General features: G+C 45.6%; 2 protein-coding genes across 2 annotated transcripts in view; one reads left to right on the forward strand and one right to left on the reverse strand.

Annotated features, from left to right (window-relative positions):
• Positions 1–7,382: 7,382 nt before the first annotated feature.
• On the reverse strand, positions 7,383–37,172 carry LOC123361495 (coxsackievirus and adenovirus receptor homolog). Its single transcript, XM_045001449.1, has 9 exons — positions 37,010–37,172; positions 21,368–21,537; positions 15,779–15,983; positions 14,881–15,036; positions 14,308–14,430; positions 13,775–13,913; positions 13,536–13,548; positions 13,194–13,327; positions 7,383–7,565 (listed from the first exon to the last, which is right to left on the reverse strand). Exons 1-9 carry the CDS (start codon positions 37,062–37,064, stop codon positions 7,415–7,417), a joined length of 1,146 nt encoding a protein of 381 aa, XP_044857384.1. The 5' UTR covers positions 37,065–37,172; the 3' UTR covers positions 7,383–7,414.
• Positions 37,173–70,906: 33,734 nt separating this feature from the next.
• Positions 70,907–72,089, forward strand: part of LOC123361496 (c-Myc-binding protein-like) — a 10,275-nt gene continuing 9,092 nt past the window's right edge. Inside the window, exon 1 of the mRNA XM_045001450.1 lies at positions 70,907–71,168. Coding sequence (XP_044857385.1) covers positions 70,907–71,168 — 262 coding nt within the window. The remainder of the gene's footprint in view (positions 71,169–72,089) is intronic.

Here is a 72,089-nt window from a genome sequence, read left to right on the forward strand (position 1 = left end):
GCTTGAAGATCTTCCCAATCCCTTCTCCCTCACAGTCTCTTCACCTCAACCTCACTCCACCTGCCTTCTCTGCTCCCCCTTCCTGCCCTCTCCCCCTTTCTCTACTCCCTGCTATGGTCCCTCTCACTTCCTTTGTTTTTCTCTTTAACTGATCCCCTCCTAATAAAACCCCACGCAAAGAACTAAAAAAACAAACATCACCCACTCTCTCCTCCAAAAATCATGGCACTAACATGAGGGTTACTACAAAGTGTCCTACTGTTCACTCTGCTGGAGTGTTGAATCTCTTTACCCCACCCTGCATCTGTCTTGCTTACTTAGGTCAGGTTTACATGAAAAGGTTAGGTTAGGTTGACCCAGGTACGTCTCTCATGGGTACAAAAAAATCTACACCCCTGAGCAACATAGTTAAGCCAACCTAACCACCGGTGTAGACAGTGCTGGGTTGAGGAAAGAATTCTTCTGTTGACCTAGCTAGCACCTCTAGGTGGATTAACTACAGCAACAGAGTTCTTCTTCCAGTCCCTGTAGTGAGCATCTACAATGAAACACTACAGCGGTGCAGCTGCAGTATTTCTAGTGAAGACATTGCCTTATGTCTCAGTTTGTACAATGCTAGCTCAATGGGGCCCCATTCTTGTTTGGCCCCAAGGTGGTACCATAAATAGTAGTAATAATGTTTAATTTCTAGTTACTACAACAGGTGGCTCCAGTGAGAGTATCACATAGGATGGCCAGACAGCAAATGTGAAAAATCGGGACGGGGGCGGGAAATAGGAGCCTATATAAGAAAAAGACCAAAAAATCAGGACTGGCCCTATAAAATCAGGACATCTGGTCACCCTAGTATCAGAGAGGAAAACAAATGTGCCCTTGTGATGATGTAGTTATTTAGATGAAATGGAACAGTACCACATTGTTAGAACTAGATCATTAAATTAAGCTCAAGAACTAGGGGTAGCCTGTATTATTTCTTTGTTTTTGTATTTATACAGAGCCCAGCACAATGGGGTCCTGATCCATGACTAGGGCTCCTGGATGCTAAGGTAATATTGTAAGATTATAAATAATCAATAATAATAAAATGTTGCTGGTCCCTAAGTTATGTCAATTATTTAAAAAAAAAAAAGGTGCAGTGGTTAGGTAGAGCTGCTCTTTTACTGCTATGAGAAGCAACTTAGAGTTTTAGAAATGGACATTTCAGGCCAAAGCTGATATTTTAGCCCAGTTCCCCTAAAGAGATTATAGGCCAGTTTAACATCCAATACCAAACAATTATCTGTGCCAGTTGACTGCTTAGGTAGTGTTAAAATTAGTGTCACAAAGGAATCTCTTGTCTGAATTACTAGACAGACTAGAGTCACATTACAGAGACACTTAACAGCAGGAGAGGGTGGCGTTGACAAGGAAAGAAATACAATGGCTCAATCTCAGACTGGTCAATTATTTGCATTAGCATAACAGAATCTTTGTCTTAAATGGGCTTTCAGACAGGTAAAACTGCATAGTGATTGAAGCATCAAAGTATCACTGTGAGCCACTCGTTACGCTACACAGGACTAAATGAGCACATCTTGTGAAAACAAGAATATAATGCAAGCTGAGCAAAGCATATTGATATTTGTGGCCTGAACATCTAGTATTTGATAATGTTTTTTCCTTCTTAAAAAAAAAACTACATTTGACTTCTGCTTGGATCTCACAGTGCTGTTTTTAAAGTGAATGTCAATGTTGAGACATAAAGTGGGTGAGGTAGTATCTTTTATTGGAACAACTTCTGTTGGTGGAAGTGACAAGCTTTTGAACTACACAGAGCTCTTCTTCAGTCGGTACCAGATGACTGGCGGATAGCTAATGTCAAGCTGATCAGAAGCAGGAAGCCTCCCAAAGAATCAGTGGGGCCACCGGACTCAAGGAAAACAAGGCCATTGCAAAGAAGCTAAGTGAATTCTTTGCATCAGTCTTCACTACAGAGAATGTGAAGAAGATTCCCAGCCAGAGCCATTCTTTTTTGATAACAGGTCCCATCAATGGCTGTTAGCCAAGATGGTCAGGGCTACAATCCCATGTTCTGGGTATCCCTAACCCTCTGACTACCAGAAACTACCAGACAAGGGATGGATCACTTCATAAATTTGCTCTGTTCTGTTCATTCCCTCTAAAGCACTGGTCGCTGTTAGAAGACATGATACTAGGCTAGATGGACCATTGGTCTGATCCAGTATGGCCGTTCTTATGTAAAGAAATTACCTCACCTACCTTTTCTCTCTCTCATATATCCTGGGACTAACATGGCTACAACAACATGGCAAACAACAATGGAAGAAATGTCCCCTCTGCCTGACAAGAAGGGATTTGAACAGGGATCTGCCCCTCAGGTCAGTGCCCTAATCCCTTGGCTAGAGAGTCATTCTAATACTTTGTGGCCCAATATTTAATTAAATTGGAACAACCTCAATAAGAGAGATTGAGGGGGAATGACATTGAAATATCCCAAGGCCTACTGGTTAGGGCACTCACCCGAGTGGTGGCACATCCCTGTTCAAATCCACCCCCCGCCCCAGCCTGATGAGGAGAAGGGACTTGAATGAGTGGTTTCCTACATCCTGGATGAGTATCCTAATCACCAGGCTAAAGGGTGTAAGGGAAGTCCTCCTCCTTTCCACCCACTCTCCACCCCCATGTTTTGTGGTTAGGTGGCCTCTGAGCATGCCAGCCAGATCAGACCCTGTATGCAACTTAGGAAGCTGAACACCTATATTTCCCCTGGTTCATGAATAGGACTAGGGTTTAGGCAGGAGATGGGCACCCGGGTGCCTAAAGTGAGGCAGCAGTGCACGTGCCCAGTGGTAGAAATATAGGCACCTAAGATGAGGTTTAGGAAAACTGGAAAACTTAGGAGCAGAGTGACTTTAGGTGCCCACAGGGTTAGGTGTCAGCCAAGCAGGGCTTTGGTGGATCACAATGGTGCTGAAAAACAGGACCGGAAATTACTTAGTCTGTGGGTACGTCTACACTACCTGCCGGATCGACGGGTAGTGATCGATCAATCCCCAATGGCTCTGCCGTCGACTCTGGAACTCCAGCACGGTGAAAAGCAGAAGCGGAGTCGACGGGGGAGCGGCAGCAGTCAATTCGCTGCCATCCTCACGGCCAGGTAAATTGACCTAAGACACACTGACTTCAGCTACGCTATTTGCGTAGCTGAAGTTGTGTATCTTAGGTCGACCTCCCCCCCACTGTAGACCTAGCCTCAGTCTCAGCTCCTCAGCTGTACAATGGAATAATGACAACTTCTATACCACACAAGGGTGTTATGAGGATGAACATGTTAAGGATTGCGAGGTGCTCAGATACTATAGTAATAGGAGCCATATAAATACCTTAAATAGAATTATGCCTGATTTGCACTAGTATAAAAGCAATCAGTCAGGCCACACATGATTTGAGTGTCTTTATTTAGCACTCATCTCCTGGTGTCACTCATCAGTACATTTTTCCTGGGCATTTTGCTAATCTAAGTTTCTGCTCAACAAATCCTTCTTAAATTTGCAAACCTCATCATCTTGGGAGACTTCAACATCTACACAGATGGTGCTTCTGACATGAGAAGAAAGTTTAGGGATCTCATACTCTCTGGATCAACACAGAGCTGCCTAGATCTTCAGGAAGGATATCAATACAAGAAACACCTAAATCATCTGTTCTGGTCAGACCATTTCCTCTTCCAACTAGAAATAAGAACTCTTTCCATTGTAAGCATCACCACAGTCCCATCTCAAAGACTCTTAGGACCCTAAAAAATTCCTAAACTTACTTTAGATATGTCTTCACTACTCTCTTACACACACACACACACACACTCTCACTCTCTCTCTCTCTGCAGATGAGTGTTCAGCTGGTGTTGATTTGAGGTCTCAGTATACTTACTTTTATGGCTTCTCACGTGGGAAGCAAGTCCTGTTGTGGATTTGTAAATGCGATTGCATTTCTAGCAAGCATAGTCATTGTTGGGGGGAAGGTTTGAGGTCTTGGCCTTACGACATGATATATTCCCCCGCTGCGATCTCACACACCATGCCTCAAAAGTAGACATGGACTTATGGCACAGACCTCTCTATCTGAGGCTGTCCAGAGCAGTGGTGACCAATGGGAGCTGTGGGAAGTGGTGGCCAGCACATCCCTGCAGCCCGCGCTGCTTCCTGCAGCACCTATTGGCTGGAAACGGCGAACCGCAGCCACTGGAAGCTACGGGCAGCCGTACAAATGTAAACAAACTGACTGCCCGCCAGCAGCTTACCCTGACAGGCCGCATGCAGCCCACGGGCCACAGGTTGCTCACCACTGGTCCAGAGCAATGAGTTCTCAGATTTTAATGTCTATCTTGAATTATTTGATGTTAGCCTTCAAAATGTCCTTATATCTGAGGCTGGGTTGACCCTTACAGTGGGTTCCTGTGCACAGTTGACTGCAGAGTATCGCTTTCAGTATATAGAAAACCTCAGTAGGCACCATGCGTTGGACCCAGCAAAACTGAGCCCTGAGTATGCTCTCGATTCCACGGATTTGGCACCTTTCATGGACTTCAGCGTTGGGCATCCTGTCCTACTACTTGATGTTGCAGATGGATCTTGGGCAGTGAAAGTGGAAGCTCTCCAACTGTTTGAAGTGCTGTCGGTATAGAATCCATATCTCGTAGCCGTAGAGGAGTGAGGTGAGAGAAAAACAGCATGGTAGATTTTTATCTTGGTTCTGAGGCAAAACTCCATGCTCCCTCCAGAGCCTGAAGGTGAGCCTGCCAAATGTCATGCTGGCCTTTGTGAGATGCTGAATAATCTCATCTTCCAACATGGTGTTATTGGAAAGTGTGCAATCCGGATAGCAGAATTCCTGATCGACTTGAGGGGTGAGTTGTCAGTTGTGACAATGGACTCACGGTGCTTGTGATGCTCATGGTCTGGTCCTGGCTGGTACATGACTTCTGTCTTGTTCAGGCTGACTGTGAACCAAAGCATTTTGAGTCCTAGGCAAAGTGATACATGACAAGTATGTGTACAATGACAGCAGTCATCAACAAACAGGAGCTCTCTTAAAAAGCTATTTGATTACCTTGGTGCAGGCGTTGAGTCACTGTAGATAATAGACCACCATCCAATCTAAACTCGATGTGTACCCCTTTGCCAAAGTCCTGGAATGTGAACAAGAGCATGGCTGAAAAAAAAACGGTGGCAAAGAGGGCTGGAGCCACTACACATGCTTGTTTGGAGCTGCTGGTGATAGGGAAGGTTTCTGATGAGTCACCACACTCCATCACCCTGGCCATCATGCCATTGTGAAGTGAGTAGATGACAACAATACTCTTCTTCATAAATTTGTGTTCCCAGAGGAGTTTTCACAGGCACTCACAATTCACTGTGTCAAAAGCCTTGGTCAGAGCAACAAATACCACATATAGGTCCTTATTCTGTTCACAAGCCATCTCTTGTATTTGTTAGGCTGCAAAAATCATGTCCATGGTGCCACAACCAGCACAAAAGCCACTCAGTGACTCTGGATACACCAGGTCCACTAAATGAGAGATGAGCCTGTTGAGGACAACCAGGCAAGGATTTTCCCAGTTACGGACAGCAGTGAGATTCCGCAATGGTTGTCACAGCTTGATATGCTTCTCTTCCTTTTGTACAGATGGACTATGAAAGCATCCTTATACTCCTGGGGCATGGTACCCTGTTCCCATATAGTCTTGAAAAGGCTGGTGAGTTTCCTGCCAGGTGTGCACCTCCACATTTGTACACTTCAGATTGAATGTTCTTGGGTCCGGAGGCTTGCCCCGGTACAGCTGCTTGCTGGCCTTAGTAATCTCGCCTAAAGAAGGGTACGAGGACAGCTCCATCCAGGACAGAACACAGTGGGAGTGAATCAATGGCTTCATCAAACATAGTGGATTGACAGTTCAGGAGACTATCAGTGCTCTGCCCAGTGAGAGAGAATCTTGCCTTTCTCTGTGAGCAGCCAGTTACCATCTGCTGAGAGTACAGAGACTATACCACTGGAGTGAGTGAGTGAGTACTTAAAAAAGCTGATTATGGAATATTGCTTAGTTTTTCATGAGCATTGACTAAAGCAAATATATGCATCTCTCTCTCTCTCTCTCTCGTGTCAGATTTTATGTTTTGGTCTTTTTTGACATATAATCCTAGCACAAACAAAATCAGGATAGTACAAATCTAACAACTAGCACTTTCACTTTCACTGGTTACCACCATCAGGGAAGGAATAACAGCCTGTATCATCAGATTACGTGGGTACCTTCAGAGAGACAGCATGGTAGAAATCACTGCATTAAGCCTTAAATAATACAAACACATAACCTCACACTGATTCACTAACCCAACAATCAAATGAGATCTTCAGCTGTCACTGATGAGCACACAGTGTACCTCAGGAGTCTCTCTCTGTGCAAACAAAATGGTTTTAAGACAACTGTGCTCCGTCAACAGTAGGCCACTGCATGTCAGCCTAGACCTTCCGGTTGCTTTAATTTATGTTGATTATGTATGGTAACAAGGAGCCACGCCAGTGTTTGGGGGATTACTTGCGCACTGGAACCCTCCATCCCACCATGCCTTCTTTCTCCAGGCCACAGTCTTGATGCCAGCCACACAGTGTGTGGATTTGCTATCTGCCATCAGATTTATGGCCACTTTGCACTCTCAGAACTGTACAAAGCCATCTTAACTCAAGGGAGAATCTAAGCTAATGTATGTAAATTTCTTTGTTTAAACAATTCCGTCACTATTTGCATATTCTTTGCCCCTCTTTTCTATGATAAAATGATGAAAAGCAAAGGTAGGGTCATAAACTGACATCACTTATTGCCGCATATATTTTACCAGATTTTGATAAGTGTACTTGTACTATACACATTATAATGTAATGTTTTATTAAATATATGTTACAAGATTTACAGTCTTGGAATACAATATAGCAAGGTGTTTTAAAAGAAATGTTTATAGAAATCATTTTTATAACAGTATCAAAAAGACATTATCATCACATCATTTAAATATACAGTATGAAAGGCACACTTCCTATCAAAAAAATAAGGCAATTAACTAGCTGTAAACAAAATTCAGTCTAAATCAAAACTTAAAATCACATTAATTTATGTGTGATTGGACTGAAATAATTTCAGCACCAAATTGCATAACAAGCTACATTTTTTTTGCCACCTGAGTTGATTTCGGTCAACTTCATATTGAGTTTTTACTTCTACCCAGAGGTATTGCTATCTTCATACTATGAAAAGGGTTTATGTTTTATTTTTTAATTCTTTAAAACCTAGAACTAGTGGAGAAAAATCCTTTAACTGTCACCTGAAAAACTGAGCAGAGTCTAGTATGTAATCTTGACTCTAAAGTGAAAATAGGTATAGACGAAACAAACAGTACTTCATTTCATAATATACTTCAGTTTCTCCACAGTTGAAATTCATGGGACAAGTGCAGCCTGTTTCTTCATGTTTATACCACTGTGATATCATGAATCTTGTATGCGAGGTCATACTATAAAAAAGAGAATACCATTAATCTATATGAGGTGCTAGGATATTTGATCATCACGTAAGTTAATTTGTAATTAAGATAAACACCATTAGGTTCATCCTAATTATACTAAAATGCAGATCATTAGGACTGAAATCAATGGAGTTACTCCTACATTAAATCAGTGTAATGTAGTGGAGAGTAAGTCCCAATATGAATATGTTAGAATAGAAATGAGCTGTTGCAGGCACTGCCCCTGCAGCTCCCATTGATTGGGGTTCCTGGCCAATGGGAGCTGTAGGAGTGGCGTTTGGGGCGGTGGCAGTGTGCAAAGCAGAGGCCCCTGGCTGCCCCTACGCATAGGAGATGGAGGAGAGCCATGCCGCTGCTTCTAGGAGCAGGCCCCCGACCCTGCGCCCCAGCTGGAGCGCCACAACGGAGCAAGCCCCAGACCTCGCTCCCCAGCAGGAGGTCAAGGGCTGGATAAAAACAGCTGGTGGGCTTGCCCACCCCTGATCTAGAAGCATAGGCGCCGACTTATATGGGGCTCTAGCCCCATGAATAAATCCCAAGCAGGGGCTCTGCCCCACCAATGTTTTTTCTCCCCTGCTTGGAGCGCCCCCCCGCCGCTGCCGCCGCCGCCGCCAGGGCTGCCCAGAGCCCTTTAAATCCCAGCCGCCGCCGGGAATCAGAGGGCTCTGGGCTGCCTGCTGCAGCGGGAAGCCCAGAGCCCTCTGATTCCCGGCGGCGGCTGGGATTTAAAAGGCTCTGGGCTCCCCGCGGTTGCAGGCAGCCCAGAGCCCTTTAAATCCCAGCAGCGGCTGAGATTTAAAAAGCTCTGGGCTCCCCGCGGTTGCAGGCAGCCCAGAACCCTCTGATTCCCGGCGGCGGCTGGGATTTAAAAGGCTCTGGGCTGCCCGCCGCAGCAGACAGCCCAGAGCCCTCTGATTCCCGGCCGCGGCTGGGATTTATAGGGGGCTGGGCTGCCGGCAACCGCGGGGGGCGCAGAGCCGTGGGAATCCGAGCCGCGGCCGGGCAGCAGAGGGCGCTGGGCTCCCCGCCCCCGCGGGCCGCCCAGACCCTTTTAACTCCCCCCCGCGGCGGGTAATCAGCGGGCTCGGGGCTTCCCGCTGCAGCAGGCAGCCCAGAGCCCTCTGATTCCCGGCCGCGGCGGGGGTTTTAAGGGCTGTGGGCTGCCTGCAACCGCGGGGAGCCCAGAGCCTTTTAAATCCGAGCCGCGGCCAGGAATCAGAGGGCTCTGGGCTCCCCGCCGCGGCGGGCAGCCCAGAGCCTTTTAAATCCCAGCCGCGGCCGGGAATCAGAGGGCTCTGGGCTGCCTGCTGCGGCGGGCAGCCCAGAGCCTTTTAAATCCCAGCCGCGGCCGGGAATCAGAGGGCTCTGGGCTGCCTGCTGCGGCGGGGAGCCCAGAGCCCTCTGATTCCTGGCCGCGGCTGGGATTTTAAAAGCTCTGTGCTCCCCGCGGGTGCAGGCAGCCCAGAGCCCTTTAAATCCCAGCCTCTGTCCGCTGATTGCCCCCTCCCCAGACCCCTGCCCCAACTGCCCCCCAGAACCTCCACCCCCTATCTAAGCCCCACTGGTCCTTGTTCCCCAATTACCCCCTCCCGAGACCCCTGCCCCTAACTGCCCCTTGGGACCTCAGCCCCTATCTAAGCCTCCCTTCTCCTTGTCCCCAACTGCCCCCTCCTGAGACCCCACCCAACTTCCCCCCCCCCAGGACCGCACCCCCTACCTGTCCCCTGATAAACCTCTTAGACTCCCATGCCTATCCAATTGCTGCCTGTCCCCTGACTGCCCCTTCGAACCTCTGCCCCATCCAACTCCCCCTGCTCCTTGTCCCTTGACTGCCCCCCGGAACTCCCTACCTCTTCTCCAACCCCCAAACTGCTTACTGTGCCACTCAGACCAGCGTATCTGGCTCCATGCAGCTCCAGACAGTTGCTGCCATGCTCCCCCATGGAGCCCACAGCCCTCTCCCACCCCCAGCACCTGCCTTCCAGATTTGAACACCTCAAAATTCAGGAGTGCTCAAGCTCGGTTTGGGCAGCTTTTACTTCATTTCTCCCAAATCAGTTTCCCCTGCAAGGTGCCAACTGAAGGTGTTGGAGAACAGAGAGATCAGGTGGCCTCCTAATGCCTGGAAAAGAGACAAAGGCCGGAGGAGGGAGTGTCAGTGCCTGTGCGGACTTCTGGGAAGTGCACGGTGTGGAAGGGGATGCTGTGATGCTTTGGAACATCTCCATACAAAGCCAGTCAGGACTCTGGGGGAGCCTCCTCTCTCGGAGCATACTGTCTCCAGGGCAAGAAGCTTACACCTTCCTGGGTCTGACCTCGGAGCATTCAGCATGCCCTTCCACGTCATGCACTTTCCAAAGTGAGTCTGCCCAGGCTGGTCCTGGGGCAACCAGAGGTCGCTGCACCCCAACTCTGCAGTCAGATGTGACTCTCAGCCAGACAGTAAAACAGAAGGTTTATTAGATGACGGGAACACAGTTTAAACAGAGCTTGTTGGTACAGAAAACAGAACCCCTCTGTCAGGTCCATCTTGGGGGGTGGGGAGCCCAGAACCAAGTTCTGGGTCTCTCCCAATTTCCCCAGCCAGCTCCAAACTGACACTCCCTCCTCTGGCCTCTGTGTCTCTTCTGGACAAGGAGGCCACCTGATCTCTTTGTCCCCAACACCTTCAGTTGGCATCTTGCAGGGGAAACTGAGGCACCCACACAGTATTCAGAGAAAATATTAAGAACATTCCCACTTCATCACAACAGATGCAACAAAATATAATACCGTATATTGAAGTAGGCAAGTGCTGCTTCTGACTTTCCACTTTTAATTGACCCTTGTAATCTTGTGGCGCTGACGCGTTGTAGCTTCATTTTATATCGGCTTACAGGGCGGGAGCGGGGGGGCACCACCATTTTGGGCCCCACCAAAAATTATACAAACCTGCCGCCTATGTCTAGAAGCTGCTCCCATTGAAGTCAGAATTTTGCCATTGCTTCCAATGCCTATAGGATCAGACTCCTTAGTTCATCTATCAGTTAGTGTAAAGTTATCTGCAGTATATTTTCTAGTATTTATCTGGTCTAGTTTAAAATCACAAGCAGAGGGTCTTCCACCATCATTATTATAAAGATATTTTTGTGAAATTCATCTTAACATATCCTTTCCTTAATTTCATTCCATCACTCCTAGTTACCAATTGTTTCACCCTACAATTATTTTTCCTCTTTTGTGTTTACAACCTTAAAGTACTTAGTTATCAAGTCCCTTCCACTGCAACTGGCTATTTAGTCATATTTATTTTGCATTTTTAATGTTTCTTTATAAATCAGCCCTTCCAGTCCCTTGATCCTTCCCTCCCACCCGCCTTCTGAGTACCATGTCTTTCTGGTATAGAGGTACCCAAAACTAAATAGAATATTCCAGTACTCATCTCACAAACGATGTATAAAGAGGAACTATAACCTCCCTTCTTTGTGACATGATGCCCCAAATTGCTGTTCAAGGGGCATCAAAACAACATTTGCTTTTTTTGGCTGCCACAATTTGCTGAAAGATCATATACATCTTATATGCTGTCTACTATCACCCCTTGCCGTATGTCAGCATAACTCATTTCCAGTAATATACAGAAAATCTCTTTTCTTAGTATATCATGGAAGCCTGCAACTGTCCGGGAAGCATTTCATTTTGTTATTATCTAACCCTATTTCCAAAATTATGTGCCTTTGTATTATTTCTCATTTTCACTACTGTTCATAACATGCCTCAATTCCATAGTATTTATGAATGTGATTAGCACACTATTTCCTCTTTCAGATCATTAATGAAGATGTTGAGTCTTCTATAACACTGCATGCTGTCACTTCCTATAGACACTTTCTTATAACTTGACACACTGCTGATTAGCATTAATCTTTGTGTAAAATACTCCAGCTACTCAATCCATGTGAAAGTGATAATTGATAACTGCATTTACCTTAGACCAGTGGGCCCCAACACGGTGCCCATGGGTGCAATGGCGCCCGCCGGGGCATCTAGGTGTGCCCGCGTACTGGCCGGTGGACAAGCATCTGCTGAAATGCCACTGAAAAGTGGTGTTACCAAGAGGTGCCACTGCTGAAATGCCGCTGATTTTCGGTGGTGACGCCTCTTGATGACGCTACTTCGGCGGCATTTCGGAGGATGCTTGTCCGCTGGCCACGGTCCTTAGTGGTTTGTCGTCCAGTGCCCGCCACCCGGAAAACGTTGAAGACCACTGCTTTAGACCATCTGCCTACTAGTTTTGTAAATCCAGTTGCAAAACTGCATGAAGAAGAAAAACTATCTGAAATTCTATTTTTGTTATGAGAAAGTAAATGGAATTAAGTGTTTGGTACCAATATTTAGAGGTTAGTTTGGTTTTAATGGGGACATCGAGGACCAAGTTCTTTTACCCCCTTTACAAATTCTTTGTACAAAAACTGTTTACACAATGCCCTAAAATAGCAGACTAATATTGTACTGTGTATATATACACACACTAAGGTCAAAAATAAGTTTGCAAAATAAGTGAGCAGATTTTACCAACTCACAAGCACTTATTTCCCATTAAATGCAGATGGAGCTTCTGCGTGCTTACCTCTTTGGAATCAAAATATGGATTTAGAAACCTACAGTGAGATTTAGAAAACTAAAGCAAGGTTCTGAAAATCTTAACAGATAAATATCTATCTCGCATAATTTAACTATTTGTCCACAAACACACATCCATTTTTCATGGGAAAACAGTTGATCTGAAGTTTTGGAAGACTAGGTTCCATGAGAAACAAGTTGGTATAAACTTGATGATGTCCCTTTAATGCCAGTGAACAGTTTTGGGTTGCTTGGCATGACTATAATAAAATGCTCTTCTCTTAAAATTGGGGTCTCATAAAGCTTGCATGGTCTCCTGTAGCATTTCCACTTGTTGCATTTAATCGCAAAATCAAGTTTATTAGTTGACTGGGTTCAATTAACTGCAACTGATAGCCCATGATATTCAAGTTCTCAGCAATTCAGAAGATGCTCCAAAAGCACATTACAAAAGTTAAAGATTTCCACAGACTTTCAGTAAAATATTTAGATCATTCAAGTACTTCAGCCACTGTGGCCATTATCACAGAATGGCCAAAGGAGTCAAAATATTTAAGTCATTCAAAATTTTGAGGGTAAAGTCTCTGGAAATCTAATTTCATGGAGTACAGTTGCAATGTCTTTTCACTGTCAAAAATATACAACTTTGTGTTTCATATTCAGAATTCCACATCTAGCTGATATGGTGTTTTTTCATCTAAAATTCAAATACCTCCATTGTTTCATTCAGAACTTAAATGCTTTTGCTGAAGCAATTAATTAATATATTTTAATAACAGTTCAAAATTAATGAGCAGAAGTGATGGCTGTTCAAACAAACTGTTCATTTTCTTCAAGGACAATTTTGTGCACTTTTTAAATGTAGGTTGGAACAAGTTTTTTTTTTAATTTAATATTTGTATAGAATAAAAAAAAGCATAAATTAACACCATTCTATACTATGGACCCATCCTTGCTTTGTGCTGGAATCATCACAGGGACAGCTCCCATTCTACTTAGATTAGGTGCAGCTACCTTTGACGGTGGAAAGTTTGGGTTTTGACCAGGAGAACGTTCAAAGTCTTCACTTGGTACTTGATTATATGGAGTCTTGGCATATCCTTCCATATTGGAGGGAGACATTGAACCCAGAGAGGAACGATTGCTGCCTATATAGCTGCGGGCTGTTGAAGTACGACTCTTTGGAGGAGGAACATCCTCTCTGAAAATAGTTAAAAATAAAAATGGTTTAAATCAAGAATGTATTGGTGTTTTGAGAGATTTATAAAATTTCTACTGTTTTTTCTATTACAAAAATAAAAGTGTAAAAAACAGTAATACTGTTTATTACTTTTAAAAAATGTTTCAAATATTTACCACTTTCAGAATCCTTTTTAACTGAACAAAATATTGAAACATCAGAAAATAGGGTACAGGCATATTAAAAGTATAAGGTTTTAGGCTTAGCTGTCACACTGGCTTAATGTACTGGCTTAGGTCAATGCAGAATTCTAATCAGCCATAATGAATATATTACCCACAAGAAAACATTAAGAGGAAGTTATTTTCTAGTTTCAGATATTACAGTTCAAAGGGTAAAGAAAATGGGCCATTACCTAATCTCATGATGCACTTCTTTTTCATATTTTTTCTCTTTACGTTTCTTACAGCAACAGAAGACAAGAAAGGCCAATAAAAAGAGACCCAGAAGAGTTCCAATAACTGCTCCAGCAATTGTGCCAGCTGTATTTATAGCTAGAATAGATTAACACAAATTACTACAATACTGACATTTAACTGAATTTGCATAACTAGAGAATTCTCCATTTACACCTTAAAATAAAAACAAATGTTCTCTATACTGAGAAATATTACTGAACTGATACATGCATACTTATACACGTTTAAATTAAAAAAAAACAAAAAAAAACACAAACACATGGGAAGACAGGTCAAAAGGCTGACTTGTTTATTGGAGCTGAAAGAACGCTCAATACTAAAAAATATGACAAAATTTAAAATGGTGTCAGCTACCTGTTCTACAGCATATTTCTTTTATAGATTACAAAAGGATCAAATGAGTTTATTTTTTTAACTCATTCATCAACATTTCTAATTTTGCAGAAACTATTATATAGCAAGTACTTACGGGGAGTGACATTTAGCACAACGAAACAGTCATCAGTGCCAATTCTGTTTGCAGCCACACAACTGTATGTACCAGAGTACTCCTCAGAGACATTTTTCAGAGACAGTTCACCTGTGTCTTTATCTAAAAATATTGAAGAAACTAGTTAAAATTTTCCATTAATGATTATTCAATATTTCAAAAGGTGTTAATCCATTACAACAAATTTTATTTTAAATGTCAGTGTCTTAGTTATTTTGACATCAGTTTGAAAAAAAAATGAGTCATTTGTCAAGCTGCAAAGAGCGGTCATATATAATACTATCATTCTTTTATGAATAACTGGAAGCTTATTCCATAGCATTTAATTTCAGTATTCGGTCTTGGTACTTGATACCACTAGTCTGCTGAGAACACTTCCTTGCCAAGAGTGTAAGGGATGTGTCTAACACAGGTAATCTGTGAGGTACCAGATCTTAAGACAGTAAGCCTACGCATAAAAAAAACCTTAGCATTTCAAGGTAAAATAAAAACATGAAGACAAAGCCTATTATCCATCTTAAATATATTATAATAGCAAAGGATAAACATTACTTAATAACGATGTCGCCGGAAGTTCCTCTGTGCCAGTTATTTTCCTCCAGTTGTAGGACAAGAGTAGGGAACCTTCCTGTGATACACATTTCAGGGTAAGGTCTCTTCCAGTTTCCTGTGATCCTTCAATGTAGCATTTAGTCATTGTTGGCTTTACTAATAAATAAAGTATTATTTAAATTAATTAAAAGTCAGTTATGGTGTCCATTAAAATTTGCTATAAGCTTTAGCAAATAAATCATTTTTCACTGTACAGAACTTGAAATCAGCCTATACTTTTTAACTCTTATGTTTCATACAAAGGGCAAACCAATTTTTGAGCCATTTTCAAGAAATGTTAATTATTTCTACATTTTTGTCCTCCTCCTCCTCCATTCCACTGGGGGAAGAGGGGTATCAATCCTCTAATTTTTGAACACTAAATAATAGGGCTGTCAATTAATCACAGTTAACACCTGCTATTAACTGAAATCAAAACTTAACGGTGTTAATTTTTTTAAACACATTAATCATATACATGTGTGAGGGTGGAAGGCACCAGCAGCAGGTGAGGGCTGGAGCCCCACGCACCAAGAGAGGATGGAACCCCGAGCAAGGCTGAAGCCCAGAGCCCCCACCCCGACCCTCTATTTGAAAATATAGAAAACCCACAAAAATGTAAATAAATGGTATTCTAGTATTGTTTAACAGTGCGATTAAAACTGCGTTTTTTTTTTAATCTCGCGATTGTTTTTAAATCGCTTGACAGCCCAATTTATCCACTTACAATTTAGTATTAGATTATGAATTTATTTTACACAAGCATCTCTTTTATTTTAAGTGTCAAATGTAATATGGCATGTAACAATTTGCCCTCAAAAACATATACAGTGTATAGCATCTGTACAAATTATCTTACCAAGCACAGTCAACTGTATTTTTTGGCTTTCAACTCCCGGAGCTTTCTTCACTCTGCACTGGTATGTGCCTGTGTCTGCTGACTTTAGATTCAGGATATCTATGGAGCCATCACCAGATCTGGGATCAGGATTAGTGAACTGTACCCGTCCATTCATAGCTTCATAGTAATTATTATAAATCCTGTCTACAGAGTACATAATAATCTAAAAGGAAAAGAAAAAACAAGTATTTTCTTCAAACAAATCTGCATAGCAATTTGAATATTTCAAATGAACCACCATTCTATTTCTTTGGAAGATATTGTTTCATGTGTAAAAATAATTCTAACCAGAACAATTAAAAAAACCCATCCAACGCAATTTATCTGATGGAAAATGAATAAACTCTATTAACAGCTGTTTAAAATTGCTGTGTGCTAATACTTACATAAGAACATAAGAAAGGCCGTACCGGGTCAGACCAAAGGTCCATCTAGCCCAGTATTTGTCTACCGACAGTGGCCAATGCCAGGTGCCCCTGAGGGAGTGAACCTAACAGGCAACGATCAAGTGATCTCTCTCCTGCCATCCATCTCCATCCTCTGACGAACAGAGGCTAGGGACACCATTCTTACCCATCCTGGCAAATAGCCATTTATGGACTTAGCCACCATGAATTTATCCAGTTCCCTTTTAAACATTGTTATAGTCCTAGCCTTCACAACCTCCTCAGGTAAGGAGTTCCACAAGTTGACTGTGCGCTGCGTGAAGAAGAACTTCCTTTTATTTGTTTTAAACCTGCTGCCTATTAATTTCATTTGGTGACCCCTAGTTCTTGTATTATGGGAATAAGTAAATAACTTTTCCTTATCCACTTTCTCAACATCACTCATGATTTTATATACCTCTATCATGTCCCCCCTTAGTCTTCTCTTTTCCAAACTGAAGAGTCCTAGCCTCTTTAATCTTTCCTCGTATGGGACCCTCTCTAAACCCCTAATCATTTTAGTTGCTCTTTTCTGAACCTTTTCTAGTGCTAGAATATCTTTTTTGAGGTGAGGAGACCACATCTGTACACAGTATTCGAGATGTGGGCGTACCATGGATTTATATAAGGGCAATAATATATTCTCAGTCTTATTCTCTATCCCCTTTTTAATGATTCCTAACATCCTGTTTGCTTTTTTGACCGCCTCTGCACACTGCGTGGACATCTTCAGAGAACTATCCACGATAACTCCAAGATCTTTTTCCTGACTCGTTGTAGCTAAATTAGCCCCCATCATGTTGTATGTATAGTTGGGGTTATTTTTTCCAATGTGCATTACTTTACATTTATCCACATTAAATTTCATTTGCCATTTTGTTGCCCAATCACTTAGTTTTGTGAGATCTTTTTGAAGTTCTTCACAATCTGCTTTGGTCTTAAATATCTTGATTAGTTTAGTATCATCTGCAAACTTTGCCACCTCACTGTTTACCCCTTTCTCCAGATCATTTATGAATAAATTGAATAGGATTGGTCCCAGGACTGACCCTTGGGGAGCACCACTAGTTACCCCTCTCCATTCTGAGAATTTACCATTAATTCCTACCCTTTGTTCCCTGTCCTTTAACCAGTTCTCAATCCATGAAAGGACCTTTCCTTTTATCCCATGACAGCTTAATTTACGTAAGAGCCTTTGGTGAGGGACCTTGTCAAAGGCTTTCTGGAAATCTAAGTACACTATGTCCACCGGATCCCCCTTGTCCACATGTTTGTTGACCCCTTCAAAGAACTCTAATAGATTAGTAAGACACGATTTCCCTTTACAGAAACCATGTTGAATATTGCTCAAGAGTTTATGTTTTTCTATGTGTCTGACAATTTTATTCTTTACTAATGTTTCAACTAATTTGCCCGGTACAGACGTTAGACTTACCAGTCTGTAATTGCCGGGATCACCCCTAGAGCCCTTTTTAAATATTGGCGTTACATTAGCTAACTTCCAGTCATTGGGTACCGAAGCCGATTTAAAGGACAGGTTACAAACCTTGGTTAATAGTTCCGCAACTTCACATTTGAGTTCTTTCAGAACTCTTGGGTGAATGCCATCTGGTCCCGGTGACTTGTTAATGTTGAGTTTATCAATTAATTCCAAAACCTCCTCTAGTGACACTTCAATCTGTGACAGTTCCTCAGATTTGTCACCTACAAAAGCCAGCTCAGGTTTGGGAATCTCCCTAACATCCTCAGCCGTGAAGACTGAAGCAAAGAATCCATTTAGTTTCTCCGCAATGACTTTATCATCTTTAAGCGCTCCTTTTGTATTTTCATCGTCAAGGGGCCCCACTGGTTGTTTAGCAGGCTTCCTGCTTCTGATGTACTTAAAAAACATTTTGTTATTACCTTTGGAGTTTTTGGCTAGCCGTTCTTCAAACTCCTCTTTGGCTTTTCTTATTACACTCTTGCACTTAAGTTGGCAGTGTTTGTGCTCCTTTCTATTTGCCTCACTAGGATTTGACTTCCACTTTTTAAAGGAAGTCTTTTTATCTCTCACTGCTTCTTTTACATGGTTGTTAAGCCACGGTGGCTCTTTTTTAGTTCTTTTACTGTTTTTCTTAATTTGGGGTATATATTGAAGTTGGGCCTTTATTATGGTGTCTTTAAAAAGGGCCCACGCAACTTGCAGGGATTTCACTTTAGTCACTGTACCTTGTAACTTTTGTCTAACTAACCCCCTCATTTTTGTATAGTTCCCCCTTTTGAAATTAAAGGCCACAGTGTTGGGCAGTTGAGATGTTCTTCCCACCACAGGGATGTTGAATGCTATTGTATTATGGTCACTATTTCCAAGCGGTCCTGCTATAGTTACCTCTTGGACCAGCTCCTGCGCTCCACTCAGGATTAAATCTAGAGTCGCCTCTCCCCTTGTGGGTTCCCGTACCAGCTGCTCCATGAAGCAGTCATTTAAAGAATCGAGAAATTTTATCTCTGCATTTCGTCCTGAAGTGAAATGTTCCCAGTCAATATGGGGATAATTGAAATCCCCCACTATTATTGGGCTCTTAATTTTGATAGCCTCTCTAATTTCCCTTAGCATTTCATCATCACTATTACTGTCCTGGTCAGGAGGTCGATAATAGATCCCTACTGTTATATTTTTACTAGAGCATGAAATTTCTATCCATAGAGACTCTATGGAACCTGTGGATTCGCTTAAGATTTTTACTTCATTTGAATCTACACTTTCTTTAACATATAGTGCCACTCCTCCCCCTGCACGGCCTGTCCTGTCCTTCCGATATATTTTGTACCCCGGAATGATTGTGTCCCATTGATTGCTCTCAGTCCACCAGGTTTCTGTGATGCCTATTATATCTATATCCTCCTTGATCACCAGGCACTCTAGTTCACCCATCTTATTATTTAGACTTCCGGCATTTGTGTACAAGCACTTTAAAAACTTGTCCCTGTTTATTAGCCTGCCTTTTTCTGATGTGCCAGATTCTTTTTTATGTGACTGTTTATCATCTGATCCGGCTCTTACATTATACTTCTCATTCCTCTGCTTCCGACTATAACCTGGAGATTCTCTATCATCAGACTCTCCCCTAAGAGAAGTCTGTGTCCTATCCACACGCTCCTCTGCAGCAGTCGGCTTTCCCCCATCTCCTAGTTTAAAAACTGCTCTACAACCTTTTTAATGTTTAGTGCCAGCAGTCTGGTTCCACTTTGGTTTAGGTGGAGCCCATCTCTCCTGTATAGGCTCCTCCCATCCCAGAAGTTCCCCCAGTTCCTAATGAACGTGAACCCCTCCTCTCTACACCATCGTCTCATCCACGCATTGAGACTCTGAAGCTCTGCCTGCCTACCTGGCCCTGCGCGTGGAACTGGGAGCATTTCTGAAAATGCCACCATAGAGGTCCTGGATTTCAGTCTCTTCCCTAGCAGCCTAAATTTGGCTTCCAGGACATCTCTCCTACCCTTCTCTATGTCATTGGTACCTACATGTACCACGACCACCGGCTCCTCCCCAGCACTACACATAAGTCTATCTAGATGCCTCGAGAGATCCGCAACCTTCGCACCAGGCAGGCAAGTCACCATACGGTTCTCCCGGTCATCACAGACCCAGCTATCTACATTTCTAATAATCGAATCTCCCATTACTAACACCTGCCTTTTCCTAGAAACTGGAGTTCCCTCCCCCGGAGAGGCAACCTCAGTGCGAGAGGCAACCCCAGCACCATCTGGAAGGAGGGTCCCAACTACGGGAAGGTTTCCCTCTGCTCCCATCGACTGCTCTACTTCCCTGGGCCCTTCTTCCTCCTCAACAGCACAGGAGCTGTCTAAGCGGAGGTGGGACAATTCTACAGTGTCCCGGAAAGCCTCATCAACATACCTCTCTGCCTCTCTCAGCTCCTCCAGTTCCGCCACCCTGGCCTCCAAAGCCCGTACATGGTCTCTGAGGGCCAGGAGCTCCTTGCACCGACTGCACACATACGCCACCCGCCCACAGGGCAGGTAATCATACATGCGACAGTCAGCGCAATAAACTGGATAGCCCCCACTCTGCTGCTGGGCTTCTGCCTGCATTTTCTCCTAGTTAGTGAAAGGGTGGTTTACGGAAAGTAGTTTTGGACTGTGGTTCGGTTTATAGGTTTTAGGGGGGGCCCACGGGGACGGGGTTAGGGCTGGCGAGGGACTCCCACTCCCTTCCCACTCCCCTTCTAAACTCCCTTGCGAAACTCCCTGTTAGCAGCCCCTGGTCGCTTGTGCGCGGCTTTATAAAGCCCTGGCCTGAGTGAATGCCCCGCCCACTGATTAAGGCTCAGCCAATTACCAGAGGCTTCGAGCTTTCAAACCTGCCTCCAACTGCCAGCCAGAGCACACGGTCCCTCAAACAACCAAACAAACAGACTGACAAACACAAGCTCAGCACACAGCAAGTAACCCCCAAACACAAACAAACACACACTACAGACAGTCACTTACCCCACAGATGCTGTATTAGCTCCTCCTTCACCTGGAGAACTCCCTTGCGAAACTCCCGTTAGCAGCCCCTGTTCGCGAAGCTCCCTAGTCGCTTGTGCGCGGCTTTATAAAGCCCTGGCCTGAGTGAATGCCCCGCCCACTGATTATACTGTAAACCTCTGCATGAAGGGGTTCATCTAAATTTACTGGTATTGCTTCTAAAGAATGGAATGAGAAAGGGACTAATATTTTAAGATCTAAGAATTTTTTAAAAATATTTTCTTAGTAAAAGCAGACTTGTTTGGTTCAACACAGCATTGTCTTTATCAGTAACAATAATCTATGATTCTATGAACTGAAAAAAAAATTAAAATAAAATTATCCTGGAGTTTTCTCCTCTTTACCACTCACTAACTTATAGTGAGCAATCACTTGTCCTTCTAGATCTTAATGATGTTTATATAACTGGCATTCATTGTTTACTATTCCTGTGCATGGTGCTTCACAGACATGCAAGACCACAAGTTCCCTGACTTGAAAGAGACAAAATTCAGAGAGCAAGAGGTTCTTTATGGGCAGAAAGCTTAAACATTCAGAGCTCTTACAACAGCTAGGAATTAAAAGGTCTCTAAAAAGCTGTCTCTATACTCACTGTTTGTTCCTTCTTTTGATTATCTGTTGGTATTAAGACCCATTCAATATCTAGTGGGCCTTGATCTTCTTGTGCGACAGTGAATGTACATGGCAATGTAACTTTCTCTCCTTGCGCTTTTTCAACCATAGGCTGGTTAGTTGACGTTATGTTTAGGCCTTTTGTTAGACCTAGGGAAAAAAAAAAAGTGGTGGTATAACAAGTGTTAAACCTCTACTAATTCAACAAACAATAATTCAAATCTATGGATAAACATTCAACTTTTATGATAAACTTTCCATTAGACATAGGCCAAGATTTTCAAAAGTGGATACCAAATAAGTTGCCCAATTATCCAAAGTGCTGAGCACCCAATAGCTCCCTTCACTGAAACAGGAACTGCTTGGAGCTCAGCATCTTTGAAAGTCAGCCTGCTTATACAGATGCCTAACGTCAGGCACTCACTTTGGAAAAATCTTGGCCATAATACATGGTTAAGTGTACAGAACTGAAATTGTCTAGTCGGACATTTTTAGCAGCGCTTACCCAACAAACCCTGTACCATACTCTGTTATTGAACAATGAAGTAAACTGGATATAATGTTAATCAGTTCAACCTGGGAGTCCTATAAATAGTCACTTGAATCAGGAAAAGCTACACCCTTCCTCATTTTCCATCTCCTACACAAACACACCCTAGTTTTATGCAACGTAAGTCCTATAAAAAGCATACATATCATAAAGGGTTTTAGTTAACAGTGACTTTTCACAACAGTAAATGCATACCACAATCCTAATGCTACCTCTCTGGTATAGATAAGGACATATAGCATACTGCTAAGGTCAGTTAAGTCTGACAGGACAGTTGTGAAATGTTGACGTTAAATTACTTGTTCTTGAAACATAAGGATCATTTTGCTTTAAAGAATGGGTGGGTTAATCTTTTCCAAAAATCCTACTGAGTTTTCAGATTTAATTTTTGTGTCAGCCTTTTCTGCCTGATCTCCTCCTGGAAAAATCAGCATAATCCTCATTTGCATGGTATGCTCAAAGAAGAATATGTTTCCAAGTGACAGATTCTGCTCAATCCAATGCTTCAAAAGAAGAAAGAAACTATACAATGACCAAACAAGATTGTCATCAAAGAAGATTTACATAAGCGACCGGAAGCTATCTTTCCATAATATATTACAATCTTAAATCTACAACATGTGTTCATCTGTCATGTTTTTTATAGCAGAATCACACAGTATTTGTTTAGCAATCAGGAAATGTTCCAAAAGGAACGTTTCACTGTGTAAACTGTGAGATGAACTAGAAAGGTATTTGATGTTTTGAATCTATTGTTGGGTGTGAACATCTTGCTGAAAGTCAACATTTGTGATAGACTAGTAGGTTAAGTGCTTTAAAATGGTAATTTCTTATCTGAAGTAGTAAAACTAAATACTGTACAATATTAAGATGCAAAATGCGACCTTGTACTGAAATCATGTGCTATGTAATATGAATAGTGTTGTTCACCATGAAAGAGTACACACATTGTTCTGTAAAATGTATCTTTTTAAAAATACTTCTCCCCCTTTTTTCCCTCCCGCAGCTGCAAGTTTTTCAAGCCTCCCTCCTCCATTCCGAAGGCTATCTCAGATAAGGTGGCGGAAAAAAACGCACGCAAGATGAAATTTTCTCTGAAATCATGCAATCGACCCGCAGTGAAAGAGCTTATTTGATTGAGTGGAAGGACACAGTATCACAGTACAGGAAAGTGTCCAACAAACGTGAGGCCAGGAGGGATGAATGTGAGGCCAGGAGGGACGCTCGAGATGAGAGGTGGCGGCAAGAAGATCAGAGGAGGCAGGATGCAACACTGCAGCTACTGTGGGATCAAACAGACATGCCCCGGCATCTGGTGGAGCTTCAGGAACGGAAGCAGGATCACAGAGTGCCGCTGCAGCCCCTGTATAACCGCCTTCCCCATGGTCCATAGCCTCCTCACCCAGATGCCCAAGAACAGGGTGGGGGAAAAGGGCTCTGTGCACCCTGCCACTCTACTCCAGTGGACAGCCCAAGCAGAAGGCTGTCATGCAACAAGTTTTGAAGTGGCCTTTTGCTTCCTTCCCTCTTCCCACACCCCACCTGGGCTACCTTGTCAGTTCTCTCCCTATTTTTATAATCAATTAATAAAGAATACATGGATTTTAAACGATAGTGACTTTATTTCCTTTGAAAGCAAGCTGTGATCGAAGGGGGGAGGGTGGGTGGCTTACAGGGATGAGTCAATCAAGAGGGCAGGTATTCATCAAGGAGAAACAAACCGAACTCTCACATCATAGCCTGGTCAGTCATTAAACTGGTTTTCAAAGCTTCTCTGATGCGCAGCACTTCCTGGTGTGCTCTTCTAACTGCCCTGGTGTCTGGCTGCGTGTAATCAGTGGCCAGGCAATTTGCCTCAATCTCCCACCGCGTCATAAATATCTCCCCCTTACTCTCACGGAGATTGTGGAGCACACAGCAAGCAGCAATAACAATGGGAATATTGGTTTGGCTGAGGTCTGAGCAAGTCAGTAAAGTGTGCCAGCGAGCTTTTAAACGTCCAAATGCACATTCTACCACCATTCTGCACTTGCTCAACCTATAGTTGAACAGCTCCTGACTACTGTCCAGGCTGCCTGTGTATGGCTTCATGAGCCATGGCATTAAGGGGTAGGCTGGGTCCCCAAGGATAACTATAGGCATTTCAACATCCCCAACGGTTATTTTCTGGTCTGGGAAGTAAATGCCTTGCTGCAGCCGTTTAAACAGATTAGTGTTCCTGAAGACGCAAGCGTCATGAACCTTTCCCTGACATCCCATGTTGATGTTGGTGAAACGTCCCTTGTGATCCACCAGTGCTGGCAGCAGCATTGAAAAGTACCCCTTGAGGTTTATGTACTGGCTGCCTTGGTGCTCCGATGCCAAGATACGGATATAGGTTCTATCTATTGCCCCACCACAGTTAGGGAATCCCATTGCAGCAAAGCCATCCGATATGGCCTGCACATGTCCCAGAGTCACAACCTTTGGTAGCAGCAGCTCAATGATTGCTTTGGCTATTTGCATCACAGCAGCGCCCACAGTAGATTTGCCCACTCCAAATTTATTCCCAACTGACCGGTAGCTGTCTGGCATTGCAAGCTTCCACAGGGCTATCGCCACTCGCTTCTCAACTGTGAGGGCTGCTCTCATCGTGGTATTCTGGCGTTTCAGGGCAGTGGAAAGCAAGTCACAAAGTTCCATGAAAGTGCTCTTATGCATGTGAAAGTTTCGCAGTCACTGAGAATCGTTCCACACCTGCAACACTATGCGGTCCCACCAGTCTGTGCTTGTTTCCTGGGCACAAAATCGGCGTTCAATGGCTAGAACCTGCCCCATTACCAGCATGATCTCCAACGCGCCGGGGCCCGTGGTTTGAGAGACTTCTGTGTCCATGTCCTCATCACTGTTGTCACCGCGCTGCCGCCTCCTCCTCGCCTGGTTTTGCAGGTTCTGGTTCAGCATAAAGTGCACGATAATGCGCGAGGTGTTTACAATGTTTATGGCTGCTGCGTTGAGCTGAGCGGGCTCCATGCTTGCCATGGTATGGCATCCGCACAGGTAACCCAGGAAAAAAGATGCAAAACAGTTGTCTGCCGTTGCTTTCACAGAGAGAGGGAGGGAGGGGAAGGGGGCCTGACGACATGTACCCAGAACCACCCGCAACAATGTTTTTTGCCCCATCAGGCATTGGGATCTCAACCCAGAATTCCAATAGGCAGGGGAGACTGCTGGAACTACGGGATAGCTACCCACAGTGCAACGCTCCGGAAGTCAACGCTAGCCTCGGTACTATGGATGCACACCACCGAATTAATGTGGTTACTGTGGCCGCATGTACTCGACTTTATACAATTAGTTTCCAAAAACTGATTTCTGTAAAATCGGAGTAATCCCATAGTGTAGACATACCCTATGTATCAGTCTACTAAAGCTGTCCTTCTCCCTTGACCCCTCCCCCTTTCTCCTACCATCACCTCAGTGAGAGAGAATAATAAGACATCCCCAGGTCTGCCTTCCAGCTAAATCCAACTCTAACCAACAGAGCCCAGAATTACCATCCATGGAAAGCATGAAGAAGAGGTATGTAGGAATCAAAGTTCCCATGCTATTTTTTTAAAGTGCATTTTAAAACTACTCGGAGTTTATTATATAACAGAGATGCAGACTGAATTTCTATAGCCCCATCCAGTTTCTGGCTGCTTGTTACTACATCTTCTCCAGTCTCAGCCAATAAATACAGCCAAGAGAAAATAAGCACAAACCCATCCATCAGAGATCACATAGCAGTAAAGGACTTGTTAAAACTACAATTATTCTACATAGCAATACAAGCTTCAAAAGATCTTTTAAGAATTATTTCAATTACAGCTTGAATAGCACTTGAGAAAAAAGCCATTGTGCACTTTGTTCAACATACAAGAATCCTTCCACAACGATTAACTTTTTAGATATTACTACTGCGGGGGGGGGGGGGGGTGTCTGTGAGTCCCTGTTAGGCCTGAATGAAAATATAGCAGGCAAAACAGTTATGCCAACCTGACTAAAGTCAGGCTAAAAGAGGTTTCTGGGTAATCCCAGAGTGGAAAAGTACTGAGAAGCAGCATTGTTTTACAGAGCCTTGGAAAACGTGAGATAAGCCTGAGATAAGCCAGGGATTGCATTCCTGGCATACCATTAGCTGTGCTAAGGACAGTGTTTGAAGAACTGATAAGAAACTCTAGCATCCCACGGTTCAGATTCTAACTCTCTGGTTGAATTATAGGTTTGTTTAAAACTCCCCTGTATTTCTAACTTTTGGGTGTTGTTAAGATATAATTAATAATCTAAAGTTGTAGACATAAAGTCTAGGCATGTGTGTATAAAAGTGTCTAGTTTTAAGTTGTTAAACAAAGGGGGGTGGGTTTTGCTCAAGTGAGTGATGTATGATGTAATAAAACTGACTATATAGGCTAATACTAAGCTGTAAAGTGTTTTGCTGGTTCTCACTGGAGACGAGCGGCCCTTTGTTGATGCGTGCACTTGTCAATAAAGGGCTTTTGATCGGACCTTGCTGGTGTTGCCTGGTTCTCTGTGATCAGACAACGAATTTCGCTGTCGGGGTTAGAGTCCCTGACATCCCTCAATGCCAGCTGGCAAAGGGCCCCCATATCTCATCAGGCCTGACACACACAGTGCCCCAACATACATCATAATGGTGTCATGTAAGGTATCATATGTAAACTGTTGATATGCTGGTCCTGAAAATCAGTGTGTTATGTATGTACAGACTGTATACAAAAAGTTATAGATGTGTGCTTGAAATATGTTCTTAAAATGTGTTTGGGAGGCAGAGCAAGAACCCAGCCTGCCCGAGACAAATGAATGTGTATTTACACATTTACACGGAGGACTAAAGTAAATAAAGCCATTAAACTAGACAAGCAGAACAGACAATAAACTTTGGATAATATAAGAGGGGCAAAGAGAATCTAGAGATCAGTCATGTAGGGGTCACAAAAGCACAGCACCTTACTGAACCTCACACTCCCATGAGGCAATCCAAATAATTGGTGTAGATTTTAGAGCACTTAGAGGAATTGGGTTCTAAACAGAAAGATGTTCTTAACCTTAACTACAGCAGAGTTATTGCTCTAATACAGACTTCATGCTAAAGTGAATTCAACTGATATAGTGAATTAATGGCCCACTTCCTAGTAACTGAAAGTGAAGATGTTCTCCTGATGCAATATGACTAGTAAGACAACACAGGTAAAGGGAGAAAGCAGAAAATTAACTGAAATGTCTGAAGATTTTTCTTTTACAAACCAAAAAGCTTTTAAACCACCAAGACTAGAATTAAGGGTTCAGCACTTCTAACACAATTAGGTCTCTAATTTTAAGAAATCTCCCATTAGTGCAACCATTGATTCAGTTGGATCAGTGAAAGCCTGAGTAGGAGCTATAAAGTAGGCAAGGCTCTTGCTACTTCCAGCATTTTTGATCACCAAGCACATTTAGTTGACAGTGGTAAAATTTTTAGAATCTGCTACACTCTTCCCTACACTTAAGAACATAAGAACATAAGAAAGGCCGTACCGGGTCAGACCAAAGGTCCATCTAGCCCAGTATCTGTCTACTGACAGTGGCCAATGCCAGGTGCCCCTGAGGGAGTGAACCTAACAGGCAACGATCAAGTGATCTCTCTCCTGCCATCCATCTCCATCCTCTGACGAACAGAGGCTAGGGACACCATCCTTACCCATCCTGGCTAATAGCCATTTATGGACTTAGCCACCATGAATTTATCCAGTCCCCTTTTAAACATTGTTGTAGTCCTAGCCTTCACAACCTCCTCAGGTAAGGAGTTCCACAAGTTGACTGTGCGCTGCGTGAAGAAGAACTTCCTTTTATTTGTTTTAAACCCGCTGCCTATTAATTTCATTTGGTGACCCCTAGTTCTTGTATTATGGGAATAAGTAAATAACTTTTCCTTATCCACTTTCTCAACATCACTCATGATTTTATATACCTCTATCATGTCCCCCCTTAGTCTTCTCTTTTCCAAACTGAAGAGTCCTAGCCTCTTTAATCTTTCCTCATATGGGACCCTCTCTAAACCCCTAATCATTTTAGTTGCTCTTTTCTGAACCTTTTCTAGTGCTAGAATATCTTTTTTGAGGTGAGGAGACCACAACTGTACACAGTATTCGAGATGTGGGCGTACCATGGATTTATATAAGGGCAATAATATATTCTCAGTCTTATTCTCTATCCCCTTTTTAATGATTCCTAACAGCCTATTTGCTTTTTTGACCGCCTCTGCACACTGCGTGGACATCTTCAGAGAACTATCCACGATGACTCCAAGGACTTTTTCCTGACTCGTTGTAGCTAAATTAGCCCCCATCATGTTGTATGTATAGTTGGGGTTATTTTTTCCAATGTGCATTACTTTACATTTATCCACATTAAATTTCATTTGCCATTTTGTTGCCCAATCACTTAGTTTTTTGAGATCTTTTTGAAGTTCTTCACAATCTGCTTTGGTCTTAACTATCTTGAGTAGTTTAGTATCATCTGCAAACTTTGCTACCTCACTGTTTACCCCTTTCTCCAGATCATTTATGAATAAATTGAATAGGATTGGTCCTAGGACTGACCCTTGGGGAACACCACTAGTTACCCCTCTCCATTCTGAGAATTTACCATTAATTCCTACCCTTTGTTCCCTGTCCTTTAACCAGTTCTCAATCCATGAAAGGACCTTCCCTTTTATCCCATGACAGCTTAATTTATGTAAGAGCCTTTGGTGAGGGCTCCTTGCGGTTAATGTACTGGCTGCCAAGGTGGTCCGTTCCCAAGCTAGGGATATGCGTTCCATCTATCGCCCCACCACAGTTAGGGAATCCCATTGCAGCAAAGCCATCCACTATGACCTGCACATTTCCCAGAGTCACTACCCTTGATAGCAGCAGCTCAGTGATGGCGTTGGCTACTTGGATCACAGCAGCCTCTACAGTAGATTTACCCACTCCAAATTGATTCCCAACTGACCAGCAGCTGTCTGGCGCTGCAAGCTTCCAGAGGGCTATCACCACTCACTTCTCAACTGTGAGGGCTGCTCTCATCTTGGTATTCTTGTGCTTCAGGGCAGGGGAAAGCAAGTCACAAAGTTCCATGAAAGTGCCCTTACACATGCGAAAGTTTCCCAGCCCCTGGGAATCATCCCAGACCTGCAACACTATGTGGTCCCACCAGTCTGTGCTTGTTTCCTGGGCCCAGAATCGGCGTTCCACGGCATGAACCTGCCCCATTACCACCATGATGTCCAAATTGCCAGGGCCTGTGCTTTGAGAGAAGTCTGTGTCCATGTCCTCATCACTATCGTGATCGCGCCGTCTTCGCCTTTTCTTGCAGGTTCTGGTTCTGCACATACTGCAGGATAATGCATGAGGTGTTTACAATGCTCACAACAGCAGCAGTGATCTGACAGGCTCCATTCTTGCCGTGGTATTGTGTCTGCAGGAGAGCAGAGTTGCAGTGGAAGCGGTGGATGACAACGGATGCCACGAGAATAGATTTTTATACCGAATGATGAGAGGACCTGCGAGGTGGATTCATGGCACCAGGAGAGCAGAGTTGCAGCGGAAGCGGTGGATGACAACAGTTAGCACTGTGCACATTTCCCAAAGAATACATGTTCCCGGGAGCCCATGATGACAACACGGAGAAATTAGGTATCGAGACACGAGCAGGAGAGCAGAGTTGCAGCAGAAGTGGTGGGTGACGACAGGATGCCATGAGAATAGATTTTTATACCAAATGACGAGAGGACCTGCAAGGTCAATCCATGGCACGTGGAGAGCAGAGTTGCAGCGGAAGCAGTGGTCGGATGACGACGGTAAGCAGTCCTACTGCACCGTCTGCTGAAAGCAGTATGGCGTCTGCACAGAAAAAAGGTGCAAAACGATTGTCTGCCTTTGCTTTCATAGAGGGAGGGGCGACTGACGACATGTACCCAAAACCACCCATCAGGCACTGAGAGCTCAACTCAGAATTCCAATGGGCAGCAGAGACTGCGGGAACTGTAGGATAGCTACCCACAGTGCAACGCTCTGAAAGTCGACGCTAGTGACGGTGCTGCAGATGCACTCCGCCAACTTAATGCGCTTAGTGAGGACTCACACAATCGACTGTATAAAATCGTTTAGGTTGAATTTATAGAAGTCGATTTTTACTAATTTCATAGTGTAGACATACCCTCAGCAAACAATCCTGAAAATCAGCTAAAAGCAAGGGTTGGAAAAGACAAAACCTTTTACCAGTGAATAAACCAGAGATAACGCAGTGACTGAAACAAAGTATTTGCCCATTCACCAGTAGCAGGTAGGAAGCTTTCCCAGGTATGTTGCATGGAGAAGGAGCTAACCACCAATTTCTGAAGAATGTAGGCTTTCATTTTAACATTTCTAGCTCTTACGATTGCAAAGATATGCTTCCATATGTGAAGCAATGCAACACTTGTCTTTGAATCCAGAAAACAGCAGCAAGTGAAATTTAGTAGCTTGGTCAATTTCACTGCTGCTTTACAGAAACCTGAAAGTAACCCAAATCTGATATGAACCACCTACCAGCTGCTTGGGAAAGTGAAGAAACAGAAGTAGTCACTAAGGCCTTGTCTACACTGGCAAGTTTCCGTGCAGTAAAGCAGCTTTCTGTGGTGTAACTCCCGAGGTGTGTATCTGCCAAGCTACGCAGTGCACAGAAACTGTGCAGTTGCAACGCTATAAAAAACCCCACCTCAACGAGAGGCATACAGCTTTCTGCACCAGGGGTACAGCGCCGTGGTGCCAGAGTAGACACCATGGTCAATTACAGCACTGTGATTGGTTTCCGGGGGGTGTCTCACAATGCCTGTTCTCACCTCTCTGGTCATCAGTTTGAACTTTAGTGCCCTGCCCTCAGGTGACCAAAAGTGAGCCCCACCCCTTAAATTGCTTGGGAATTTTGAAAGTCCCCTTCCTGTTTCCTCAGTGACACATGGAGTGGTCTCAGCGCATCTTTCCAGGTGGCCAGGCCTGCTCCATGCACCAGGCGATCCCCCCTTTGGAGCTATGCTGAGCTGCTGGACCTCATCAGCATTTGGGGAGAGGCTGTCCAGTCCCAGCTGCACTCCAGCTGCAGGAATTATGATACCTACGGACAGATTTCACAATGCATGACAGAAAGAGGCCATGACCAGGCCACACTGCAGTGCAGGGTCAAAGTGAAGGAGCTGCGGAATGCCTACCACAAGTTACGGGTGGCAAACCGCCACTCCGGTGCTGCGCCCACAAGCTGCCGATTCTACATATAGCTGGACGCGATACTCAGTGGCAAGCTAACCACCACTGAGAAGGCCACTATGGATACTTTGTTGGCTTGCATGCCAGTCGAGACTGGACCGAGCCACAAGGAGGAAAACTTGGAAAAGGATGTGGGGGACCCAGAGGCAGAGGACTCGGAGGTCAGAGATGCATGTAGCCAGGAGCTCTTCTCTACCTCAGAGGACGCTAGCCAGTCACAGCTGTCAGAGCTTGGCAAAGTGCAAACAGGAGAGGAGGCCCCTGGTAAGCAGCTTTGATTTCGGGAATCGCTGAAGCGAGTTGTTGGGGGCAGGAGGGTTGCAGAAAGCAGGCTTGTGTCTCTGTATGATGCGCATACCACCACATGCCTAGTCTGAGAGGCAGAACAGGGTGTTGATTGACTCCCTCACTTCACAGGAATCTGCCTCAGAGATCTCTATGAAACTCTCATGGAAATACAGGGCAATCCATAGCTTATACTAGTGGTCCCAAACCTTTTCCGTGGGGCGGGCGCCAGACGACTAGCCGCCGAGGACCGTGGCCACCGGACAAGCAGCCGTGAATCGGCCACTGAAATGCCACAGAGGAGTTGCCGCTGAAATTCAGCGGGATTTCGGCAGTAGCGATTCTCGACGTTGCCACTTCTCGGCAGCATTTCGGTGGTTGCTTGTCCGGCGAACAGTAGGTGGGCACACATGGCGCCCGCGGGCACTGTTTGGGGACCCCTGGCTTACACAAACTCAATAAAAGGTTAGTACTTTAGCAGTTAAATTTTCAAAAGACTATCTGTAATTATCATATGTTCACCATCCATCTTCATACAGTTCCTACCAGACTGCACATGTACCATCCCCACAGAATAAATAAGCATGATCTATTCCAAGGCTGCAAGAGTAAGCAGAACTCTCCCTGAAATTGTTCCTCTTGGTGGCTGGGAGTCTGCTGTGCCAGGCACCAGAACTATGAACAGGGAGCTCTGAATCTTCCGCTGCTGGTGCTCAGGCAGCATGGAGAAGGAACTAACTTGACTGGAATGCAAAAGGATGATGAGATGCAGGGAAAGTGAAGTGAGACTGAGATAGGAGCTGTGAAAGAAGAAAATGATTAAGGGGTCAGGATGTAAGGGTCTATTAAAGCACAATCCAGAATTGAAGCCAGGATTATACTGTCTCAACAGTCCTCTGCCAATCAGCAAATACATGGCAAAGTGTGTGGGTCACCTCCTTCCAGTCTGGTCCACATAAAAGATTACAACCTTTAGTGCCTTAGCTTAAGTGGCAGAGGTCTGTGCTTTAGAGCCAAACTCCAAAGATTCCAACCCCTTAATAATGACCAATTTTGGTGTCATCATCCAAACCCTGCAGGCAAAAGGTGCCGGGGGGTGAGGGGGGAAACAGAGCTGCATTTGTGCTGACTGTTACAGATGTATTTTTCTCTTTTATTTCAATGCATCAGCTAAAACTGTTCACCAACATTTGTTGATTTAAACCAAATCCAGCCATGCCTAAACACAGGAAAGATGTGGACAAACCGGAAAGAGTCCAGAGGAGAGCAACAAAAATGATAAAAGGTTTAGAAAACCTGATCTAGGAGGAAAGGTTAAAAAATGAGCATGTTTAGTCTTGAGAAAAGATGTCAAATTAATAAATATATTAAGGGCTGTTATTAAGGGAACTGCAATCAATTGTTCTCCATGTCCACTGAAGTTATGACAAGAAGTAATGGGCTTAATCTGCAACAAGTGGGATTTAGGTCAGATGAAAGAAAAAAACTTTAAAAGGTAGTCAAGCTCTGGAATAGGATTCTAGGAGAGGTTGCGGAATCCCCATCGCTGGAGGTTGACTTGGTCCTGCCTCAGCCCACAGGCAGTGCTAAAACATCCTCCCCCTTCACCACCTCATAAAAGCCTCAACAGTTTCACAGACATTCTATCATAAACAACTTCTTGTTAAACAAGGAGAACCAAGTCTTCACCGTTGGCTCCATTTTATGGAAAGGACTAGGAAATGGTACCACCATCAGGGAACCTATGGGATTTTCCCCAGTAAATTGGGGGTGGGGGGAGAAGAGAAAAGGTTAGACTTCTCAAGATCCTTTCCAGCCCTACTTTTCTGTGATATTTTTCCCCCCGTTTGCTTTAAAAAAAAAGTAGGAAATTTCTCCCCCCCCCCCCCCAAAAAAGCTACTTTATGACAATTTAAGGTTCCAAAGTCAAGTACTCAAAAGTTAGGAAATGCCAGAATTAAAGTTGCATTAATTCATGCAGCCTTAATTCAGAACCCTTTAATTACATGAGCACACACTTTTTTCTCCTCATGACCTCTGCTTAATTCAGTGCACCGGATAGGCAGTGTCCTAGAAATGAACCAGAGTTGCATAGAAAATTAGGCTATTGTCTGTAGGACTTCTGCATCATTTGTTTCAGAGAAGCTGGAACGAGTGAATAAAGCAGAGGACTACAGAAAGACAAGATAGTCTCATGAAAAAATCAGTTAAATGCCGCCCTGGAGAACTGACTTCTATTCCCCCATCTCCCACAGGGTTTCTGTATGATGCTGGACAAATCACTTAACCCCCGGGTAGTCAATAGGCGGACTGCGGGCCAAACTTGGGGGGGAGGGATAGTTCAGTGGCTTGAGCATTGGCCTGCTAAACCCAGGGTTGTGAGTTCAATCCTTGAGGAGGCCACTTAGGGATCTGGGGCAAAAATTGGTCCTGCTAGTGAAGGCAGGGGGCTGGACTTGATGACCTTTCAAGGTCCCTTCCAGTTCTAGGAGATTGGTATATCTCCAATTATTACCTATTACCTTTAAACGCAGAATGCCAGATACTTTTGAATGGACCATGAAATCTTTTTACATACGTTTCATCATTACTGTTATTGCTGTATGAAAAACGTTTCTCTAGAGTCTGGACCTTGACTGTGCCTTGACAAAAAAATAACTGACTCACCTGACTTAAATCAATTTATTCACAGGTAGCCACTAATTGTTTGTTCCAAATCCTAATTGTTCAATCTGACACATTTGGGGGCCTGATTTGCAGAAGAGATGACCATTCACAACTACAATGGAAGTCAATACAGCTCTGTTCGGGACATGTAACATGTCAAATTCTCTGATAAAAATCAGTCCCCTGGTGCTTCAAACTGGGATCCCAAAATTAGCAGGCTCTCTCTACCTTAATCTCTTTGTGTACCAGTTCCTCATCTGTAAAGTGACAACAGAATACCACATTACCTCACTCAAGTGTTATGAAAATAAATTAATGTTTATGAAGCAGATTGATATTATAATGATGAGCTCTGTAAGAAAAGCCAATGAGGAAATTAATTCTGTATTCAAAGCAGAGCAAGGGTGTACAAATAAGTTAGACATGGGAAGACAAATCAAATGGTGAAGATAAAACCAAACATTGAATAGCTGCTACTCATGGAGTTAATAGAACCCATTACGAGCACAGGATGAGGCAGGGGACCTTTGAAAAGATAGTCTTTAATTACATGACCACATGATATCCTAACACGTACAACAAATGGGCTAAATTAAAGTTGGAATATGCAGCATTAATTCTGTCATCTTCTAACTTTTTGAGTGGTTGACATTGCAACCTTAACATTCTTTAATATTTTTTGTAATACTTATATTTTAATTTGAGGTGGAGGTAATAAGACATATTTGCAAGTCCACTTAAAGATGATCGGAATTTGAAAACTATACTGTATCCAAAACTACAGCATCGCCTCAACTTGATAACTGAATACTTGAAGACTAAATCATTGTCATAAGTGGAAAAAGATTATCTGAAAAAAAAAAAATCTCTATCAAAATACTGAAAATAATCATTTAAATATTCCTTTCCTTTAAAGGAACATAAAATATTTTGCATAAAACAATATTCTTAATTAGAAGAAGGCAAATACAAAACAAAAAGCTAAAATTTACCTTCTTTATGAAATCTAAATATAGACGGTGTACTGAACATTGATTACTGCCCTTTCCAAATTCATTTTGAAAGCAACTGTTCTTCAAATCACCTTTAAATAAAGACGGATCTGAACTATAAATTGTATTTCCCGCTACTCGGTTTCAAATTAACACTAGCACATTGTGTCATTTACTTCCATTTTATGATAAAATATCAACATGATGTGCTAACAATTGTCAAATTATAGTGATTATATACACTGGCACAGTTTAATGATTTGCAAAGAGAAAGTAATGTTGTAAGTATTTTTTCCTATATACAGAGTTTTCACCTGAACCAAGTGTTTTGTGTTTATATATAAAATTTGTGCTCAAACTTGAGTCTCTTGGACAGAACTGTCCAAGAGACTCAACGAAAACAAAAGTTTTTAAATGCACAAAATTAACATCAATCAATCCAGATTATACACAGTGCCTATGTTAAGTACATGGAAAATATTTTTAAATGAATCTTAATTAACAAATGTAATATATTCAGTAAAACAGACAGCAAAAAGCAAACCAGCCATGTATTTTCAGTTGAAGTTGACAAGACAGTTTCCAACTACTCATGCATTGTCACACAAGAGGTTAGATTTGGAGATTCTATTATAACAAATTTTGATCCCATGAGTAATTCCCCAACACAGCTGTGACATCAACAATGGCATTAACATTTCAACAGGAAACAGAGAGAGTCATCCTAACGCCCCTGAAAAGCATTTTTTCTAACTTTTAACCTCCCCAGGTGTTTCATAGTTATTTTGTATTACATCGAAATTGATGCAAAATTGTACAAAATATCGGAAAGCTTTGAAAACAGGAAGTGTTTCAACAGATAACTCTAGCAGTTTCCTAAAATTAGGTGGAATTAACACATCACTTTGATAAACTTTATCACAGGATCGAAAATAAGTGTTTTAGGCAAACTATAGTGAACACATTTTAATGCCATTACCTAAAATTTCTACAATTTGAAAAATAACTGTAAATACATTGAAAGAATTAAACTATGCTTATCCACCTTTTAGCAGCCAAAAGGGTGTCAAAACAAGGAGCTGTTTTAGAAACGCATAGTGCAACATGCCTGCTCCTTTTGCTTAATTAAATCTTGCTTTTGCTCCACACGCTGCGGACAGATCAAAGTATTTCCAACTAATTTATACTCTTTGCTTTGACTTCCACCCCAGGAATTTATTCATAACGTTGTAAAAGTTACTCGCTGAGAAAGTTAGCTCTGCCCTGAGCTTCCCATCTAATCCACATTTCCTACATTGCGGGTTACGGAGCTACATTTTGTTACGCGGACCCAGCTGAAAGCCACAGACAGACCAAAGCACCGAGACGCGCTGGAAGGCGCCAGGCGAAGGCTTTTGAAGGAGGAACAGGCTGGATTAGCGCCGAGGTGGGTCTGGGCTCCGCGCCGGGCGCACCCTGCAACCGCTGACAAAGCCACTTCCCGGCTGACGGATCCCGAGGCTCTTTCGCCGGCTGGGGACGCGGCGCCCGGGCAGGGGCACCGAGCCGGCGGGCGAGAATCCGGCCCCTCCGGCCCCCGCGCACACCGGACCCGGCGAGCCCGCCTCTGGGGGCACCGGGCGGGGGGGGGGGCAGCATCGTGCTACAAACCACACCCGGGGGGAGGTGCCGGGACAGCACCCGCCGAGCCCGCCCCGCATCCTGGCCCGGCGCGGCGGGGGGGCGAGGGGCGCGCTCTGCCCGCCCGGGCACACGATGGGCGGCGGCGGCGGCGGCGGGGGGGGGGGGAGACACCCCCAGAGCAGCCCCGGCCCGGCTCTCACCTGCGCAGCACAGCAGGAGGCTCCCCAGCAGCGCGGCCAGCGGCGGCAGCTCCATGGCGGGGCAGCGGCGGTAGCGCCTCGGCGTCCTCCTCACAACACGGCGGCTCCCAACGGACGCTCCCAGCAGGTGAACAACGGCCCGTCACTTCCGGCCGGCCACAGCCCCACCGGCCACCCCCCGCCCCCGCGCGCACACCGCCCAGGCGCTGCCCCCTCCCGCGGGACAGATACACACACCGCACAGCACAAGCACTGCCCCCGGGACACACACACACACCGCACTTGCTCCCGACACACAGAGTAGAGGCACTGCCCACCCCCAGGCAACGCACACCTCTTCCCTCCCCCTCCGAGGACACACACACCGCACAGGCACTGCCCCCTCCCGCGGGACACACACACACACCCCGCACAGCACAGCCGCTGCCCTGACACACACACACACCGCACAGTACAGGCACTGCCCCCTCCCCCGGGACACACACACAACACACTTGCTCCCGACACACCGAGTAGAGGCACTGCCCACCCCCAGGCAACGCAAACCCCGTCCCCCCCCCCCCTCCGAGGACACACACACCGCACAGGCACTGCCCCCTCCCGCGGGACACACACACACACCCCGCACAGCACAGCCGCTGCCCTGACACACACACACACCGCACAGTACAGGCACTGCCCATAGGCGGCAGGTTCGTATAATTTTTGGTGGGGCCCAAAATGGTGCCCCCCCCCGTGCTCTCACCCTGTAAACTGATATAAAATGAAGCTACAATGCGTCAGCACCACAAGATTACAAGGGTCAATTAAAAGTGGAAAGTCAGAAGCAGCACTTGTCTATTAATACCTAATATACGGTATTAAATTTTGTTGCACCTGTTGTGACAAAGTGGGAATGTTCTTAATGTTTTCTCTGAATACTGTGTGGGTGCCTCAGTTTCCCCTGCAAAGTGCCAACTGACGGTGTTGGGGACAAAGAGATCAGGTGGCCTCCTTGTCCGGAAGAGACACAAAGGCCAGATGAGGGAGTGTCAGTTTGGAGCTGGCTGGGGAAATCGGGAGAGGCCCAGAACTTGGGTCTGGGCTCCCCACCCCCCAAGATGGACCTGACTGAGGGGTCCTGTTTTCTGTACATACAAGCTCTGTTTTAGACTGTATCCCTGTCATCTAATAAACCTTCTGTTTTACTGTCTGGCTGAGAGTCACATCTGACTGCGGAGTTGGGGTGCAGGGACCTCTGGTTGCCCCAGGACCTGCCTGGGCAGACTCGCTGCGGAAAGTGCACAGTGTGGAAGGGCATGCTGAATGCTCCGAGGTCAGACCCAGGAAGGTGTAAGCTTCTTGCCCTGGAGACAGTCTGCTCAGAGAGGAGGCTCCCCCAAAGTCCTGACTGGCTTTGTATGGAGTTGTTCCAAAGCATCCCAGCATCCCCTTCCACACCATGCGCTTCCCAGAAGTCTGCACAGGCACTGACACTCCCTTCTCTGGCCTTTGTCTCTTTTCCAAGCATTAGGAGGCCACCTGATCTCTTTGTTCTCCAACACCTTCAGTTGGCACCTTGCAGGAGAGTGGCCCAGGCCATCAGTTGCCTGGAGACAGGGTGTCAGCCATTCTCTGTGCAGACAGCATCACACTGGCCCTCTAGGGCTTTACAACAATCACACCCCCTTATCCCACCATCTAGAGCCTTAAGAAATGCATTGGGGAAACTGAGGCACACAGACAGTATTCAGAGAAAACACCTGTATACGACCAGTTACATACTTTGAAGGGTGTAAAATAATCAAATATTGTGCTAAATACAATGATACTCCAAACTGACCACCAAATTTAAGTTGCATGTTTTTCCCCTCAGGTGAGGGTTCTGGGGTGGGGCTGGGGATGAGGGGTTCACAGTGCAGGAGCGTGCTCGGTGCTGGGGGTGCAGGCTTTGGGGTGAGGCAGGGCTGAGGATGAGGAACTTGGGGTGCAGACAGGCTGCCCCAGGGCTAGGGCCAGAGAGGACTCCCCATCACCACCACTGGCAGCAGCAAGCTCCAGGGGAGGGACCCCTCCTCTCCCCCCTGCCCCCCACAGCACACTCACTCTGCACCACAGTCACTGCACATGTTCCTTCCTAGGGCCCCTCAGGTCCAGAAAGCCCACTCACCTCCCCTGTGATGGGTACTAGGGGGTGGGGGTTGCCATCACAGGTGGCCTTCCATGTTGCTGCCCCTCACCATAACTTCACTGTGGATGGGGCTGCCCCTTGCCCAGCATGGGGCAGAAGTGGGGTCTGCATGGTGATGGCTATGGGGCAGGGGAGCAGGGTGTCATAAAATTCACCCAAGCCCCAGCTGCTCAGGTAGGTCTATGAATCCCCCTCCCCCATCTGCCCTGTGGTGGGTGGATGCTGGAGGGGAGGGGCACTGCCTTCACATATGGCTTCCTGCCTCCCTGACCCCTGCTGCAGCCTGCAGCCCCTCACCGTAGCTTCAGTGGGGGGGGGACGGTGGGAGGGGATGGCATGGGGCTGCCCCTTCCCCAGCGTTGGGCAGGAGTGGGGGCTGGGGGGGGAATCATAGGGTCAAACACTCATGGAAGCCCAGGACCTGCTCAGGTGGGTGAGGTCAGTCTCCGAGTCCTGGCCGGAAGTGCCCTTTGCATCTCCTGCAGGTAGGGGGAGGGGAGGGCTGCCAAGCATGGCACAGCCCCCTCCCCTCCCCCGGCCGGTGCTCCAGCAAGCAACAGCAGCCGGCAGCAGCAGAGGCAACAGGCAAGGCAAGGGAGAGAGACATGCCTGCGTTTAAGCCTCCAGCCTCCGGGGTGGGGCAGAGGAGAGGGCTGCCACCAGCACGGCGGGCCCCCCTCCCCCTCCACTCGGAGTTGGTACAGTCAGCAACAGTCAGCAGCAGCTTGCACTCACTGCTGACTGCTGTTGCTGTTATGCTAGGCAGCTGAGCGGCAAGGAAGAGACTGAGACACGCAGACGCAGCTGCCTGCGTTCAGGCAGTTAAGCTCTCTGGGGCCGGGCGGGGAGGGGAGGGGGGAAGCTCTCCAGCCCTGGCGGCGGCGGCGGCGGGGGGGCGCTCCAAGCAGGGGAGAAAAAACATTGGTGGGGCAGAGCCCCTGCTTGGGATTTATTCCTGGGGCTAAAGCCCCAGAGCCCCATATAAGTCGGCGCCTATGGCACTGCCCCCTCCCCCGGGACACACACACAACACACTTGCTCCCGACACACAGAGTAGAGGCACTGCCCACCCCCAGGCAACGCACACCTCTTCCCCCCCCCCCCCTCCGAGGACACACACACCGCACAGGCACTGTCCCCCTTCCCCCGTGATACACGGGCGGGTACCGCCTCCCGGGCACTCCCCACCCCATGAGCAGAGACTAGAGACAAAGACAAAGAGGAGTCCTTGTGGCACCTTAGAGACTCATGGTCATAAGCCATCGTGGGCTAAAACCCACTTCATCAGATGGCCACGAACGCTTATGTCCAAATAACTTTGTTAGTCTCTAAGGTGCCACAAGGACTCCCTGTTGTTTTTGCTGATACAGACTAGCACGGCTACCACTCTGAAACTAGAGACAAAGAGTTGCTGGCGCAGACCCACCAATTACTCACAGCTACAGGACAGCCCCAGACTGAGCGATACACCACCCATCCCTCCCCCGGCACACAGCTATGGGCCCCTACTGCCCAGACATGCTCCCAGAGACACTCAGCTACAGCCCCGATAGCTACACCTTCTACTGCCCTCCTCCCAGCACAGCTACAGCCACACACAAATGCTTCCCCTCCAGTGCAACCTGGCAACTATCTGCCCAGTTCTGCTCTAGTTTACCCCCTACAACTCGGTCAAGCTAAATTACTCGCCTAGCCCCTTCAGAGTCACCTACCCACTCACCCCTCTGGCCCTGGCTGCAGCACAAGGGTGACTCCAACTGAAATTACTCTTGGGTTGTGTTAACATAAGCGTTCCCCCACCCTCTCCGCCCCCCGTTAAAAGTTCCCACCATTATTTTGCAGCATCAGTTCAGATCCATGGTGGGAGCACTAGTGTAGTGCTGTGGTCCCCCTGTGGCATCTAAAAAGTCCTTTGAGCAGGATTAGGTGACAGGGTCACTGGTTAAAACACGGAGCCCTATATACAGTAGTTATCATTGTTACCATCACTGAAGCAGCAATGATAAGAGATTTTTTCCAAAATGCCTTGGCTGAGGGGAGATCTGATAGACTGTGTCTACATGGGTAAAAACAGAAGCCATAACCAACACCTCTGGTGGCAACTGGGGAAGCTGCAGTGTAGTGTAGTGTAGACCAGTCACAGGTAAACTTATCCATGTCATATAACTCTTTTTTACCACTGGTAATGAATGGTTGGTCCCATTTTTGCCAGTATAGATGATGCCATATAGGACAATCATTACCCAGTACTGTGAAATGATACTGAACAACAAACATACCTTTACAGTCAGCATTTCCCCATTGGAAATTCATTGGGGATTCAGACATCACCAATCCCATAAATATATAGTGTATGTATTTTCCATATATAGAACAACCTCATGTTTTCACTCTGAATGATTTACTTTTGATTAAAGGAAACTAGAAAATAAGAACAAACAAAAGTAAAATTTCTGTGAAAGAGTACAATGTGTGTTTCTTCTGTAATACACTTCATCTGTGCTGAACACAAAATGGCAGCTGCAATCAGTGGACAGTGACTCCTAGAAAATACGATTTGTACTCCAGAGAAAACAAGACCATCACAGTTACATAGCTGTATATAGTACAAGATAGAGTGGGATGCAGTGTATGGCCCACCCATAGTCCAGTGGTCTAAGTATCTAATATATAACTGTGCTTTAATACATATTAATATTTATTGTTGATTTAACTATATCAGTTTACTTAAAGCAACATAAACACCTAGTGTGGACACAGTTATTCTGGTATAAAGGTGCTTCTACTGGTGTACTTTATTCACATACAGCCAACAGGAAGGAGAATAAACTATACCAGTAGAAGCACCTTTATACTAGTATAACTGCATCCACACTAGGGGCTGTAGCAGTATAACTATTTCTGAGAGAAAAAAAACCCACACCCCTAAATGAAATAGTTATGCTAGCATAAAACCTGTATGTAAACTAGGCCTTACACATCCAGGAACCACAGGTTTGAATTTTGGCAGGAGTTCAGCTAAAGATATTTATTCACCTTCATAAAATATTTCAACATATTATTATACAATTTGTTGTGTGTGAATCTTTCAGATAAGACCTTAAAAACCAAGGTCATTTCTGCCCTGGATATATATTACTAGATCTAATGGGCCACTATTCAAAAGGGTTTTCTCTTACCTGTTAGCTAATGGGGCATGTTATTGAGCCACCGGTGCAGTTGTGCCACTGTAGTTCTACTGAAGGTAGGAGAGGTAATATCTTTTATTTGACCCATTGGCATAGGTACTCCACCTACGCGAGAAGCAATCACACTCCCATCCACATAGCACTGTCTATACGAGGGCTAGGTTGGTATATAACTATGTTCCTCAGGAGTGTGGAAAATCCTGAGCAATGTAGTTATGCCATCATAAATTTGTAGCGTAGACCACAGCTTTGATCACTGATGTGATCCATGAAGTCTCCATTTCTGCTGGGATAATGACTGTATGAATATGCACTGGCATTGTCAAGGTTCCTCCCCCACTCTGAACTTTAGGGTACAGATGTGGGGACCTGCATGGACACTTCTAAGCTTAATTACTAGCTTAGATCTGGTAACACTGCCACCATCCAGAAATTTCAGTGTCTGGATCACTTTCTGTCCCCCCAAAACCTTCCCCTCCCTGGGTAGCCTTGAGAGGCTTTTTCACCAAGTTCCTGGTGAACACTGATCCAACCTCTTGGATCTTAACACAAGGAGGATTTAACCATCCCGCCTCCCTTCCCCCACCAATTCCTGGTGAGTCCAGATCCAATCCCCTTGGATCTTAACACGAGGAAAAAATCAATCAGGTTCTTAAAAAGAAAGCTTTTAACTAAAGAAAGAAAGGTAAAAATTATCTCTGTAAAATCAGGATGGAAAATAATTTACAGGGTAATCAGATTTATATAACCCGGAGGAACCCCCTCTAGCCTTAGGTTCAAAGTTACAGCAAACAGAGGTAAAATCCTCTCAGCAAAAAAGGAACATTTACAAGTTGAGAAAACAAAAATAAGACTAACACGCCTTGCCTGGCTATTACTCACAAGTTTGAAACATGAGAGACTGATGCAGAAAGATTTGGAGAGCCTGGATTGAGGTCTGGTCCCTCTTAGTCCCAAGAGCGAACAACCCCCAAACAAAGAGCACAAACAAAAGACTTCCCTCCACCAAGATTTGAAAGTATCTTGTCCCCATATTGGTCCTCTGGTCAGGTGTCAGCCAGGTTTACTGAGCTTCTTAACCCTTTACAGGTAAAAGAGACATTAACCCTTAACTATCTGTTTATGAGAGGCATAGTTTGAAATGGTTAGTTACTGTAAATAAAGCTACAGCTTTTACCTGCTGAGGGTGAGTCTCTGTGTTCTTTGTAAGGTTAGAGAGGGTTAAGCGTGTAGTAATGACGGAGCCGAGTCAGTCAGTCTGTTTCCGTGGAGCCGCCCCCAACGGGGCTGTCCACGTCTATTTATTATAAATGGTTATATAAATCATGCTATTATACGCATGTACAAACTGAAGCCAACATCTCGCCCCCTCTCCTGGTTGGTGCTTTTGCACTATGTACTACAGAAATACACACCTTATCAGCGCTTAATTTATGTACCTCCTGACCGGAAGTGTGGGGGGGGCGTGGGAACCATTTCAGCCGCTCTAAATCCGGGGGCGGCATTCCAACCCCCTTAGCGCTTAGGAAATGTAACGTTCCTACATACGCGGATGCAAGTCATTTTCTCTAAGGCCTGGTCTACACTGGGGGGGTGGTGGTGTCGAACTAAGGTACGCGACTTCAGCTACGTGAATAGCGTAGCTGAAGTCGAACTACCTTAGTTCGACTGACTTACCCGTCCTGACGCCGCGGGATCGAAGTCCGCGGCTCCCCTGTTGACTCCGCCACCGCCGTTCGCGGTGGTGGAGTTCCGGAGTCGACGGGAGCGTGTCCGGAGTTTGAACTATCGCGTCTAGATTAGACGCGATAGTTCGAACTCCGAGAAGTCGAACTCTCCGCGTCGACCCGGCGGGTAAGTATGGATCTACCCTAAGAGTACAAGAGTATGATTAACATTCACACTATAAATACATGACAATTCACATGGTCTAATACTTGTTTAGATTTCCCTTCAAGGTGATCTTGCATAATTAGCATAGCCTTTTAAATCAGGATTTTTTTCCTGCAATTTATTTAATTATACAGATCAAAACTATTATCTATTCCACGAAGAAAAACATCTAGCATTAATGCAATATTAAAGCAGAGAAATCAAGAAATTAAGAGCTTAAAAGCGAGAAAATTCAGAGTTAAAGTTGAAAGCTTTATTCCTTTTGTTTATACAAGTGATCGGCAACCTTCGGCATGCAGCCCGCCAGGGTAAGCCCCCTGACGGGACAGGATGGTTTGTTTACCTGCTGCGTCCGCAGGTTCGGCTGATCACGACTCCCACTAGCTGCGGTTTGCCGTTCCAGACCAATGGGGGCTGCATGCCGAAGGTTGCCGATCCCTGGTTTATACCTTAAATATGGTTTAAGGTATAAACAAATATGGTTTATCTTTGTAACGTACTAAATTCTCTGTCAATAAATCAGATCATGTAATACAAATCAGAATTTCTAATATCGTTTTTCAGAAATGTAACAGTTTTCAAACTTGGTCTAATTTTTCAGTCTTAGGTATTGTCTATACAAAAAGGTTGCACCTGTTGAATTCAAGATTATTTAAAATGTGTCAAGGTAAATCAGTATAATGTTGATATATGTTGATATATTTAGCCAGTTTAACCCTTGCTTAAATTGCTTTATTTTGCATCTGTAATTTAAGCAATGGTTAAAGTGGTTTAAGTGTATGTACAGTAAGGGTTAAATTGATTTTTGTATCAATTTACTTAAACTGGTATAGATAAAACCTTTAGTGAGATCTCCAAGGCAAAGCAAATTGGAAAAGAATATGTTAAGTAGTTTCTCAGAGAGTTGCAATAAAATCTGTACTAATCTAAAACACTAGGGACAAACTGTAAATCTTTGCATACAGTGGATTTCATATAAAGCGTGTTTACAGTGCCTTGAAATATATTTGTTTTGTTTTGTTTCCCTCAGATTTGTTGTTCTGTTTTGTATGCACTGCAGACTAGTACTTTAAAGGTTAACTGGACTTTAGTATGATAGACTGGGTGAGTGAAGTCTTTCTTGTATCACCTCTTGTGTCAACATAGACATCATATACCATGAAAAATATGATGAAGTAATTATATGTATTACAGAAAGAGAAAATGATTCATTGTTAGATTGGAGATCCTCACCCTTATGTGGAATAAACACTAGCTAGTAATTAAGTGAAATACTGTATAGCATTTAGGAAACCTGAAGTCCACACTTTGTCTAGTCTCCATAGGGCCAATCCTACTCCCATTTAAGTTTATATCAACACTGCTAAAAAACTGGGTCTTAAATCAGAAAGTTTTTAAGTGTAAGAGATGATGTGTCAGAAATCTACATTTTTCAAGAAATATTCTTGATTAAATAGATCTCAATAAATCACTAAAATCCGTGTTGAAAAGTCATCGCTCATAACTGTGATTAATTACAAAAATCTTCCAGATTTACCACAAGGTGCGACACCCTGTAAATTCTGAGATTAACGAAGCTGGGGAAGCAGTAGGTGTAGGTGACTATACTGCTGAAAGTGAGATAAGATCTGGTGAAACAGGAGGCCAGAAGCACTTTACTGACAAAGAAGGAACAAAGGCTCTTAGTCAGAGCCCTCCGAAGTGAACAGAAATGCTCCTTCTGAAGTCAATGCTTTGAGCTTTGGTTCAAAGGAGAGCATCCAGGACGGGAAGAAAAGTCACTATTGGGAAGAGGGAGACATTGGAGTAAGGAACTGTAATCTAGGAGTTGCATTTCACCAGCTCACAGTAGCTTAGCAATGTGAGGTTCTTTATTTATTTGTTTTTTGTTGTGGCTGCCAGCTTGTACTCCAGCACCTAAACTTCTATTAAAAAATAATTAAGTGTCTAGCCCAGATGATTACAAAGATCATCTTTAAAATGTGAACCAGTGCAGCGATGTCACCCTGAGTTTGCAAACAGCTTGAAACAAAACTCTGTAAGGTATGAAAGGGAAGTTACCCTTCATAACTGGAGTTCAAAAAGTGTGGTCCCTACCTGTATTCAATTACAGGTACACATGTGCTCCATGCGCCTGAGACCAGAGAATTCTAGTCCGTTGGTCCATGCCTGCCTGCACCATTGCTCTCCTCATACTTTGTGCTGAAGGTTTAAGGGGCGGTACAGGCTGATGTCTCTCCAGTTTTTCCTGCTAACACAAATCAGAGAGGATCTGAAGCAGAGGGGGAAAGAGGGTGGGTAGTGGAATACAGATAGAGAGCACACATCTCAAAGAACTCCAGTTGCAAAAGGTAAGTAACTTCCTTTTTTACTTTGAGTGCTGATCACTATGGATGTGAGCTGTGAATGACTGACGATTTGACAAGCAAGTACTCAGAGAGATGGAAGGGAGGGATAGCTCAGTGGTTTGAGCATTTGCCTGCTTAAACCCAGTGTTGTGAGTTCAATCCTTAAGGGGGCCACTTAGGGTTCTGGTGCAAAATCAGTACTTGGTCCTGCTAGTGAAGACAGGGGTCTGGACTCAATGACCTTTCAGGGTCCCTTCCAGCTCTATGAGATAGGTATATTTCCATATATTATGTAGGTATATTGCTGCTCACAGAACCACTTTTCCAAAGGGTGCATTGGTAGAGGCTTGGACCAAGGCATAATGTGTGAATGGAAGTCCATGTTGCTGCCTTGAAAATATCAAGATACTTCTTGAAGTGATGCCACTGAGGCTGCCTGGCTCTCATAGAATGAGCCCATATCCCATGTGAGAGAGGAAGGTGTGCCAGCTGATAACAAAGTAGGATACGGACAGAGATAAACTTGGAAGTCCTTTCGGAGAAACAGCTTGACCTAGGGCTTGTTCTGCTGTGGCAATCATAACTTTCTGATCTCTTTTGTTCTCTGTAGGTAAAATAGCAAAGTTCATTTCATGTCAAGGGAATGAAGTCTCTTTTCTATGCTGGAGGCTTGGTGCTTCAGGAAGAACACAGGTAAGTGAATAATCTTGTTTATATGGAATTCTCAGGGCCACCCAGAGGATTCAGGGGACCTCCACCACTGAATTGCCACCAAAGACCCAGCACTTCAGCAGCAGGTCCTGGGGAGGAAGGACCCCCCTCCACGGGTCTTTGGGGCACTTTGGCGGCAGGTCCCAGAGCGGAAGGACTCCCTGTTTGCCCCCTTGCACTCTGGGCAGCCCTGGGAATTCTGAAACTAGGGGTTAATTAGTGAGACCTTATCTTTATGTAATATTGTGTAATGTTTGTCTGCCATTGGGGCTCCCACTTCACCTACGTGTCTGGCCAACGTATGATGGCAAGAAGAAAGACAACCATCATAGACAGGTAAGACATCAAGTGGCCAGGTATTAAAAAGGAGGCTTGGTAAGTGTTGAAAGTACAAAATTAAGGTCCCATTAAGAGGCTGGTCTTCTAACTGGTGGAAAAGTTCTAATTAAGACTTTTAAGAATTCTGGAGGTGATTGAGTGAATAAAGACTGTCCGTTGGAGGGCTAATTGCCTCCAGGTGAACCCGTATCAAGCTAAGGGAAAGATCCATTACTCTGAGGGGAAGGTAATCCAAAGTAGCTGGAATATCTATTGTCTCAGGAGACATATGGTGCTGCTGGGCCCAGGTAGAGAAATGCTTCCACATAGGACTGCTGGAGTCCTTCCTGCTATTAGTAAGAACAGCTTGTACAGTTTTGGAACAGGAGTGATCTAGGTCCAACACCCATCCAAATACCCAGCTGTAAAGTGAAGAACTTTGGGACTGGGATGTCAGACTGTGACGGGATCCCACTGGGGTGCCACTCAGAACTGGGGTATCACTGGGCCCCCTGACCCATCATCTTGGGCTCCCTGTAGACAGTACTGCTATGACCAGCCTGGCAAGCCCTCTCCCAGGCTCCAGCCTACACTTTTACCATCACACATACAGGTAGGGACACACCCAGCTGCAGTTACATACAGATGTGTGATCAGCTCTGCATGGGGATGCTTCAGCTAAGGAACTTCCCAGCTATTCAGGTACCACCCCAACCCTCTGGGGTTTAAACCCAAAATTATACCGTCCTGCTCTGCATAGAGAACTGTACAGCGTAAGCTGCACAGAGAACTGTACAGAGAAATTTACCCTCTTACTCAGTGTGGAGTGGAAATATACAACAGCTTTTTGCCCCAAGTTATGACTCCCACCCACACTGCTTTTAGACAAAGCAAAAACAAATTTATTAACTACAAAAGAGACTTTAAGTGATTATAAGGGATAGCAAACAGATTAAAGCAGATTACCTACCAAATAAACAAAACACATAAACTAAGCTTAATATACTAAAGAGATTGGATATGAATAGCAGATCCTCACTCTAAGTGATGATCCAAGCAGGCTGCAGATTCTTAAGGGGCAAGCTGCACTAACTTACAGCTTGGAATCCCCAGGTGTTTCATTCCCAGGCTAAAAATCCCTTTAGCCTGGGTCCAGCACTTCCCCCCAGTTCTGTCTTTGTTCCTCAGGTGTTTCCAGGAGTCTTCTTGGGAAGGGAGCCAGTAAAGAACCACAATGATGTCACTCCGCTGCCTTATGTAGCTTTTGCATATGGCAGGAACCCTTTGTTTCAAAGCTTTGTTTCCACGCCAGTCAATGGAAAAACACTGGTATCCCAAAATGGAGTTCAGCACCAGATGACCAGGTCACATGTCCCTGTAGCGTCACAGCGGACATAACTCGGAGGCTGTCTGTAATGTACTCAGGAAGGTTCCCTGGTGGGAGATAAGCTTCTTCCAAGGCCTTTTGTTTTCTCCTAATGGTTCATTAACTTGAATGGCCCTTCCCAGCCAGCCATCTAGACTGAGTCTTTTGTCTAGTGGGCATTCCCCAGGTGTAAACACATTTGTAACACAGATACATAGTCATCTTCCTAACTTCAGATACAAAAATGATACATGCATACAACTAGGATAATCATATTCAGTAAATCATAACCTTTTCAATGATATCTGACATGACCTATCTTGCACAAAATACATCAGAATTATGCCATAATCATATCAATAATATCTCTATGAAGAATATGGTGTGCAGTGTCACACAGACCTTGCCATTCTCTTGAGTCAATAAGTCTGGAAAGGAATGAGTGCTAAAGAGTCCCCAGGCTGACATATGCAGGAGACCTGGGAACAGGAACTACATCACTCAGGGATTGGATTTTTCACACCCGTGAACAATGTAGCTGGGTTGACCTAACTTTTTAGTGTAGACTGGGCCTGAGCTTCCCAATTTTGCTACCACCCATTTGGTTGAATCAGTGTTAGCAACAGTGGGATTCTTTGGTAAATATTTACTAGTAAAAAAGGAAAAGAAAAGAAAAAATCCTCAAAAACAAAAGTCTACATTGCATTCACAATTCTTCCCCTAGGGAGAGAATGAGATTAAAAACTAACTATATGTGACAGATGTTAGTCAAGTAGTTTTATGCACTGAGGGTAGTACAAGAACATGTGTAGAATAGAACAGAATAGACAAGGCTAAAGGGTCTGTTCTCTCCCATATCCTCTTACCACCCCCCCTACCCACACCCCAAAAATGCATAGGTCCTAACTTCTTTTTTAAAACAGTGTTTTGTTAGATGGCCATTCTTCTATAATGGCATCATTTACATTGTTCTATTTAAATCAATGCCTCATTGAGGGGAATGGAAGTTTAAAAGGAATAATTTAAAGGATAAATTGGCCAAAATCAACTGTTTTTTTTAAAAGTGTAGTAATTCCAGCAGAGTGTTTTTCTTATATTGCCATTGATTGAAGTTAGTATATAAATAATATGAACAGCTTTCAAAATTAACAGCTCACTCTGGTGATAATTGTTAGGGAGTCATAGGTCATACTTTGCTACTACTGTTCTTTGTCTGGAGACAGCTTACAGCAAAATGCTTTAACAGGATAACATTTTACCCTCTGATGCTTTTGCAATAGTAAAATATGGAAACAATTTGCTTAAAATAATAATTTTGTATGTAATGTTTATTTAAAATCAGTGGCTCACATAAAACAGAACATTAAAACCACTGAAACTGGTAAAAGCAAGTAACATCAAGGCCCATACTCTCTGCTGGTGTTTATTAAAGTGTGTCCCAAAATTAAGAAAATTGTATCACACCATATTCCCTAAAGAGGAACACAAAAAGTTTTATAAAAAATACTGGAAAGCTTGTCTAGAAAAAGAAAAAAAATGTAGTTCTTCCTTTTAAAAATATTAGCACTATATTTTTCACTTTGTTTATTGGTTTATATTTTTCAAATGTAATTCATGTTAGACATTCCTTTGCATATTTGCAGGGTAAACGATGACTGGGTTCATTAACATGCAATATGCATTAATAACATTTATAAAATAAATAAAATTAATAATAGTATTGCATTTTAACAAACTCTAAGAATTTTCATCTCATTAAGGCGCTGATGTGGGAAAGCATCCTTATTCATGTTGTTGCCGGCTCAAAGAGCCCGAGGCGGAGCAACAGCAGGGTTCGTTGCCCGGTGTGCGTCGCACTAATTATCACACCAGGGTGGAGAAGCAAAACCAGGTTTATTTGAGCCCAAATATGGTGCCAGGGAGAAAAGCATTCTCAAATCCTGCACACCCGCGCGCAGGCGGGATCCCAGCATTTATACCCCCCTTGTTTGTGTAAGCCTTTTGTTCGGTTTTCCCCCTCACCCCTCCCTTCCCAGCAGCAGCTACATTAGGCATTACATTTCAGCGTGTTAGAAAAGGTCTCATCCACAAGCTTATCTCTGGCCTTCACAGAACAAACGCATACAGATTTTCCTTCCCCCTCTCTCCCCCTCCTCCCCGCCGCTTCTGCTGTTTCAAACTCCTACATTTGCAAGCTGAAATTGCTGACAGTTACACATTTTGCTTGCAGTCTGTTAGCATCTTAGGCTGGTTAAAGTTCACAGCATGTAAGAACTTTGGTTCACTTCAGGCCCAAAGTCACAACTTTGGTTTACTCAGGCCTAGTGGCACCAACAATTCCCCCCTTTGAGAATACTCAACAAACTTTTGGCGAGTTTTCTCAAACTTTAAAAACAAAAAACAATGAAGCTTTACAGATATATGTACAACTGCTCTTTTGAGCTTAGTTACCCCCAACCCAGGAATGAATGCATGGACAAAAGAGTGGAATGTTCATTTAACAACTAAGGGATTGGGACACTGACTATAAATCAGGTAGGTATACCAAGTGGTTTAATTTCCCAGATGTCTCGGTGAATAATTCAGTCCCATATGCATGCTCCCCATGGACCCAGCAGGATTCGGTATGTGGGAGCCCACACCCACCCTAACCGGTCCATATGCTTGGAAGGAGCACTCTGAATGTCCCCACTTCCATCCAGAAAGTGTCCAAGTATGTCTTCATGACCACAGATCAGATGGTACTCCTGATGCATCTGTAAGGGCAGTGGGCCAAGTCTGGTCTAGATCCCACTGCAATACCTTCCCAGCCTCAGTGATATTCAATACCATCTCTGTCAGTAACTTCTGGGTCATAGAACTAAGGGCTGAAATTACATGTAACTCACCAACTCCAGCCTGTACTTAAAATAGCTGAGTTTCAAGAATAAGGCTAGTAGCCTTTTCTAGTTGGCCCAATTTCTTATCATGTTCTTGTCTTTTAAGATATTGGCCCTAGCCCACAGGGATCTGCTCAATTCTTTCTTTCCAGAGGAAATAACCCAGGCCCTCTGTTGTGCTAATCTAATGGCAGCCCCTTGTGAGCAATCTGGGTATGTAGAAGTGATTTGAAAACTGGATAAGGGCAATGTCATTTAAAATCCAATTAGGGAGGGCAATACATACTGAAGGATTTATCCAAAACACAGGGCACAGCTTGTAGATTAAACCCCAAAATCCAATTAATACCACATTCCCAATCATGGGTCCCATAAATTTCTTCCTTGCCAGTGTACAATTCTTTGTTTCTTCACCAGGGTCAGTTCTCAATGTCCTTTTAGTCAGGAATTCCTGGACTTTGGCAATGTCAGTGGAGTGAGTGTTTCTTCTTCTTTCCCAAAACAATTGTGGTTTAGCATCCTACAGGGGAGAGGTTTCCAGCACATATCACCCTGTAATAGCTGTGCTTTTTCTAGAAAAGTCTAAAGGCACAGTTGGTCTGTCAGTGGACAAGGGATAGGTTGCCAGTACGTTACCTTGTCCTTCTTCCCTGCTGTCCAGAAGCACAGTAGAACTAGAAGAAAGAATAGGCTAATCATCAATAGGAAAATTCTTCTGATGTGGAGGGGTCTTTTTGCAGTGAGAATCCTGGGTCCAAGCAGTCAGTCTTTGGCACTTCACAGCAGTGTTGGTAGACAGGACTTGGAAAGGGCCTTTCCAGCGTGGAGCCAAGGCAGTCTTTCGTTGATGGATCTTTATGTAGACCCAGTCTTCTGGTTCCTAGGAGTGGAAGGGCTGCTAGGATCTTTGGGTTGTTTCTTCTTTACTTGTGAGAAAAGAAACCTAACACATTGCATTAGTGTCTTTGCAGATTTTACAAATTTTATAGTTGCATGGGCAAATTTAAGTCCCCCCTTTTTCTGGTTTTTAGCCAAGTAATGGTTCTTATACTTATTAGTGCCAAAGGAAGGGCATCTGGCCACTTTAAGTTTGTCTCAGCACAAATCTTGGCCAGTTCATTTTTAGCATGTTAACTATTCTTTTTCCTTTTCCCATTTTTTTCTTTAACCTATAAAGGAAACTTTTACTTATACACCTTTTGTTAACAATAAACACATACACAGTACATTAGTTTTATTTAATGTATGCCACATATACCCTTTTACTAAAATAACCTTATTACAGAGCTTTAGAACAACAAGCCAGGACAAGCACACCCACTTTGATGAGTTCACTTAATATAACCTCTAGTCCAATAGCTTTCCACCATCCCAGCCCTCTGGCTAGAAGTCTGAGGTAGCCAGAAGGATCCCATGTACAATATGGGGAGTGGGTTAACTTTCCATGTCCTTGCTTTTAAAGACTGTTAGTATGCAAATTTTTATAACAATTTTCAATTAAAAGATTTGGCTAATAAAGTTTCTTTCTCTTACTTAAGAAAATGTATTAGACTTTAGTATATCACATTCTTCTGATATATATATCCAAACACTTTGTATTCTAAGTAAAACAAAACAAGTATCTGCATTTCAATTTAACACTGCTACTTGATTTTAAATCAGACCATCCCATAAAAATATTAAACACAACAATTTTGGCCACGAGACAAAACACCACAAGACAGAACATAGAACACAAAACATAATTGTTACTCTGTCAGTAAATGCATGATATGTTGAATACTGTTCAGCTGGCATTAGTTTTCTTTGATTATCTGAAAGACAAAACAAAAGTCTACCCCATTCTGGGCAGTCAATCATTACTTAAAATATACAAATACTCTTGTTAATTCAGGAGAATTACCCCATATTTTCTTTGCCTGAATTTATTTACAAACATTTGAAAGACACCAAAAACTTCTCTTTAGCATTTTTACAAAGTTTAACTGCTGTTCCCTCCAGCAATTAAAGAGTTAACTTTTCACTTTCCCTTAAAAATCACATGCTCTTCCCTTAAATCACTTGCTTTTTCCTTCAGCAGACACTTACCAATTCAAATCACCATTTCAAATATCCTCCTGAGTATTTGAAATTTCCATGCTTATACTCACTTACTCCTTCTTTCCACTACACCCTTAAAAGTTTCCAACCTGTTTTCCAATCTCTCTGTTGCCTGCCTGCCTGGGCCCGATCCTGCTTTTCTCGCTGAACCGTTCCTATCCTGGACACAAACTTATTCCACTACCAGTTTAGCTAGGAGGGTGGGCTTCACAGCTAGCCCCCACCCTTCTGGTCTTTTCCCTAAAACATTTTACTCCCAAAACTACTCAAGTCCTCCCTAGTAAGGCTTGCCACCTGGGCAAAAATACATGGCCATTGGGTAAAGGCCATTTACTTAACACACAATCCAAACTCCTAAAGGGGTCTACCCAGAGACCCACCCATTTGTCTGCTGACACTTAAACAGAAAAGAAAATTACACAGAGAGCAGAGAAAATTACAGTCTAAGCCAGATTTTTCCTACTTCTATTACATTGTCCGTTACAGGGGGGGGCGGGACAGAATTATCTCAATACAACCTCAGAGCTTCATCGCACACATGGCTTCCACCCTGAGGAATTACGAACGAGAAGTTCAGTTCCGCCCACACACCTAACGCCCAAATGAACAGAGCAGAAAAACCAACAGTAACCGGTTAAACAGAACAGAGCTAAAACTAGATAGTGCACCAAAACCAGATAGTGTTTCCTTATTCTATTAGGGCTCACCTTTAACCATACAATCCTTATCATATAATACCAAACACAGCAAACATAAAATAACAAGGGTAAAACAGATAGATGGTGTAAATTCTGCAGGGCTCCCCCATTCTCTATTGCTCACCAAACTGTGACAAATTTCTGTTACCAATTATCCCTTATGTCAGGTGATCCAAGTGACATTGCAGGGGGGGGGGTAGAGAAATCACACCATATAACCAAATTTTAAAGCTTCATTAAAAATAATAAAACAATGGAGAGTGTTGGGAACACTCCCACATCACTCAGGAAAAATATGAATGCTCCAAGCCTTAAGCCACTTTAATACTTACACATATCCAGACTGGCCACGTCTGTGTATAATGTTCAGAGAAGGGAAATAGGTGGACGGGAGATTATCCTGTATACAGCTTGTCCAGAATTTCCAACATGCTTCCACTCTTGGGATGGCTGTTCTTTTACACCCTGGACTCTCCTGCGGCGTCTCTTTCAGAGATTCCAGTTCAGGTCAGCTGCCCTATGGCTTCGGGGTTGCAAAAACTGTTGGATCTCACTGAACCGTTAAGCTTTGCAAATGCAATCTCAGTTTTGTAACTTGTACTGCCTTTGGTTTGCCTTTGTCCCTGTTTTCCACAACCAGCTGGGGCTGAAAGCAGTTTTACTTAGCATAGTCTGTGTGCTGGCTCTTGACCTTGTACGTAGAGCAGCTCTCTCTTTATCTCTGGGGTTAGCCGAGTTTCAAATTAACCCATTCCTAGACAAATTGCTCACACTGTGTCAGAGGCTTTTCTTTGTGATTAAAAGCTCCTCTGAGATATATGATCTTATCTAGATTGAAGATACCTTCTAATGGGCACTGTTTAGATGGATTTTCACACATGTGAAGATTCCAATTCTCTAAATACCTGCAGGTTTTAGGACCATAATGTACGTACATGTACTATGCTGGGGTACCCTTAGGGGGTGAGGTAGAATTTTTAGACTGTCCCTTACCCACTTTCCACTTACACACACAGAGAGGGTACCCTGTCCGCGCTAGCGGCTCATAAACTAAGAATCTCTCCCTACAGAACATTCACACAGGGGAGACTAACGAGGATGACTGACTCTCCTACATCCCCTTTCAGCAAAGAGCGTCGGCTAGTCTCTGAGAGACACAGCGCCGCATACTCTAATTGCATCCAATGAGATGATCAGACTGTCAGTAGCCCACACGGAAAGGAAGGGGGGGGAGGGAAGATGGGTTCACACATTCCTAGACCCAGGCAGCTTCCTCGCCGGACGATGCCAGGCTGAGTCAGCCCACCGTGGGTCGGATCTCCTAAAGATCCACTAGTTACTGGGCTTGCGTTAGACTACTCCTGATCATTAGCAATCGCTTCACAGGGCAATCTGGGCGTCTTCCAGTAACGAACACTCACACAGGTATACACACACACACACACCAAGGCCATTGTTTCCTATTGCCACGATGCATCTTATCTTGCTGCACAGTCAATAAATTCAAATGGCATGAGCCCAGCAGAGACAGACATTCCCACGGACAGTTCTCCTCCCAGTGCAGCTCTGGGGCATATGATGAGGGATTTTTTACAAGAGCTCTATATACAAACAGCTTCAGAAGCTACCCATTCGCTGACAAAACAGAAGTAATTGAAGGATCATGTTGTAATTAAGTGATCCTTCTGGTGGCCACCTTTCCTGGCTCTCTAACTGATACTGAGGCCAGTCTACTGTATAAAATCTTTTCAGTTCACTTTTAGTCATTGGATCCAAACCAAATACCTTCCAATTTGCTAGAATGCATTCTAGGGGCGTACACCTTGCCCTACTAACCTTACCCTGTCCTTGCCCCATACCATGGGCTTGCCCTTGACCCACTATAGGACGCTCTCTCGTCTAGTGGGAATTACAACGGCTGGGCGTCCCCAGCCTCAGGCAAAAGTCCACACCACTGGACTGTTCCTACCTTATCCACAGGACCGGTTCCTCACCGTCGCCCGCAGCTGCTTCTCCACTATCTGAGTGCGTTGCACCGTTGTGTCCTCCAAGGTCAGCCTGATGCGTCTCTGCCGAGGCCCCCGGTAAAGACACCAGTGCACGCTAGGCATCGGCTGTGACCATCGTCCACCGGCCATTGGAGGAGTCCGGGCAAGGCACAATTTTGCCTCGAGCCCACCCAGGGACGCCAAAACTGTTGCCGGCTCAAAGAGCCCGAGGCGGAGCAACAGCAGGGTTCGTTGCCCGGTGTGCGTCGCACTAATTATCACACCAGGGTGGAGAAGCAAAACCAGGTTTATTTGAGCCCAAATATGGTGCCAGGGAGAAAAGCATTCTCAAATCCTGCACACCCGCGCGCAGGCGGGATCCCAGCATTTATACCCCCCTTGTTTGTGTAAGCCTTTTGTTCGGTTTTCCCCCTCACCCCTCCCTTCCCAGCAGCAGCTACATTAGGCATTACATTTCAGCGTGTTAGAAAAGGTCTCATCCACAAGCTTATCTCTGGCCTTCACAGAACAAACGCATACAGATTTTCCTTCCCCCTCTCTCCCCCTCCTCCCCGCCGCTTCTGCTGTTTCAAACTCCTACATTTGCAAGCTGAAATTGCTGACAGTTACACATTTTGCTTGCAGTCTGTTAGCATCTTAGGCTGGTTAAAGTTCACAGCATGTAAGAACTTTGGTTCACTTCAGGCCCAAAGTCACAACTTTGGTTTACTCAGGCCTAGTGGCACCAACAATGTTAAGTACTTTTATGTATCTTCACTAACCGACAGTACAGGTGAAATCACCAGTGGTAGCAACCGTGCTGTTGTACTGCAGCCAACAATTAGGCATTTTTACCACCAATATGCTTCTACCAGTGACAATTTACTGGTGGTGGTAATGTAGGTTAGTCCTAAGAATCTGATCCAGCAAACACTTACAATTGTATGTAGTCCCACTGAAGCAAATATGTCAATGCCCAATAATAAGGAATTGATCCTTGCACATGAATGAATTCAGTTACGGTCTTGGGTCCTATGTCTGGCAATAAGTCTTTCCAGGATCAAACTCTAAAATACTAAAAAATCCATATACTCAGTATAATCATATATTACCAACTCTTGCAAATGTTATCTCGAGTCATGGGATATTTGATGTTTTTCTTAAACACCTAGCTCCTGGAGTCACACAAAATCTCAGCGTTCCTTAAAAAAAAAATTCTAGTCCTCATGTCTGGGGAAAAAACCTGAAAAAGTCTCAAAAAGTAGAAGGCTAATAAAAAGAACCCCAGATTTATTATTTTTAAAAAATCTCATGATTTACGGGGGCCTGACTCACGTTTTTATAACACTTTGGGTTGGCAATACTAAATGGTGGTTTCTCTGCTAGAGTAACATCAGGCTGATCTTTTCATGTTAATACTATCCTGCATGGTCCTGCAAGATGTTAGGTGCACTGAAAATGGATTGGTGCCGCATTAATATATTAGCCTTTACAAAAAACAAACAAACCTAACCACAGCTGGCTTGCACTGATGGGCTCGCTAATGTTGAATCATAGAATCATAGAAATGTAGGACTGGAAGGGACCTTGATAAGTCATCTAGTCCTGTTCCCTGCACTGAGGCAGGACTAACTATTGTCTAGAGACCACTCCTGACAGGTGTTAGCCTGACTTGTTCTTAAAAACCTCTAATGAGGGAGATTCCACATCTCCCTAGGTAATTTGTTCCAGTGCTTAACTACCCTTACAGTTAGGGAGTTTTTCCTAATGTCTAACCCAGAGGTCGGCAACCTCTGGCACACAGCTCACCAGGGTAAGCACCCTGGCGGGCCGGGCCAGTTTGTTTATCTGCTGCGTCAGCAGGTTCGGCTGATTGTGGCTCCCATTGGCCACGGTTCGCTGTCCCAGGCCAATGGGGGCAGTGGGAAGCCACAGCCAGCACATCCCTCGGCTCGCGGCGCTTCCCGCCGTCCCCATTGGCCTGGGACGGCGAACTGCAGCCAGTGGGAGCTGCGGTCCGCCGAACCTGCCGATGTGACAGGTAAACAAACTGGCCCGGCCCGCCAGGGTACTTACCCTGGCGAGCCGCGTGCCAGAGGTTGCCAACCCCTCGTCTAACCTAAATTTTCCTTACTCCAATTTAAGCCCATTGCTTCTTGTCCTGTCCTCAGTGGATAAGGAAAAGAATTTATCACCCTCCTCTTTATAACAAACATTTATATACTTGAAGACTGTTAAAATGTCACTGCTCAGGCTTCTCTTCTCCAGATTGAACAAACCCAATTTTTTCAATCTTTCCTCTTAAATCATGTTTTTTGTACCTTAAAACATTTTGGTTTGTCTTCTCTGGACTTTCTCCAATTTGTCACATCTTTCCCAAAGTGTGGTGCCTAGAACTGGACACAGTATTCCAGTTGAGGCCTTATCAGCACTGACTAGAAGTGGAAGTATTACATGTCATGTCTTGCTGAAGAGCTCTGTGGAAGCTTGAAAGTTTGTTTTTCACCAACAAAAGTTAGTCCAATAAAAGATATTACCTCACCCACCTTGTCTCTCTAATTTAGTTTGTGATCCACTATAATTCCCAGATCCTTTTCAGAAGTACTCTTTCTTAGGCAGTCATTTCTCATCTTGTATTTGTGCAATTGATTATTCCTTTCTGTGTAGTACTTTGCATTTGTCCTTACTGAATTTCATCCTATTTATTTCATACCATTTCTCCAGTTTGTCAAGATCATTTTGAATTATATCACATCCTCCAAAGCACTTGCAACCCCTCCCAGCTTGGTATTGGCCACAGATTTTATAACTGTACTATCTATGCCATTATATCCAAATTATTTATGAAGGTATTGAATAGAACTGGACCCAGGACAAATCCCTGTGGGACCCCACTCAATATGCCCTTCCAGCTTAACTGTGAACCACTGAAAACCAGTTGTGCACCCACCTTATAGTACATTTGTCTAGGCTGTATTTCCCAAATTTGCTTATGAGAAGGTCATGTGACACAGTATAAGAAGCCTTACTAAAGTTGAGATATATCACAGTACCCTGCCAAAAAAACAGGTAGATAAGGTTTTGTGGCTTTTTGCATTTTTATCACCTTGTTAATTGTTCAGACACCTTTTGTAGTTGTCTCTAAACTACTGGACACTGGGTAGAGGAGATGTTCTGGAAGAAAAGACTGCATGGCCAGATCATTTGTGTGCTACAGCAATCCCTTGTGGCTAAAATGGTCCAGAGAGAAGTAATTGGCAGATAACATCATTTATATACTCTGCTCTAAACTATCCTGGAGATCAGGTAGGGGTCTAATCCAATTCCCATGCAAATCAGTGGAAGATTTTAATGACAGTTGGGTCAGGCCTTAAATACAGAAGCAGCCCAAGGATCGGGGGATGGGAAACAAACAGTTCCTTTGCCCATCCCCTCTCACTTTCAGTCAGCTGCATAAAAGAGGTTCTGGTCTTTATTCCAAGTCAGTTTCAGATGCAGTTTCCCCACCCCCAGGAGCCACTGCCGGACATGCTGTGTGCCACTGCCAGCCCGGAGTCGCTTGAGGTAAGCAGCACCAGGCTGCAGCCCACACTCTGAACCCCTCCTGCACCCTGCACTCCAATCCCCTGCACCTTGAGTCCCTGCAGCACCCTGCACTCCTCCTGCACCCCAACCCCTTGCCCTAGCCCTACATTCATGGCCCTGCATACAATTTCCCCACCCAGGTGTGGCCATTGGTCCAAAAAGTTTGCCCACCGCTTGCCTAACAAGTAAGCATGTCTGCACTGGCAAGACAATACATGTACCATGACATAACATATTGTCCCCAAACAGGGAATGAGTATAGTCAGGCCTTCTGGTATCAACCAATTTTAAACACAGGTGCTTGCTACTTCCAACTCAATGTCTGGTCTACCTCATGCTCTCAACTGCAGCTTATTATAACACTTTCATTGCTGTAACAGCTGAGCACTGTGAGATAGCTGTACAAACTATGCATTGTAATCTTATTAGGTTCTAAAGGCACTATAAGTGGTGATGTTTTCTTTCAGTGTTTAAAAGCAGGAGTTAAAAGTTAAAAGCAAGTCAGGAAGCATCTGTATTGATGCAAGTTATCTAATTGATAAAGTAGAAGTCACTGAGACCTAAGCTGCCTATGAAACATATATATGAAAATATGGGGTAATTCCCCTGTTTTGCCTGAAATCAACGAAGGTACTTGTATATTTTTAGTGATGATTGACTGCCCAGAAAGGGTAGACTCCTGTTTTTGTCTTTCAGATAATCAGAGAAAACTGATGCTAGCTGAACAGCATTCAACATACCATGCCTTTGATGGCACAGTAAAAATTATGTTTTGTGTTTTATGTTCTGTCTTGTGGTGTTTGTCTCGTGGCCAGAATTGTTTTGTTTATGGGATGGTCTGGATTGGAATACAGATACTTGTTTTGTTCAACTTAGAATACAAAGTGTTTGGATAAATTGGGAAAAATATGATATACTAAAGTTTAATACATTTCCTTAAGTAAGAGAAAGAGAAACTTTATTGGCCAAATCTTTTAATTGAAAATTGTTAGTAAAACTTGCATACCAATAGTTTTTGGAAGCAAGGACATGGAAAGTTAACCCACTCCCCATATTGTACATGGAATCCTTCTGGCTATCTCAGATTTCTACCCAGAGGGCTGGGGATGGTGGGAAACTATTGCACTAGAGGTTGTATGAAATAAACTCGTCAAAGTGGGTGTGCTTGTCCTAGCTTGTTGTCCTAAAGCTCTGACAAAAGTTATTTTAGTAAAAGGATATATGTGACAAACTTTAAATAATAAGACTAATGTACTGTATAAAGGCAATGTATATGTGTTCATTGTTAGAAAAAGATGTATAAGTGAAGGCTAAGTTTCCTTTGTAGGTTAAAAGAAGCCAAAAAGGAAAAAGGAAGAAGGACGAGTTAACTGAGGAAAAATAGCTAACATGCTGAGTTTAAAGATAGGGCATTAGCCCCATTCAAAGACACTGCTCTCAGCTAAGACTTAGCTAATAACCAAGACGGGGGGGGCTTAAATGTGCCCACACAGCTGTAAAGTCTGCAAATCGCTGACAGGCACTAATGAAATGTGTTAGGTTTCTTTTTTTCACAGGTAAAAAACGCACTACACAAAGACCCCAGAAGCCCTGCCACTCCTTGGAACCAGGAAACTGGATTAATGTAAAGATCCATTAAGCGAAAGACTGCTTTGGCTCCACGCTGGAAAGACCCTTATTAAGTCCTGCTGACCACCAACAGCGTTGTGCAGTGTCAGAATCCCGGATTTCCTGACCAAAAAGGACATTATGAACTGACCCTGGTGAAGAAACCAAGAATTATACACTGGCAGGAAGAAATTTGTGGGACCCCTGTTTGGGAATGTGGTATTGATTGGATTTTGGGGTTTATTCTACAGGCTGCACCCTGTGTTTTGGGATAAATCCTTCAGCATGTATTGCTCACAAGGGGCTGCCATTAGATTAGCACACCAGAAAGCCTAGGTTATTCCCTCTGCAAGCAGAGGGAATTGACCAGATCCCTGTGGACTCAGGCCAATAATGCAGCGGCCATTTGAAATATTCTTACAAGCTGGGAACATGATAAGAAATTGGGCCAACTAGAAAAGGCCACTAGCCTTATTTTTGAAGCTCAGCTATCCCAAGTACAGGCTGGAGTTGGTGAGTTATATGTCATTTCCACCCTTAGTTCTATGACCCAGAAGTTGCTGACAGAGATGGTATTGAGAATCACTGAGACTGGGAAGGTATTGCAGTGGGATCTGGTATATTTAGATGGATCTTGCACACCAGACTTGGCCCACTGCCCTTACAGACGCATCAGGAACCATCTGATCTGTGGTCGGGGGGACATACTTGGACGCTTTCTGGATGGAAGTATGGACATTCACAGTGCTCCTTCCAAGCATATGGACCGGTTAGGGTGGGTGTGGGCTTCCACATACCAAATCCTACCGGGTCCATGGGGAGGATGAATGTGGAACTGAATGCTCCCTTATTAATAACCCCAGCTCCCTAGAGCTTAATTATTTTTTTGTCTTCAAAGTATGAGAAAAACTCAGCCAAATGTTTGTTGAGTATTCTCAAAGGGGGGAATTGTTGGTGTCATTAAGCATAACCCTAGGTAACTCAGGAGGGTGGAAAAACCACAGTATTAATGAAGCCTTTCTGTACCAGGCCTGAATGAATCAGGGTTGATGCTAAGCTTGTCCAAACCACTTCCATGTTGGACTCTGATTAACCTTGCAAGTCAGAATTGAGAATGGAATGTGTAACTGCTCCTTATCAGTGCAACACTGGCAGCAGGAGATAGTAAAAAGGGGCCCTACTTGTGTTTAGTTTAGAAAGAGGAGAAGGGGAGGGGAGGCAAAGTAATAAATCCAGAAGTAAACCAACCTAACAGCCTTGAAAAGTTACTAATAAGATGAATTGTTTGTTGTCAAGAATGATTTAATCTGTTTGATGTAATTGCCAGCTATACAATATGTCTACTATATAGGAGGGGAGTAAAGGGGGGAGGAGAACAGTGGGGGGTAATGAGGATGCCTAGTTGAAGTCATGTATAAGAAGAGACACACAGCTTATGTCTGTGTGCTTGATTTGAGACGTGTGTGTCTCCGAGCATCCTGTTATTTGAGAACTCAAATACACTTTTGACTGCTTCTCCACCCTGGTGTGTCTATTGGAAGCGAGGTACACCGGGCAACGAACCACTGTTTGCTGCCTCAGGCCTTTTGGGCCGGCAACAAGGGGGTCGTGACCCCCCGGGGGTCGTGCCCCATCCAACCCCCATGCTCCTTGACGCCCCCCCCGGGACCCCTGACCCATCCACCCTCCATCCCTGTCCCCTGACTGCCCCCTGCCACCCCACCCAACCCCTCCTCTCATTCTTGATGCCCCCCGGGACCCCTGCCCCATCCAACCACTTTTCACTGAAGACTGAAGTAAAAGAGACATTAAACACTTCAGGCTGCTTGATATCATCAGTTATTAGATCTCCTTCCCCACTAAATAGAAAACCTACACTTTCCTCCATCCTTCTTTTACTCCTGATGTATTTAACAAACCTCTTCAAATTGCCTTTTACTGTATGTTCATTGCTAGATGTAACTCATTTTGTGCTTTAGCCTTTTTTATTTTGTTCCCTACATGCTTGTGCTACGCTTTTGTAATCCTCCTTAGCAATTTGTCCATGTTTCCACTTTTTGTAGGATTCCTTTTTGATTTTCAGGTCATTAAAGAGCACCTGATGGAATTATATTGGCCTCTTACTATTCTCTCTTTCCTTCACACTGAGATAGTTTGAATTTATGCCTTTAATACTGTCTTCTTGAGAAACTGCCAACTCTCATGAACTCCTTTATCCCTTAAATTTTATTCCCATGAGACCTTACCTACCAATGTTCTAAATTTGTTAAAGTCTGCTTTTTTGAAGTCCTTATTCTCCTGATCTCACGCCTTCCTTTCCTTAGAATCATTAAATCGATCATTTCATGATTACTTTGACCCAAATTGCACTCCACCTTCAGATTCGCTACCAATTCCTCCTTGACCAGAGTCAAGTCTAAAATGGCTGTCCCACAGGTTACTTCTTCCACTTTCTGAAACAAGAAATTGACCCAATATATTCTAAGAATTTATTGGAAGTGCTGTGTTTTGTTGTGTTACTTTTTCAGCAGATGTCTGAGTAAAAACCCCATTACTACCAGCTCCTGTGTTTTGGATATTTGTTATTTGTTCTAGAAATGCCTCATCCACCTCCTCTTCCTGATTTGGTGGTCTATAGCTGGCCTCTACTATGATGTCATCCATATTTCCCCCCACCTTTTATTTTTACCCAAAGACTTTCAGCTGATCTGCCTTCTTGATGGACAATGCAACACCATCTACTTTTTTTCCCCAGCACATCCTCCTCGAATGAGCTGTCCCCCTCTATACCATTATTCTAGTCATGAGACTTATCCCACAAAGCCTCTGTGATGCCAATTAAATCATTTATCTTATATACGAATATGTCCCACTATGCCCACACTACTATTTTCAGTATGCTATCTTGAGCTGAGCTAGTTCAAGTCCGTGTACTCAAGCTGGGACTCTCACCTCCCAGCTGCAGTGTAGACATATTCTACGAGAATTTAAGCCCTGCTGGAGAAAACTATGAGTAAGTGAAAATTGAATTATTACTGAAAAACTTTTGCATCCTTAATTGTACCATTAGTTAAAAAATGATCTACATTAATATTACTTTTGTTTGATGTTTTCTCTACATTTCAGTTCATTGATGATTTATAAATGACTACAGAAAATAGGAACCACAGTTTAATCCAAAGATGTCCTACAAAAGCCTAAACATCAAGGTTAGTAAAATATTAAGTCTTAAATGCAACAACGTAACTAAATGGTTCAGAGTGAAGTTTAATGGAGGGACAATAAGAAAGTAGGACATGCCCAGAAGGGCAAATCTAGTGCCCATCTATAAAAAGAGAAATAAGGACAACCCAGGGAATTACAGACCAGTCAGCTTAACTTCTGTACCTGGAAAGATAATGGAGCAAATAATTAAGCAATAAATTTGCAAACACCTAGACGATAAGGTGATAAATAACAGTCAGCATGGATTTGTCAAGAACAAATTGTGTCAAACCAACCTGATAGCTTTCTTTGAGAGGGTAACAAGCCTTGTGGATGGGGGAAAGTGATAGATGTGGTATAGCTTGACTTTAGCCAGGCTTTTGATACTGTCTCACAAGACCTTCTCATAAACAAACTAGGGAAATACAACCTAGAGGGAGCTACTATAAGGTGGGTGCATAACTGGTTTGGAAAATCATTCCTAGAGAGTAGTGATCAGTGGTTCACAGTTATGCTGGAAGGGCATAGAATATTAGGGTTGGAAGGGACCTCAGGAGGTCATCTAGTCCAACCCCTGGCTCAAAGCAGGACCAATCCCCAGATTTTTACCCCCAGTTCCCCAAATGGCCCCCTCAAGGACTGAACTCATAACCCGGGGTTTAGCAGGCCAATGCTCAAACCACTGAGCTATCCCTCCCCCAACATAATGAGTGGGGTCCCGCAGGGACTGGTTCTGGGTCCGGTTCTGTTCAATATCTTCATCAATGATTTTGATAATGGCATAGAGAGTACACTTATAAAGTTTGTGAATGATACCAACCTGGGAGGGGTTGCAAGTGCTTTGAAAGATAGGATTAAAATTCAAAATGATCTGGACAAACTGGAGAAATGACCTGAAGTAAATACGATGAAATTCAATAAGGACAAATGCAAAGTACTCCATTTAGAAAGGAACAATCAGTTGCACACATACAAAATGGGAAATGACTGCCTAGGAAGGAGTACTGCAGAAAGGGATCTGGGAATCATAGTGGATCACAAGCTTAATATGAGTTAACAGTGTAACACTGTTGCAAAAAAAGCAAACATCATTCTGGTCTGTATTAGCAGGAGTATTGTAAGCAAAACACAAGTAATTCTTCTGTGACATATTTTTCATGTATGTGATTTTGGTAGAGCCCTAAGAATAAATGTCCACACAGGGAGTTAGTATGGACTAGCTACTGCATTGTAAATTCACACTGTAGCTCATTGATTCTAATCTCAGCCTTTCCTGACCACTGTATCCCTTTCAGGAGTCTGAAGCCTGAGATCCACTGCCTGGGGCTAAAGCATACAACTTAGCATTACTGGGCTCCCTGTGGTGTAGAGTGCCAGGCAACAGCCTTGCTTGCAGCCCCCCTAAATCTATCGATGCACCCCCCCCACCCCAGGCTGAGAAACACTGACGTAGACACAGGGTGGCTCCAGGCCCCAGCACGCCAAGCACGTGCCTGCAAGCCGCAGGGGGCGCTCTGCCGGTGCTGCGAGGGCGGCAGGCAGGCAGGCTGCCTCCAGCGGCTTGCCTGCGGAGGGTCCGCTAGTCCCGTGGCTTCGGAGGACCAGCGGACCCTCTGCAGGCAAACTGCCGGAGGCAGCCTGCCTGCCGTGCTTGGGGCAGCAAAATCCCTAGAGCCGCCCCTGCGAAGACAAGTAGACACGCCGCCTGGAAGACTTCTGTGTACCCACAGTGGGTATGCATACCCTTGGTTGAAAACCACTGCTCTAGCTTATTTTGCAATATTTTCCCTGTGTAGACAAGCCCTTTCCACTCTGGGCAGTTTATATTCTGAGCAGCATATCTGTTAGATACTCCATAGCAAACACCCAGGACCTCACCTTCTTTTCTTTTCAGATCACTGTACTGTAGCTTTCCTCCCCATCATGAAGAAGCATTAAAGAAGGCAAGACAGGAACTTCTGCTCCCCTGCCCTGGCAGTGATACTGTTGCCGGCCCAAAGGGGCCGAGGGGGCAACAGTGGGGTTCGTTGCCCAGTGTGCGTCACACTAATTAACACACCAGGGTGGAGAAGCAAACCAAGTTTATTTGAGCCCAAATAAGGTGCAAGGGAGAAATAGCAATCTCAAATCCTGCACACCTGCGCGCAGGCGGGGTCCCAGCATTTATTACCCCCCCCCCCTTTTTTTTTTATCTGTACTTTTCCACTGTGGGGAGTATTTTCTCATGCATATAGCCTTGATTACAGCATCTGCTTTCCGCCTATTTTATCTAATATTGGCTGTATCTGGTACCAACCGGCCTTGCAGCTGCCAGTAGTCAGCACATAGCACAAGAGATTACAAAAGTTTAGTAAGGCTAACTAAAGCGCTTCACATAGAGGTACTTTGGTTCACATAGGCCTAGAGCCATCCTCCCGAGTTACCTAGATTTATGCCCAGTGACACCAACAATACAAAGTGGCAACCGCCGGGCATATCTAACATGCGGCCCCCTGACACTGGCAAAGATAGTGCGTAGCACCGAACATTTATCAGACTCTGGCCGCTGCACTGCCTTACATACCATGTAGCAGCAGAGCCAGCGAGGCTGTGCATTAGCTTGTATGACGCTGTATCCCAGCACCTGGCCTTCCCGCTCCGAGCGCAACCACGGGGCACCGTGAGCACAGCGCCCACAGGGTGCTCTCAGCGTGGAGCAGCTAACACGCGGGTAACTGGGTGGGAACGGCTTCAGCCGGAGGCAGCTTACCGGGGACGGACTGGCCAAGCAGGCGGCGGGGAGAAGGGGGCTGAGCTGGGCACGGCCTGAGGGGAGAAGGGAGCTGAGTGGCCAGGCGGGCGGCGAGGAGAAGGGGGCTGGGCTGGGCACGGCCTGAGGGGAGAAGGGGGAAGAGTGGCCAGGCGGGAGGCGAGGAGAAGGGGGCTGGGCTGGGCACGGCCTGAGGGGAGAAGGGAGCTGAGTGGCCAGGCGGGCGGAGAGGAGAAGGGGGCTGGGCTGGGCACGGCCTGAGGGGAGAAGGGAGCTGAGTGGCCAGGCGGGCGGCGAGGAGAAGGGGGCTGGGCTGGGCACGGCCTGAGGGGAGAAGGGAGCTGAGTGGCCAGGCGGGCGGCGAGGAGAAGGGGGCTGGGCTGGGCACGGCCTGAGGGGAGAAGGGGGAAGAGTGGCCAGGCGGGCGGCGAGGAGAAGGGGGCTGGGCTGGGCAGGGCCTGAGGGGAGAAGGGGACTGACTGGCCAAGCAGGCGGCGAGGAGAAGGGGGCTGAGCTGGGCACGGCCTGAGGGGAGAAGGGGGAAGAGTGGCCAGGCGGGCGGCGAGGAGAAGGGGGCTGGGCTGGGCACGGCCTGAGGGGAGAAGGGGGCTGAGTGGGATGGAGAAGGGGGCTGGGCAGGGCCTGAGGAAAGGCGGGAGAAGGGAGCTGAGTGGCCAGGCGAGGAGAAGGGGGCTGGGCTGGGCACGACCTGAGGGGAGAAGGGGGCTGAGTGGCCAAGCAGGCGGCGGGGAGAAGGGGGCTGAGCTGGGCACGGCCTGAGGGGAGAAGGGAGCTGAGTGGCCAGGCGGGGGACGGGGGCGGAGCGGGGCACGGCCGGGGGAGAAGGGGGAAGAGTGGCCAGGCGGGCAGCGAGGAGAAGGGGCTGGCTGGGCACGGCCTTTGGGGAGAAGGGGGCTGAGTGGGAGGGAGAAGGGGGCTGGGCAGGGCCTGAGGAAAGGCGGGAGAAGGGAGCTGAGTGGCCAGGCGAGGAGAAGGGGGCTGGGCTGGGCACGACCTGAGGGGAGAAGGGAGCTGAGTGGCCAGGCGGGGGACGGGGGCTGAGCTGGGCACGGCCTGAGGGGAGAAGGGAGCTGAGTGGCCAGGCGGGCGGCGAGGAGAAGGGGGCTGGGCTGGGCACGGCCTGAGGGGAGAAGGGGGCTGAGTGGGAGGGAGAAGGGCGCTGGGCAGGGCCTGAGGAAAGGCGGGAGAAGGGAGCTGAGTGGCCAGGCGAGAAGGGGGCTGGGCTGGGCACGGCCTGAGGGGAGAAGGGGGCTGAGTGGCCAAGCAGGCGGCGGGGAGAAGGGGCTGGGCTGGGCATGGCCTGAGGGGAGAAGGGAGCTGAGTGGCCAGGCGGGGGAAGGGGGCTGTGCTGGGCACGGCCTGAGGGGAGAAGGGGGAAGAGTGGCCAGGCGGGCGGCGAGGAGAAGGGGGCTGGGCTGGGCACGGCCTGAGGGGAGAAGGGAGCTGAGTGGCCAGGCGGGCGGCGAGGAGAAGGGGGCTGGGCTGGGCACGGCCTGAGGGGAGAAGGGAGCTGAGTGGCCAGGCGGGCGGCGAGGAGAAGGGGGCTGGGCTGGGCACGGCCTGAGGGGAGAAGGGGGAAGAGTGGCCAGGCGGGGGAAGGGGGCTGAGCTGGGCACGGCCTGAGGGGAGAAGGGGGAAGAGTGGCCAGGCGGGCAGCGAGGAGAAGGGTTCTGGGCTGGGCACGGCCTGAGGGGAGAAGGGGACTGACTGGCCCAAGCAGGCGGCGAGGAGAAGGGGGCTGAGCTGGGCACGGCCTGAGGGGAGAAGGGAGCTGAGTGGCCAGGTGGGGGAAGGGGGCTGAGCTGGGCACGGCCTGAGGGGAGAAGGGGGAAGAGTGGCCAGGCAGGCGGCGAGGAGAAGGGGGCTGAGCTGGGCACGGCCTGAGGGGAGAAGGGGGCTGAGTGGGAGGGAGAAGGGGGCTGGGCAGGGCCTGAGGAAAGGCGGGAGAAGGGAGCTGAGTGGCCAGGCGAGGAGAAGGGGGCTGGGCTGGGCACGGCCTGAGGGGAGAAGGGAGAAGGGAGCTGAGTGGCCAGGCGGGGGAAGGGGGCTGAGCTGGGCACGGCCTGAGGGGAGAAGGGGAAGAGTGGCCAGGCGGGCGGCGAGGAGAAGGGGGCTGGCTGGGCACGGCCTGAGGGGAGAAGGGAGCTGAGTGGCCAGGCGGGCGGCGAGAGGAGAAGGGTGCTGGGCTGGGCACGGCCTGAGGGGAGAAGGGAGCTGAGTGGCCAGGCGGGCGGCGAGGAGAAGGGGGCTGGTCTGGGCACGGCCTGAGGGGAGAAGGGAGCTGAGTGGCCAGGCGGGGGAAAGGGGCTGAGCTGGGCACGGCCTGAGGGGACAAGGGGGAAGAGTGGCCAGGCGGGCGGCGAGGAGAAGGGGGCTGAGCTGGGCACGGCCTGAGGGGCGAGGGGAGCGGTGTGGCCAGGCGGGGGAACGGGGCTGAGCTGGGCACGGCCTGCGGGGAAACGGGGGAAGAGTGGCCAGGCGGGCGGCGAGGAGAAGGGGGCTGGGCTGGGCACGGCCTGAGGGGAGAAGGGGGCTGAGTGGGAGGGAGAAGGGGGCTGGGCAGGGCCTGAGGAAAGGCGGGAGAAGGGAGTTGAGTGGCCAGGCGAGGAGAAGGGGGCTGGGCTGGGCACGGCCTGAGGGGAGAAGGGAGAAGGGAGAAGGGAGCTGAGTGGCCAGGCGGGGGAAGGGGGCTGAGCTGGGCACGACCTGAGGGGAGAAGGGAGCTGAGTGGGAGGGAGAAGGGGGCTGGGCAGGGCCTGAGGGAAGGCGGGAGAAGGGAGCTGAGTGGCCGGGCGGGGGAAGGGGGCGGGGCTGGGCAGGGCCTGCGGTAGGAAGGCGGGAGAACGTGCGGAAGTGGGGGAGAAGAGTGGATCAGAGACAGGTCGCGGAAAGGCGCAAGGAAGGACGCCAAAAAGAAGTTGGGGGAGGGGCAGGGCCGTGTATTCCCGTCTCCATGGTGACTGATGGGACGCTGCGTGTCTTCCCCTCCCTCCCGTAAAAGACCCAGGGCGCAAGCGCGGCCCAGTCGTTAGAGCGACTCGGTGCGGAGCGGGCGGGGATGGCGCATTACAATGTGCGGGGCTGCAACTTCTCCCCGGAACCCACCGCCCTCTCTTGGTCCCCCCTCCTCCACCGCGGAGTCTCGGTGTCCCGCTGGCTGCCTCTGCGCCCTTCTCAGACAGGCCCGGGCGAAGCCGGCTCGCCGACCCCGGGCTGCCTCGCCCCGGCCCGCGCTAACCTTGTTCCCATCCTTCCCTCAGGCCACGGAGTCTAAGCGGGAGCAGTTCCGCCGCTACCTGGAGAAATCCGGGGTGCTGGACACGCTCACCAAAGGTAAATGCTCCGTGTCGCTGCCCCCAGCGTGGGGGAAGGGAAATGCTCCCCCTGCGCCGCGCAGGGAGCAAAGGTCCGTGTTCTCTTGCCCTTGGTTGCAAGCGGGTGCAGGGCCATTCTCTAGCAGCTGCTCTCCGGGCACCCTCGCCGCCCAGTATTGTCAGGTGGTAGGTGACCAGTAGCCCTCGTTGAGAATCCTGTGGGTCAGGCCTTATTTTTTTCAGAGTACTTACTATTTCTGTAGCACTTTATATATTCAAAGCAAAGTTCTATTTGATTTCAGTTGTAGCATTGAGCACACCCCACTTCTGCAACTCTGACCCATTGGCCTCGATCCCTGGTACTCACTCCACACAGTGGGTACCTGTGAGTTTTGGTTTAAGTGACTTGTTCAGCATTGCAGAAGTAAGGATAACATTCAGTTCTTCAGGGTGGCATTCAAGGTCTGTAACCATGAGACTATCCTTTTTCTCCCTATAATTCTCTGCTTTATTTGCTCCACAACATTCAGCCTCTACAACAAAGGAGGCAGGGTTCTTGTAGACAAAAGCCTCATTCGCTACACAGTTCTTTTTGATTCCTGGTATATTGAATGAGTCAGAAGTCTTGTAGGGTGAAAAAAAGTATGTAATCATGTTACTAAAGAGTGTCATGCACCTAGACTTAAGGTCAGAAGGGACCATTATGATCATCTAGTCTGACCTCCTGCACAGTGCAGGCCATAGAATCTCACCCACCCACTCCTGTAACAAACCCCTAACCTATGTCTGAGCTATTGAAGTCCTCAAATCATGGCTTAAAGACCACAAGGTGCAGAGAATCCTCCAACAAGTGACCCGTGCCCCACACTGCAGAGGAAGGCAAAAAACCTCCAGGGCCTCTGCCAATGTTCCCTGGAGAAAAATTCGTTCCTGACCACAA

This window comes from Mauremys mutica, unplaced genomic scaffold (genome assembly GCF_020497125.1).
Source record: "Mauremys mutica isolate MM-2020 ecotype Southern unplaced genomic scaffold, ASM2049712v1 Super-Scaffold_2380, whole genome shotgun sequence".
Classification (NCBI taxonomy): Eukaryota; Metazoa; Chordata; order Testudines; family Geoemydidae; genus Mauremys; species Mauremys mutica.

Excerpts from the sequence above, each read along its gene's own strand:
- LOC123361495 (XM_045001449.1), bottom strand. The coding sequence starts at position 37,064 with ATGGAGCTGCCGCCGCTGGCCGCGCTGCTGGGGAGCCTCCTGCTGTGC. Across the intron at positions 15,984-21,367 it reads ATCAAAAGAAGGAACAAACA|ATTATTATGTACTCTGTAGA; the intron begins GTGAGTATAGAG and ends TTTTCCTTTTAG. Across the intron at positions 7,566-13,193 it reads CAAACTTTCCACCGTCAAAG|TATGACCTCGCATACAAGAT; the intron begins GTAGCTGCACCT and ends TCTTTTTTATAG.